Source organism: Cavia porcellus, unplaced genomic scaffold, assembly GCF_034190915.1.
Source record: "Cavia porcellus strain 051 isolate PalLab524CR breed Dunkin Hartley unplaced genomic scaffold, mCavPor4.1 scaffold_1, whole genome shotgun sequence".
Taxonomy (NCBI): domain Eukaryota; kingdom Metazoa; phylum Chordata; class Mammalia; order Rodentia; family Caviidae; genus Cavia; species Cavia porcellus.
This window is the reverse complement of record NW_026947484.1, coordinates 144927250-144999338: the sequence shown is the minus strand read 5'-3', so window position 1 is coordinate 144999338 and position 72089 is coordinate 144927250.

Here is a 72089-nt window from a genome sequence, read left to right as displayed (position 1 = left end):
TAGTTCATCATTTTGTGTTGACATTACTTATGAATGATAATTAACTCATAAAAGTTAATTAATAACTCCATGTACTTCTATTTACTGGCAAATATAGGGATCCAGGTGCTGTATAGACCTGGCCCCAAACACAACACATTTCTTCATCTTTGAGCTGAGAACATGGGTGGGATGACTCTGTTGCAGTACTGTTAAAGTCAGTGCCTTGCACATTTTCTTTTTAAATACACATGGGAACTATAATTAAACTCTCACAAAGCATCACCTCTGGTTTCCCACTGGGAAAAGAAACCAAGGCCAAATCCAGCTGTATTAGTCAGGGTTCTCCAGAGAAACAGAGCCAGTAGGATGCACATAGAGATGTATAGAAAGATTTATGATGAGGGATTGGCTTGTGTGGTGATGGAGGCTGGGAAGCTAGCATCTATAATACAGAGAACCAGTGAAGCCCAGTGATATCTTCCATTCTACACAGAACCAGGCAGGCCAGGGGTGTAAGTCCCAGCACAAGCACTCAGAACTCGGGATGGATAGTGTAAATACCAGTCTGAGTCCAAAGGCCCGAAGGCCAGGAGCACTAATGTTCAAGGGCAAGAGAAAATGGATGTCCCAACTCAAGCACAGAGAGTGCACTTGTCCTTTTTCTACTTCTTTGGTCTTCTCAGATCCTCAGGGGATGCAGTGATGCCCATCTGGCTGAGTGAAGGCGTCTCACCAGTCTGCCAATTCAATGCTAATCTCTTTAAGATGCATCTTCACAGACGCATGCAGAATGAGTGGCTCATCAGCTATCTGATTACCTCTTAGTTCAATGAAATTGAGGCACAAAGTTATCACCACTTTATAAACATCAACATTGGATTGGTCTCTTCATCTTTAGGGGAAAGGCAGAGTATAAGACTGGGTGCATACCAATGCCTTGTTCCATGGTGTAAAGAAAGGCAGGAACCCTTACCCGGGGTGGTAGGAGAGCTCTGCCAGGCTGGTAGTGCTTTGGGCCATATAGAACAATTCTGCCCTTTTGTGGGTAGAGCTACCTGTCTCCTCTACCAGGTGTGAAGTCTCTAGGGCTCAGAGCTCAGCCTAGCAGAAGCTAGGCCTGCTACCTGGGTGCTGCTTTGACAGTGCTGTTGGATACTTGAACTTGTGGTCCTCTTTGGGGAACTTTGAGCTGTCTAGCAAACATGATGAGCCCTGGCCTTGATTCTAATGATCATATGATCTGAAATTTGTCAAAACTTATTCCAGGTTTTAGCATGGAATTCCTCACAACAAAGATATTTTTATATTACTATTACTGTTCTATATGAAAATGGAGGCAGAAAGTTACATAACTTGGCTGAGGTTGCTGGTAGTAAGTAGTGTAGCTGGGATTTGATGTGCCCAGTCATACGGACCAAAGTTCCTGTCTAAACTCATGCCTTGGGAACCCTCATTGGATTGCAGACTGCTGGCTTGGGGTGAGGATAGTTCATGCAGGTGATTGTCAGCTGCCCTGTTTCCTACCTCTGCCTTTCAGGAGTAAGTTTTCTCTCCAACCTGAAGAGTTGGAACTTGGACCCAGTTCCTCTTTTCAGGTGCAATTTGTCCCTGGGCCCCCAGAACCTCCCTTGAATTGGAAATCACCCTGTCCTCCATGCCCACCCCCTCCCTCTCCTCTCCAGCCTTCTCCTAATTTCTCTTGTCAGGCCCAGTCCCATCCTTAAAGGGACTGTTTGTAAAGTCACTGCTAACCATATTGAAGATGGCCCCCTCAGAGGGCACTGTGGCTTGAGGGGAACTGACAGCAGCATTCACATCCTTGTGTCACACCCAGCTGGGGCGTAGCTCATATTTCTTTTGGATGAACCTCCTAGGAGTGGGGGAGCTTTTCTTTGTGAAGAAAAAGAAGATCTTTATAAAGCCTGTGCTCTTTTCAAAGAGGCTTTATGGGTGGTGAGGCACAGCCGCAGTGGTGAGGAGAAAGCCAGGGAGGCAGGAAAAAGAGTTGTTAACTGTATGCTAAAAGCAAACTGCTTTTTAAAGGTGAGTGTGGGAGGCAGAAAGGGAACTCCCTTCAGCCGCTCTTTCTCAGATGTGCTGAACACACAGGGTCGTTTGACACCTCTGCCTCTGTGCTTGGGGGCAGCCTGAGCCCCTCTGTCCCTGCTCCCCTTCCTGGGTGGTGCTGGAGGGAGCCGGGCTAGTGGCTATGTCTGCCCAGCCCAAAATGCCAGCAGCTGCACAATCCTGGGATAATTGCTCATATCTGTTTCTTCTCTTTTCCAAGCTTTGGAAAGTGTTCCAGGAATGGACTTTCTGCAGTACGAGATGACCTGCAAAAGCAACCCTTCCGTTTATGCTTCAAACTCCAAGTCAGCCGTGTCAAAGTTTGGACTAGGGCTGTGAAGGATAATGGGTCAGATGCAATTAGCAGCCGAGAGAGCTGCACATTGCACTCTGATTTATTTTTTTGCCCATCAGATTCCAAGAATCCTAGTGCTTAAAAGCAACTAAACAATCACTCTATTGTACTGAAATAAAGCCCAGTTAATTCAAAAATCAATTGCACCACCAGGTGGGGCACACTCTGGCCCCAAACAGATGGGGTTGAAGCCCCCATCCCCCAACAAAGTCTTGTTAAATTAAAAACTTGATCCAGAAGTGGAACAAATAAGGAGCCATGAATGGAATGGAGTTAGGTCCACTCAGGCGAATTCTTTCTTCTCTGTCTTTTCCCTTCTTTTCAAAGTGCAAAACTTACCATTCTACTTTCTCTTGTGTTAACATCTCTGCAGAATTGCAGCCATCCACCCTTTGCAGTTCAATATGTTACTTTAATTAGTCTGCAAATTAAAGGGCAACTCTGGGCCAATGTGGATGATTATGAAAATGCATGTGCATCCCATGCAATTCTCTCATTTAATTAATAGTCTTGTAAACTATATGGTGCACTTGAAGTCAGTCGAGAGGTATAACAACTCCATTTTAAATATCCACTTAATATTTAACAGGATGTGAGGAACATGCTGTAGCATACAGTCCCTTCTCAAGTTTCACTGTCTGAAAATTTTCAAAGCTGACCCAAGTCAACCCGAAGAATGTTTAACACTCTGGGCTTGAACACAAGAAACTCTGTGATGAACAGACATTCAATTACATTTTTTAAAAGTGAGAAGCATTTTGGTAAAATAGCGGCTCTGGAAACTAATTGGCAGCCACAAAACTAGTGAGTGAAGGCCAAATCTTGTGGGGAACTTTTACTACAGTAACACGACTCAAAGAAAATGTGAATAAAAGGCATCTTTGTTTCCCAGTCAAATTAGCTGATTAAGAAATAAAACATCTTAACGTGTTTTTAAATGTAGAATTAATTATTTATACGAGAAAAATTAAAGCTGGGTTATGTGAATTCTACTCTTGTGTGTGAATGGAATTGGGCAGAAATAGTAATCCTTGTGGATTCATGTCTTAGGTCATTAAGCAAAACCAAATATTAAGAGTTCCAGTTATTGAAAAAAAATCACATTCAGGTTACATATCGTGCTTGCTAATTTTGATTTTCAAAGTCCAGATTCGTTACGGGACAGATTGGAAATGTGATTCAGAGCAAGAATACTGAATACAGGCTGACTACTGACAGTGGGATAGCAAAGAGCAAAGACGCCTCCCAGCCTTTCACTCTAAAGGAACCCGGGAAAGATTCACAGAAAGAATTTGAACAGACTGCTCTTTATTTTAATAATGGGTAAGTTTGAAATGCATGAAAACAAGACAACCTGAGTAATTTGTTAGACTCAAGAAAGAAGTGCACAGGTGACCTTTGACATGCTAGGCCCCCGCATCTCAGCTTAGGCCCTTTGGCTCTGACCCCTTAACATTGCAATATCCTGGAGCCAGGCTCTCCCCAAACCAAGGCTGCAAATTATCTTTGTGACGTGGATAAACGTTCACTGGGTCAGTGTATTTGAACGTGTGTTCTGGGGACTACCTTCATCAGAATTACTTGATGAGCTTTCAAAAATACAAATTCCTGGGTCACCACAACTGTTGGGTTAGATGGAGATTTTCAACATATTCTTTAGGAGTGATTCTGTTACACATACTAAAATTGGAGAATCATTACACTACGGTCTATTAAGAGACACTAGAGTAAGTTTTATTAACAGGTTCCCTTTAGTGAAAATCATTTATTCACATGTGAAAGCTAATACACAAATCCCTCATCAAACAAAAAAGTCCACCAGCCATTTTCTTTATCTCATGGCATCTCTTAACTGAGGGAGTATAGGAATGTTTTGTCCTTTAAACTAAGTCCAGTGAGTACTTGAAAAGTCATTTGGCAGGAGATGAAGCGATGAGACAAAGGGGGAAGATTAATGATGAACAGAATCAGAGTCCTTGCTAAAATAAAAATGGATTCACACCCAACTTCTTATGAAGGATAAGACATATGGCCGCTATGTGGGAAGCGAGTGTGTTTAGAAGAGAGAGGTCCTGCTGTGGAGCTGTGTGATGCAGGAGCAGCTAGCTTTCTCATCCTAACACAGAGCATCGCATGCTATGGAGAGATGCAGGGTCTCTCCTACGTGAGGAGAGGCAGACTTTCTAGAGAAATTTGAGCCAACTATTGCCTGAGTGGCTTTTGTCAATTTTTCAGAGTCGAACATGGTCAGGTTTGGAGGTTTCAACCTTGCTTCTGCTTTTATCTTTGCGTTGAGCCTAACAGCCAACGTTTTCTGTGACTGTTTGTGGAAGCTGCTGATAGTTTAATGTTCCTCATTCACGAAGTGGAAGTCACGATTTAAGAACTGAAAGGAAGAAATTGTTGGTCACTAGAAACTGTGGATCTAAGCTGCAGCTCAAAAGTATGGACACACTGTTCGTCTACGTCCTCTTTTGAGCTTTTCAGTTTATGCTAGGAAAAGGTCAAGACATATCTGGAAAAAATTTTTCTTCTTAATAGGGAAGAAGAGCAATCTACTTGCACTTTATGATTTGCTCTATACCAACCTTAAAGAAGCAAGTACTCAATAGAGTTTAGTTCTCATTTCTAGGATTCATTCAAAACTATACAAAGGACACTTACAAATGTGACCCCTATTATGGTAGCAGGGACAAGAGTTCAATTCTGTCCATGGAAAATTGCTGCATAATAAGAACTTTCCCAAACTCATCTCCCCTTTGAGATAAATATTTCCACACTGAATTTCGTCACCCTGCTAGAATTTCCTTTGGAATGTTTGTGCTAAATTCCTTTCTCCCTGAATGCAGCATACAACACAAAATCTAGCTTCAAGATTTAAAAATGAATGTACTGAAGTGCACAGATACACAGAGTGACATGGCAGGGGCACGAGGCAGGGAGAAGGCAGGGAAGGTTTGGGGACACGAATGAACTCCCCCCAATAACTAAGAAGTGGTTCCCTTGGCACATTCCCTATTTGGAATGCTGGAACAGCAGGACAGTGTATGACTTCATTATATGCCACGGGCAATGCCAGTAACTCAGTTTTGCTGCAAGAAGTTGTTGTTTTCTTTCTTTTGGTATTTCCTGACTTGGTGTGTGCGGTTGTGAACTTAATTAACACACTAGTGATTCTGCACCCTCAGGGAAAAATGGTAAATTTTGTCAAATGTAAATACAGAAAAAAAACAGAGGTTCTTTGCTTCCTGTTCATGGCTGTTTCTATTCTCTCTCTTGCATTATGCATCAGGAAAGCAGAGCTACATAAGTCTTTATGGGGTGAACCCTCAGATCCACAAAGGCACCATGCCAAGGGATTCTTCTAAATCACCATTGTATCCTATAGACCATGCTTTTGTGTGAGAGTGTGCAGGGTTAATACGTAGCAAAAGTTAGCCCTTTCCAGGATAACATTACTGCTTGTGTGCCTTTTCTTTATTATATTGCTCTCATTTGGAAGGAGCTTGAACAATTCCCTTTTCAATCAAGCCCTATAAAATTGATCAATATCATTATTTTCATGAGGCAAGTTTAAACTAATAAAGTTGTCTTGCTCTATCCCTTTTTCTCTCCCACCCACCCTCTTAAAAAAAAAAAAACAACGAACCAAGGAGAGTCACAACTTTGGTGTGTAGCTGAAGTGTGAAGCCGTGGTATGGAAGACTGTATGAAAAGATGCCATTTATACATGGATGCACATATTTAATATTTCAAGTGTGAGTATGCATGCATATATATATATATACTTCTACTTCTGTTCATCAAGGATACACCATCATAATTAAGGACGTTTTATTTCATCCAGTGAAGAGTTTTTTTAGTTCTCTTTAATTGGTAATTTAATTACAGAGCTAATTAGGAGCATAGTGGGTGTTGGGATTACAATGATCGTCTTTAACTGGAAAGTCTTACACTTACAAAGTGAGGAAGTTTTTTAAATTATGGAACACTTAAATAATGGATTAATAAGTCAGTAAATATGACTGTAGGAAGGTGGATCATTCATATGCTCTTCAGTTGGCAAAATCTTTAATGCGAGTCTGATCTATTCCACTCAGTAATTATCACTCTGCTTTTCCAGCATGCTGGGGGGTCTATGCTGAAGCCCCAGGGAATTTATGTACTAAACTCTGGGGCTGGAATTCCTGGACCAGAGCTGGGGCAGAAGGTGGAGCAGCTGAAAGCTGTTGGGAGGAACCTGTCCAACACTTAGAACATAGAGGAATTCTATAATAGCTACTCAAAATGCAGGGCGAACAGCAATGAGTTTCTATCTCTGCCTCAGTTTCTCTCCGCCTGTGTCTTCTGCAGCAGACACCTGCATCTCATGACAGCAGAGCATTGTTGAGCAATGGCTGGAGGATGCCCTTGGGCAGGAGAGGCTTTAGCACACACTGGGAGGCCTTTTGGTCCTGCATAGATAGTGAGGGCTGGAGCTGAGGGAACAAATCTGCCCCCTTCTGTCTGACCCACAAAAGGAGAATCATCTGAGGCCTGAGCTTGGACTGGATGCAGTGGGTAAACTAATAATCCAATCAGAACACAGACCCTATATTTAGACTTATGAGTATTTAGGGGAATAATTATCTATTCATTCATCAACTGTTTAGCAGCATTCATCTGAGTGGCTACTACTGTAATCAAGATGCTCACAAAAACAAGAATATCCAATGACAAAGCATCATGTCTTTGAGTACAAAACACAGGGAATTCTCTGATGGTCTGATTGCCATTCATGCTTGGAAAAAACCTTAGTCATAATCCCTCCCATCTCCTGGCCTCATTCTGGGAAGAGCCTATCTGGAAAGTTGTGAAAGTTTGTGGTGGATGTTATTCAAGGCAACACAGGTCCAAAGGATAATTTGCTGAACTAAAACTTCTCAGCTCTCTGAGGGGACTGCAGGGGGAGTTGGGGCTGGGGAGACAGGGAAGGTAAGAAAGGGACCAACAAAGGTAACTGGGGCCAGCGGGATGCACAGAGGATCCCAAAGCCTGGCTGCAGCCAGTGCCCTCATTCGAACCAATTCTCCTCCAAGCTGAGGCCTGTAATTACTGCCCACAGACTGAACTAACTTGGGCTTTGCTGGCATTCTTCTGCCCCCCATACCCTGGCTAAGGAAGGCTTCGAAGAGCAAGGAGGGAAAATTTACACATGTGGAGCTGGGGGGTCTGACTGGTTCACAAAGCAGTTGCTAGCACCCAGCGCCCCCACCTTCTCCAAGAAAGCAACTTAAAAATGAAAGCAAAAAGAAGAGTTGATCTTCATCCTAAACACAGAGTCACTCGAAGAGGTAGGTTTTCTGAGACAGGGTCTCCTGTGTAGTTGAGCCTGGTCTTGAATTCATTATGTAGGCCAGGCTGGCCCTCAGCTTATAGTGATCCTCCTGCGTCAGCTTCCTGACTGCTGGGATTACAGGCATGCATCACTTATAAACCCAAAGGTTTAGCACTGTTTTAAGTTTCTTTTCAATTACCAAAGGAGAGCATTATCTGATTATTTTTCTTTTACACACTTACCCTAAAAACTAATTTTGTGCTGATGCTTTTACACCCTGGGTTGAGTAGGACAGACCCTTTAGACTTTATTTTGTATATTTGTTCTCTGTCTTGCTTCAGAAATGACTTCAGCTGAGATTTCTCTTGCTGTCTGGTGCAAGCAAAAGGAAATGGGACACAAGCTTGAAAGAAATAAATCAAAAAAGTTCCACCCTTAAATATTATCTTTTCATTAAATGACTGAATTCACAATTTCATCAGACAACCTTTCATTTGTTAATAAGTCCACAAATGTCTCCCAAGAGCTTATGATGAGTAAGGATCACATAATTTTAATCTTGACCTTGCCCTCCGTGAGGTTCTGGTGAAACTAGAGAGGTGGAATACACACACATTAACATGTCACATGATAGGAGACAGCTAATTCCACATGCGAACAACTGACAATATAAGACTTTTGAGAAGTCAGGAGAGATAAAGCTCTCCCTCCGCTAAACAAGTCAAAAAAGCCTTCATGGGCTGGGAAGATGGGCCCATCCTGGGCCTTAGGTTAGAGGAACTGGGTAGGTACAGTTGGGGACAGGGCATTTCAGAAAGGGAGCTGAGCTTACATTTGTTTTGCACTTATTTCTTGCCAAAAACTGTGCTAAGCACTTTACATGCATCCAGTTTAACAATTTCCACCAGGCCCCAGGGAAGGAGGAACAATTATTTATGCCTGAATGTGAATCTTAATATCCTTTATACAGCACTGACTGGGTGTCGAGTGCTTCTGTCTTTACATGGGTTCAATCTATTGGTCATCACAAATGTATGAAGAGACTATCATTGCTATTATGCTACTGTTATGATTCCCATTTTTCAGATGGAAAAAACAAGGAAGAGAGAGATATGGAACTTGCTCAGCTTTTCCCAGCCAGTGAAAAGGACAGGGCTGAGACTCAAACCCAGCACAGTTCTTCTGGAGCCCTCTTCTTCTTGAACTAACTTTTAGTTAATACATAAAATGGTGCATATTTATGGATTACAGTGTGAAAATTTGACACTCTATATGGTGTGTATTGATCAATACAGGTTATTAGCCTTTCTAGCTCACACATCACTTCCTTGTGCTGGGAATTTCAAACTTCTCCTCTAGTTCAGATTGATGTAAACTATAGCCACCTAACCGTGCAGCAGAACGTGACTTATTCCTTTTATTGTGCTGTATTTTGGTCTCTATTTTCTGACTTAACTTTTAATTCTGCTCTACTGTGTCCCAGGGGAAAAAACCATAGAAGCTGGCTGGGCCAATGAAAATGTCTAAAAATTCAGTACTGCAATGTCTTTGGAACGTGTTTGCAAAGTCTACACAAATCGACAGTTTTAATAGTGACCAACCTCAGAAAATGCTTAAGTTTCATGTTTAAAAATGGTGTTGTTGGCTGGGGGAGCGCCAAGACCGCTTTCAACATTGGACTTGTCTCTGCACATGTGCAGAAAGGTGGAGGGGGCGGGGTTTTGGAGGAGGAGTGGCCAGATGAGGGGCGTGGCCAGAGGAGTTAGATGGCGCAGGGCAGAAGCAGAGGAAGCGGCAGAGGACAGGCCAGTGGACTGGTGCAGTGTGGGCTCTTTGCCTATGTCCAAGCAGTTTTCTTTCTCTAGAGAGAACCCATCATTCAACCAGGTAGAGTGGGAGTGAATTACTAGGCTAGCCTTGCCTGGCAAGCTGATCTGGGGAGGTGTAGCAGAACCCACTGGACAGGCCTTCTCAGTTTTTAGGGAGGGTCTAATAGCCCTGAAGCATCCTACCTTTCCAGGTTACAGGTGGTGGACCTGCCCGGCCCAGATTCCAGTTCTATCAGAAAGATCTTGATAAATCACTGGTCTAATTGCTTAAGGGGTGAAGGAATCAAACTGCACAAAGAGGAAGTGATGTCTTAAAGTTTGACATATGGTAGCGCATCATTTTCAAAGCAATTCTACATGTATCTTATTACTAGACGCCGTAGATTGGGCAGGGTGAGCAGGGCATTTTATGAGGAGACTGAGGCTGGTGAGTTATTGGAGCCATGGTTAAGATTGCATTGTGGGGTCAGGCCCTGCAGCCTGCTCTTTCGGTTACATCTGACTTCTGATCAGCCAGATGACTGCCCTGGGCTCAGAGCAGCGGAGGAGGGACAGGATGAAGATCCCTGAAGCTGAATCCTATCTACCGCCAAAGTCAAGCATCTACATGGGATTGGAAACATTCATATGCTTATTCAACAATATGTAAGCACCTACTGAGCCCCTGGCACCAGCTATATGGAGATAAACTGGACTCACCCCAATCCTTAGGGAACTTCTGGTGAGGTGGGGTGGGGGAACAGACAGGTAAGTGCTAATATGTCATAATGGGCGAACCAGAGACAGGCCAAGAGGGCCATGTAAGATAGGGGAGGGTGCAGGATTCACACACATTCGATCAGCTCTAGGGCTTATGCCATTTCAGAGGTCCACATCCTGGTGAGCTAAGGGCCCTGTCACTTTTGCTTATTCTGCCTATGAATCCTTTGCCCAGTTCTTTCCCTGGGTGGGGCTGGGGGAGAGCAGAGCAGGGTGGAGCAGGAGTGGGCTTTGGGAAGGCTGAGCATACACATCATGGAATAGGAGTCAGCTAGCAAGTGCATTTGCAGATCCTTGAGCCCAAATCTCTGGGAGCCAAGCAGTGTCCCAGAAAGGAAAGTTCACAGCAGTGTGTGCCACATGGTGGTATTAAACAATCCGACTGTGGCTTCCATGCAGTTCCCACGACCTTAGCTTCAGGAATAAACAGAAGTGAAGGCAAGGCTTCCCAGGGTCCAACTCCGGCTGCTGTTTATTCTCTCAGATGCTGCTTGAAGAGGGCTGTTGTTCTGAGTATATCAAGAACAACAATAGATCCTCCCTGGTTTTGTGGCCTTCCTGGACAGGATGCCTCAGTGGTGGCCCAGCCATCTTCCAGACAGGAGGCTGTGTTGGGCGGGTTCGGGCTCCTTGTGCTCCTTACTGTCTACTTCCACCTGGGTTAGGAGGTCCCCACCCCGGGGGGCGGGTATGGACAGAAACTGCTAGCAGATGCCCTGTCACCTGAGCGTGGGGGAGGGAACCCTGGGGGTTAACTCCAATGGCTTCCCACCCTTAGATAATTATTTTGTTGGAAATGAAACCTCTGGTGTTCCCTGGCCTCATTTCAGTACCTGCCATCCCTCCTTTCCCTCTTTGGAGTCCTATAGTAATGTCATTAAAGCCCCTGGAAAATGTCAGCTGAAACCAAGGTTTCTGTCGGTTATAACCTATGAAAAATGTATTGGATTTAATATGTTTGGTTTGGGAAATCAGTTTTTGTCCACTATAACCAATTGTCCATAATAACCATGTCTGTTGTAAGTGGCGTGCACTGTAATAACCCTCATATAAAGGGTAAAATGAAAGACAACCATTTCAGATGGTAGCTGGAGCCATATCAATATAGATCACTGCCTACGTATATCAAGTGATTGATGGCCATTTTTAAGGCTTTTTCAATTCAATGCCAGTGCCATCTAACGGCAGTAAAGCACACAGTATTTGCTGATACCCTTCCTGATAAACCGTCTGGTTGCAAGTGAGAACAGCTTAAGGAATGAAAAGGCACACAGAGTCATTTCTTTCAAATGATCCATTCCCAGTGTCCTGGCAGGACAGTCCTCGCTGCAGAAGGTGGGAGCTTGCTGGGGTGCAGACAGCAAAACCGTGACAGGACCCGTCCCTGGCCAGGGCAAGGCTCGATTCTCAAGTGTACTCAGCTGCAGACCTGACCTTGGCTGGCGGGGTGAGACAGAAGAAGCGGCTTTGAAGAGAGGATGCCCTTCTCTCGGCAGAGGCCAATAGAGCACATTTGACCTTTGTAATGATAGCAAACACTGGCAGGCACAGTAGTAAGCACTTGATACTTGTTGATTTGTTTAATCCGCAGATTAACCCCAGGGGGTCGGTGCTCCTATAAGGCTACCTTACAGTTGAGGAATTGGAGGCACACAGAGACTGAGTAACTTGCCTAGGATCACATGGTGAGGGACGGAGAGGAGAGCAGAGGCAGGAACTGCAGGCAGAGTCTGAGTTCACAGCCATGAGGCTGGTCCATGGTGGGGAGCTGCAGAATACAGGAATGTTTAACTGTGTTTCCTTGGAGTACGTGTTAGCAATTTATGAGGTTGTTCATAGCTGACATCCACACCCAAAAACACCTGCTGACCACTCCTCCTTGGGGAAGGTGCCCTTGGTTTCCCTTCACTCCCTGCCTCCTCCCTAAGGCACCAGGTGACAACCTTGCCTACCCCTAGGAACAGGCAGCAAAGTCCGCCTGCCCAGCCACACGGCTCTGTGCACACACTTGCACGCGGGATGCTGGACACTCCTGCGCACTGCATTTGAGTTTTAAACAGTTGTGTATATAATTATTATTTTTTGAGTATGAGTCCTTCAGTGCAGGCTGTAAATTCCTGGGGGCAGAGATCATTTATCTTACTCATTATTGTCCCCTCAGTGACAGCCCAACAATGAGGCAGGCATCTGTGTGGCTGAAGCATTGTCGAATAATAAGTAAAATGAAATTCTTCCCTGCAGAAAGGAAACAAGGTATGTATTTATCTGTCCTTCCTACACTTTAGGGTGAGAAATATGATAAATCTACTCAGAAAATATTATTTTCCTTAAAATATTCATATTTCAGCTAAGGAAATGAAATTCCACAAGAATCAAGGCCCTCCAATAGGAAACCAGTGACACACGCCGGTCTGATTTGCTGACATGGAGGCACCCATGCCCCAGTATGCGCCCTACGAAAGCCACTGCGCGTTTTCTCGTGTCCTCCCTGGAAGCGCACGTCCTCCGGAGGAGCAGGAATCAAAGGTTTACCCCACTGTCTCGGTGGAATTCTCCTCATGTTCACTTGCCGTGGGAACACATGCAGATACTCAGTTTAGCACATGGGCCCGGTCTTTTCAACTGTCTTTTAATCTTTGGTAAATTGAACAAGCGTGGAGAACTTGCAGGTGACAACCAGCTCGCTGAGACTGCAGGGATGAAAACCATGTCAGTGCAGTCCCTAAAAGTCCTCCAGTGTGCTTGAAGCATAGAAAGAGAACCCTTGATCCCGGTTATCAAAGGGTGCAGAAAGATCAAGAAGAATTAAAACTGATGGTGCGCCAGCACCACCTGCAACAGAAGATCATTACTTCCCCTCGTTAAAACAGCCTCAGTTCTAGGGCCTGATCTGAAGCCTAATTGAAATGTTTCAAACAGTGGATTATAATGAAGATGAGACATCCCCTGCCCATTTCATGACCTCTGCTAAGAAAGGCAGATTGGTAATAAGGTAAAAAAAAAAAAAAAAAAATTCTAAGCGATTGCCTGAAGACAGCTAAGGCCTCTTAATGATATGAGCCACAGCAGCTTTCCTGCTAAGGAGGGGCTCTCCAGGATCTGGAAGGGCTCTGGACAATCAGTGCTAAGGCAGAGGAACCAGGCATCAGGGTCTCAGCCACTCCCTTGGAATGCGCTTGTTTGTAATCATCACTGTGACCTCGCTGTCCTCAAGCCGGAGCAATGCCAGATGCAACACAACCTCTGGGATAATAGTTGTCCGTTGTTCCAAACGTTACACTTGTGGCGTGAAGGGTCCATTGCCCGGTCACGATGCTTTTGCAATCTTTCTATCTCACTTGAATAACCACACACGACCCCTTGATAGCCAGGGATGAATAAGGCCCTGAAGGTCTGCGGAGGACAATGGGACAACATCGGGCAGGGTCATTGGTAGGAGATAGAGCAGCTCTGATGCTATCAATTTTTCTGTATCCTGAAAAAAAAAATCACAATGCTGCCACCACTTATGCTTCTCACATGATAATAAATTGCAAGTCATATTCGCCCAGAGATTTGAATGCCTTCTGGGTCTCTTCCCCTTTTTGATACGATTATCTGTCCTGGCAATAAAGTCCATATCTGAAGTCCTGTGATTATCTCAACCTCCAGCTGGCACGTTGTGAAAGTCACTGTTTGGGGATATGGTTGCAGAAGCTGATATGAACATTTTATAGAAGTTCCTGTATCTCATGGCCATTTCTGCTTTGGCATCACCTGTCCTAACCACGTGCATGTTGGGAGTCTCTTACATGATTGTTCAAGTTCTCATCTTTTGGAGCTCTCTGCACACTCACTTGGTGAAGTCTGGTCCACAGCATCAGGACCAAGAGGTGTGTCTGGGATCAGCATTTGTCACAAGTGTAAAGTCTCAGGCCCTGTCCAAACCCTATAGTATTTTAACGGTGTCCCAAGTGATTAATATGCACTTGAATTTCAAGAAGGACTTTAGCAGGAGGGGTCTATACAGACTGGTGCATCTCAGAAATGGTGTTAAATGTTCCTGGGAGCAGAACTACGTTCTAAAACTGGAGTTCATTCATTGATCCAGTTGCCAAGCAGGTGTGCGGGGCCCCTTGTTTCTCTTACACAGGTCTCATGAGAAAGAGTTAGAAGTAGCAGCTGGGACTATTTTGCAATCTAGGACTAACATAAAAAGACAGCAGGCCCGGGGCTGAGGCCAGGCTGCCAGAGCTGTTGGATTAGGAGCTCCTACACAGCCTAGGGGAAGTACTAGTCTTTCCTTTGGACTTTATTAAACTTTTGTATGGTAGCAAAGTTTGTTTGAATGCCACTAAGTCCTCCAAATAAAAGACAAGCTTGAACCAACTGGTTCTGTAGGATTAAGCCATTTAATTCAGGTCAAGCAATGACCAATAATTGTTTTAGGATATTCTGAGTAGAAACTCTTAGCCCTATCTGTTCTGTTTCCCTCCTCAGAATATTTTTTTTCACTGAAACCTTGAGTAGGAAGTTGAATGAGTGAAATTAATTTTATTTTTTTTATCTTGCTTAGGGTGTTTGATTCTATCTCATTTAATCCTAATTTAATGTTTCCTTCAAAATTTGATACTTTTTCTCTCTCAACTTGCTTTCACAATTATCTACATTTCTGTTGTCTTCAGGTTTGTCTTTTACTTCTTTCTCCCTATGTTCCACTCTATGATTACATATTCCCATTCTATGATATTAAACATAATTAATCCTCCCTCACCAAAAAAATTTCTTGTTTTTCTTTCCCATTAATTTCTTAGCAGATATAAATGAAAAAAAAAACCCTTTGTTTAAAGCTTCAAAGGACATAACTGCTGAGATGTACCCTAATGTAATTTTCTATAGTTCTGTGCTGATGTTTAAGAAATTAATTTTAATTTATATCCTTTACTGTCCCAGACCTTAGAATTTCAGGGTCAACTTCTCAAATTTTGTCTTCCTTTGAGCCTTTCTGTGACCATGAGCAAGAATGATACCATTCATTGTGGCTTGAAGCCCTAAGCCTGGAGTTCCCAGATGATCTCATGGACGAGTTCCATAATTCTGTCAAGTGGCTCATTTTTCTTTCTGAAAAGTGGGGTAAGGACCACTTCCATATCCTCACGGAAGTGAGGGGTGATGAGGGGATGATAACGCCTTTGCGTTTCTCTCTATGGAGATGAGAGCCCTAGCCTGATACTCATCATTTTGAATGTACCACACTCATCTTGACCTTCTTCCTCTTCTTCCTCCTCCCTCTCCTCCTCCTCCTCCTGTCTCATTTCCTTACATCCTCATTGAACTAGATGCTCCAGCACACAGACTTTTCATAATAAGATCCCTAAACACACCAGATGATTTCATCCTTCTTCCATTGTGTGTGCTCCTCCTCTGTGGGGTAAGCTTTCCCCGTTGCCTGCACCTGACACTTTTCAACAATTACTATCAGCATCACTTTCCCTGAGCATCTGACTGCCCCAGGTGAAATTTGCTACCCTTGCTTTGTAACTCCGCTGTTAGGATATGTCCTTCAGTGTTGCATCTGTGACATACATTGCATATTTACCTATCTTGTACATTTACTGCATTGTATATATATTTTTTCCAAATTTATTTCTCTCTTCCCAACTAAACATGAGGTTTTTGAAGTCAAAGATTATGATTAATTCATCTCTGTGTTCAACAAATAATTGTGGGTTCAATGAAAGCACAGTTTAGGCTAGGCTCTATTTGATTGTTTTAAATAAATACTTTGAATAGGGTTATTTGGCTGCAAGCAACAGAGAGAAACTTGAACTGTATTAGACAAAAAAGGAAGAAATTTGCTATAAGGATTCCAAGATGTTTCATGGAGCAAAAGAGAAGGAATACAGTTAGATCTAGAACCAGAATGGACCTTGGAAACTTAAAAAAGTGTTCATCTTCATTTTTCATTTTTGCTCCCATTTATTCATCTGACCTTCCTTCCTCTTCCATTTCTTCCCTTCTTGTCTTTCTCATCCCCACTTCTTCCCTTCCTCCTTTCCACCTTCCATGATTTTTTTTTTGCCATCCACACTACAGGAACAAACTGTATGTTATGTGTCTAGGCACAGACAGAATGTGACAAGTGTTCTCTTGGTTTAGGTTCTCTTTATCCAGGAGAGAATCTGGCTGGCCCAGGTGGGTCAAGGGTCCACCTCCAAGCATCAGTACCCATGGGAAATGACCATGGATAACAGGGCCAGAGCAGACACTCCCAAATGTGGCCACGATAACTATGTAATTGCAGAGTACTGAACTGGAGATGAATTTAAATGGTTAAACTCTAATATTAAAAATAACTAATAATAGATTTTAAGACATATGCCTATAAAATTAATGTTCATGGGTGTTTGGGGGTCCTTATGATTTTTAGTGTGGGCTTTGGTGTTGGTTTTTAAGTCCTTGATAATTACCTCTTAATATTTTTCTAGAAAAATATGAAGTAATAAGCCACAGAAGACCTATATTGCTTAGCTTTTTTTTCTTTTTAATATGAAGTGTGGTAACTTTGGGTGTCTGGTTTTCCTAAAACATTTACAGTTATGCTCTCACTTCAGGATTAATGGTAAACCTTCAATCAAGCCAGGTACTGGGAGGTATTGGTTATAATGGAAGAAAATGCAAAGACTTCATTGATTCACTGAATTTCAACTCAGGAAACGTGTTTTGGTTGACAAATTACATTTTCATTTTCTCTCCAAATCTGTAATTCTAAGAACTTCTATAAAGAATAATCTACCTAAAGGAAAGCTGTCTTGATCTCTGCTGTCTGGAGTGAGGGACGGAGGGTAGGTTAGCAACCTCAGATTGGATATCACAAAGCCCCCCGAGAGTGTAGCATGGCAGAGTGCTTGGGGCCATGTTGGACAATCTTCCAGTACAAATCTCCTAGTACAAATGACAGTTTCCCAAATACAAGGGAAGTAATGAAAGGTAAGATGGGACCATCTATTGGGAGGTTTTCCTTTGGGATGTAGCCTCCTTATAACCTGCTAGAGCAATCAATGAGGATTCATATACCTTTGATGTCTCTTATTTTAGATTACTATCAGTGGGTATCCATTGTTCTTCAGTAATGGGAACTGGCTTCTCTGACAAAGTAATATTATCTTACATGTAATTCTCCACTCTAATCATGATTATTATTCACAGCTCACCAGAAACAAGACCTGGAATAGAGTTAAAGTCTACTCATTAGGTATTGTGAGCCAACATCAACATCAACATTAACAATAGTGACAAATTTCTAATAGTACTTTTTAACTTGGAGATTGTCCTACTGATATGATGAACATGAATGCATGTTCTTGTTCTACAAATGCAAGATCTCTAGATTACAATCAATGATCTTTTCAAGTCATTTAAACTCAGGATTATGCATGGTGGAGAGATGTAGATCCTAACTAAGATGTTCTCTGCTTTTGAGGAGGTTCATTCTTACCTAAGGAAGTAAGGCAAAGAGAAAAAATTGAGATAGCAACATTTGCAAGGTCTGGTCTAAATATTTGGCATGTGTTTAGAAGAGCGAAGGGATCAAAGAGGTCTAAAAGGCAGGTTCCATGAAGTCAGGGAATTATCTGTCTAAAATCATTTCTATTGCTTAAAACAATGTCTGGAATAGTGTCAATAAACACTTGATAATTGTTTAATGAATGAGGAGGGATGTAAGCATGGAAAGATGGCTAAAGTTTGTATAGTGCAGAAGAGAAAGAGGGGGGTTTTGGTGGAAGAAAATATGCAAGTAAAACAAAAAAAAACAATGAATTTTTTGGGGAAGAAAAACAGTACTGAGTGCTGAATTGTTCTGCAGTGCACATGGAATGGCTCAATGACTGCTGCAGATGCAGGACAAACAGCTGGGAGCCTGTCCAAACAATTCTACAAATTTAATCAACCACTATTTTATCCTGTTGGTTTGACCATCACATACGTCCAGAGTGCTCTCATTTCTCTCCATCTTTGTTTCCACTTAGCTTTATGGGGTTCTTTCGCCTGGCAGTGGCAATGGCTTCCTGAGTACACCATTTGCACCTACCCTTTCCCTCCTCCCATCCTTCTTCCAGACACCACAGCTGGAATGATCTCTGTGAAAATAAAATCTGGCTTTTCATTGCTCCTAAGATAAAGATAAAATTATCCTCATGTGTCCTGGTGTGGCATGGCTGGGCTCTGTCCAGGCTATTTTTAAATAATTTTACCTCTACCCACTTAGTTTTGCCTTTCATAACCTTCTCTGAGGCTTGGGAAGTGTCATGTTTGATCCTACCTCAGGGCCTTTGCATAGTTCACCCTATGACTTTGTTACTAAATGACATGACTTGTTTTGGATCATTTCCTTAGCTGTTTTTAGTGGCTGTTTCCTAATTTTTAACTGGCAAGTAACACCACCTATCCATAAAGGTAGTAAAGAATAAATGAGAGATGGTACAGTAAAGTGCTTTATAAAACATAATGCTCTTACACACGTAATCAATTTTATAGCCAGGAATTACTTTAGCAGGACTCTTGTGGGAACTCTGATTTCATGGATAAGAAAGATGAGAGCTTGCAAAGTTAAACCACTTGCCCAAAATCACCTCAATGCTTAGTAAAAGCACTAATGATGACTTGAGAGTGATATTAATGTTTTTGAGCAGTTATTATATAGTAACAAATTCATTAGTATATTCTTAACTGATCTTTGCATCAACCTATGAAGCAGAGATTATGTTTTATGATCGAGGAAATTTGTCAAAGAGTTCAGGGGAGAATAGAGAGGAGATGAGAATTTAGTAATCCTGGCTTCTTACTTACAGATGGATTGTCTAGCTCTCTACTTGGAAGGAGACTGGGGACAACCGGACGCTCCCCATTGCAGATTTGAAGTGGCTATAGCCAGAGTTAGAGGAGGAATCAAGGTGGGAGGACACAGTTGTGTTTTTGTGAAGAGGAAATTGTGATGTTTTAATTGTACCACTTTTTGATGAAATTTTTGGAGAAAGAAAAACTTTTGAAGTTATTTAACTGGCATTTTAAATTCTTATATGACTTGTACTCCCAGTTATGGAAGAGAATAGAAATGTTTATTATTGTGTTGTTCCAAAAATGACATTGCAAAATGTGAAATTTATAATTTTATGGCCATATTCAGTGCAAAATACAAATAGGCCTTGATCATGAGTTATCGCAAAGGGCAGTTATTTTAAAATACCATCTTTCATCATAATACTGTGATTCTAGTTGTTAACTTCTCCAAGGACAGGAGGACACATTCCTGCCGCCTGTTTCTTCCATTTTCTCTCGCCTTCCTTTCCTTCCTTCTTTCTATATGTTTCAAGCACAGTTTCCTTTACCAAATGTGTGCCAAGCTAGGAGTAGCTAAGAGCTTGCCACTTTTGTTGTCTCTATCTCATAGCAAGAGCTGTCCTTGGGGCTGGCAGGCCCCACAATATTTATTGAACTCACTTATTTGGAATAGTGATGATGAGAAAGGCAAAGGGAAAGGAGCATGAAAGAGGTGCGGGTGGAAGGAGAGGCGTGAGAAGGGAGTGAGAGCTCACTCATTCCCCAGTACCACCACACAGAAGCACCGGTCAGCTCCGGTCCGACTTTGTCATAACCTCTGTAACAAGAGCGAAATCCTGTTCTCATGAAAGCAGGCACTGTTCCATACTCAGTTCTCACCATGACTTTATGTTGTGGCTCTTATTACTGCTACTACTATCAAAAGAACACAAAAGGAAACCGAGGCACAGGGGATTAAGTGACGTATCTAGGTGGCCTGATAGAAAGTGTTGCAGGGAGAGATTTGGACCATGCAATGCGCCTCCTGTGCCATGCTTGCAAGTGTGCTCTGTGTTGCCCTGGGTACCACCCACAACCCTGGACACTGAGAATATAGTGGTCCTTTTCCAAAGAGAGAGAAAGTCTGAAAAACAAAAGTTGGGAGACCCAGCCCTGTCTGCATAAATGTGCTAACCCAGCACTCGTTTCTGAAATCACTGTCATTCTGAAACACTAGCTTCCAGGTTTGGAGATGTGGTGTCACTCACAATCCACCCACGCTTTCGAGACGGGTGCGTCCCCCAGTCTTTGATTTGGGAGAGCAATGTGTAGAGGTGGCTTTGGCTTCCACCGGCCAGATTTTCTGGCTGTATTTATAGTCATGTTTCTGCATTAATATTTTATACTTAGCTAAATTGCGCACATTGCATTTAAGGCCAGGTTTGCCTTGTTTAAAAACATCCAAATTGGGATTAAGTATTCAAGCTGCAATCTCTTTAGTGGGCATCTGTCTATTGGATTTGTAGGACATAGAGAGGTTTATTGAAATACTATAACTTTAATATTTTTATCTTCTCTATTGAAATGACTTTTAAATGAATTTAGAAACTAGAAAAGGCTTTGGACAGATACCAAAGAACAGAGCTGCCTGCCTTGTTTTTCAGGCCAGTTAGTAGAGCCCGCATCAGTGTCAGCTTCTCCACCTGGCTCCTTTTTAATGTAGTGATCTGCGATGCGCTTGATACAGGACAGTGCATTCCCTTGAGGTCTTTGATTTCTTCCTTCTCCCCCTTTGTAATGGTGCTCAAAGCTGGCACAGTTTCCCGTTCTCCTTTCCTTTGGGTTTCCAGGAGAATCTGTGGCAGCCACATCTTAAATATTTGCAGGCATGGGGCAGGGGTAGATGGAGTGGGGGTAGGATGTATGTCCTGAAATCTGCAATTTGTATTTAATTGAGGCATGTATAGCCCCAGCTAGTATTCTGTAAATATTGAAAATGAAAAATCAGATAAGACACATAAATAATATGAAAAAACTAATAAATTTTATTTTTGTGGTACATTAAAATAAAATTCAGATAAAAATTTAAAATCATAGCATATTCAGAATAACCATTTGATAGCTATATATAAATCTATTTTAGGGATGTGCAGGCACAAATTATGGAATGCCAGAGCAAGTTGATTTAGGCTGCTCTTTCTCTAATATAAATAATGCAGAGTGCCGCAAATATTCAAGTACACTTAACTGAACATAATTAAAATATTGGAATATATTTTAAAAATAAATAATTAAGCAGTTAGAAGTATCTGCAATACTAATTCAAAGTGATAGTCATATGGTGATTATATTATGCAGTTTACCCAGCATTTTCACTTTAAAGTGCAATAATAAAATTTGCATTTAATAAAAATTATGATTCTGTAATATTTGAGGATATGGGCAGATTCTATTTCAAGTACCAAATACAACCCTTGCCTCCCTGATCCATCAACAGATGGACTGAGAACAGACATTTTCAGCTAAGCTGAGCAGCTTGCCTGCTGAGAATCCCTTACACCCATTATCACGTTCCTGAATGCCATGTTGGGATTTTTGTTTGCCTGCCTCCTTTTCTAGAGCAGCCACTCCTGGAGGGTGGAGGCCTGGCTGCCTCTGTTTGCCCCGGACTGGTGAAGAGTGCGCTTTAGTGAATTTTGGCGAGGTAGAGAACCAGTGGGCAGAGTCTGTACCCTTGCTCCCCAATCTCAGCACCGCAGCAGGCCGGGGCTTCTCCACACCCAGGCTTTGACCCTGGCTCTTCCCTCTGGCAGGAGCGATCTCTTCCCAAACACAGGCAAAGGTGCTCCCTCACCGGTTCAGTCTGTGTCCAAGCATCACTTTCTGCAGGAGGCCTTCTCTACCTGTTCTTTTTTTTTTTTTTTTTTTCATTTTTAAAGAGGATAAGATTAAACAGAACAAAGCAGAACAAAACAGATCATAGGATAACAATGTAAGAGACACAGATTTCAAAGCAAGACAACTGGAGATCTTCACTGTCTATCACATTGTCTCTTGTTTTCTTCCAAATAGTTGTCCATATTTTTGCATACAATGAATTCATACAAAACCAAATAGTATTAAGCTGATCAGAACAGGATGATGAAGACATTTTAGATCTTCAAGACCAGACAATAAAGAAGTAAACAATGGCTGCCATAATATCTCTCATTCTCTTCAAAATAGCTGTCCATACTTTCATGTATGTTGAAATTAAACAAAACAAAACAGACTAAAATCACTCTGAACAATGAATAATAGTATTGCTGGATTTCATATTGTGACACTACGGAATTAGCACTGGATACCTTAGTGTCTCTTTTTCTTCAAAGTAGTTGTTCATTTCATTGTGCGTGGTATTATCGATTCTCATAAACTCATAGATGTATGCATGATCTACCTGTTCTAAATAAAATTGACTCCTGCACCCCAAGGCAAACTCTAACTCCACTGGCATTGCTGTGTGAGGGGTTATGTAATTTATTGCTTGTTTTGTGTATTTTCTACCACACCCATTAAAATTTGCAAGCTCCACTAAAGTAAGGATTTATTCTTTCCTTTCAATTATTATTATTATTAATTATTATTTTGTGGTACTGGGGATTGAACCCAGGGTCTTCACACTGAGCTTTACCCTAGACTTTTTAATTTATTTTTTTAAATTTTGAGATGGGGTCTTACTAAGTTTCTGGGCTCAAATTTATGCTGCCCTTGACTCAGCCTCCCAGAAAGCTGTGATTACAGATGTGCACCAATGCATGTGGCAGAGAAAGACTTTTTTTGTTTGTTTATTGCCATTATCATCAGTCCTCGGAATGGTTCTCAACCCATAGTAGAAGCTCAATAATAATTTGTTGCATGAATGAGTAAGCGAATCACTCTGGGGATATAGAGGAGAAGGGAGGGGTTTCAGGGCAGACCCTGTGATTTGGGGTCCACAGAGCAGCATTGATATATCTGTGTGTCTTTCTGCCTTGCCACCTGTTAATGGCTCCTCAACTGCAGAGGGCACTAGGACATTTTCTTTTGCTCAGAATGCGTGTGCAGTGTTTTATTGACTCTGTGATCTCTTTGGAGAGCTCAGTCTGCTTGGAAGCCTGGTGAACAGCACTTAATTTTACCATGCAGGCCAGTATGTGTTTTTCAGCTACCTGGGGACTTTGTTCACTGGCCTCCTTTCCCAGCTACTCATTCTCCCAGCTATTCATTGTCTTTGCACTGTGTCCCTCCCTTCCTTTATACCTTTGAGTCTTCTTTGCAGCATTATTCTTGCCCCGCACCTCACAGATTCAGAAGCACCGAAGCTTGTTAAAAATCCCCTGTGTGCGACTTCAGAAATTGGTATATTAAAGATAGTGGCAAATTTCTTTTTGTTTTCTTCTTTGACAGGTGCTATTGCATCTAGTCTGGTTTTGTGATCGGCTTTGACCAGAAGAATCTGGTGAGCTTGCTGGTGTGCTTTTAATAGGCTTAGAGGTTTCTGCTTCCTCCTTTGGGAGCACTGAGCTACCACATGAGAAGTAGCTATCCTGCCAAAGAGGGAGAAACCCTACAACTCTATGGAAAGAGAACAAGGCCTGACCTCTCCAGCATCCAATTCCAGCATGCACCTGTTATGAGAGAGACCCATAGATCATCAGAACTCTTTAATTGCATTCTACTCAACTCACATAATCATGAGAATCAATAAATTATTATTTCAAGCCACTAAGTTTTGTGATGCTGGGGACTGAACCCAGGGCCTCATGCATGCTAGGCAAGTGGTCCACCATGGAGCCACTTCCCCAGCCCTGCAGAAACTCTTAGCATCTTTACTTTCTTGTGGAAAATGGAAAGAGTAATATATAGTTCATGGGGCTGCTATGCAGCTCTAGATAAAGTGCGCAAGAGTGCACCTGGGAGGTATAATCATTCAGTAGGTACATCTACCTCCCTTTCCTTTCTGGTGCAAGGTTGTAAGTTCCAGGCTTTTGATTCCCGATTGGTGAATCCAGAATCATCAAAACTTCCCTCTCCCTGTCTATTTCTTCCTACAATTTATTTTGGAGAAGGCAACTTAAAAAACTCTACCCACAGGACATGGGCAGCAGCTTCATTTGTTAGTGCTTCAGGGCTATTTGCCTTTAAGAAGAGACTTTGGGAAACTACAATCTCTTTCCCCAGGGCTGAAGTTTTTGCAGCAGATTCCAGACACAGTGACTGAGAAGAGTTCTGTAGGGGAGAAATGTGCCTTCCTGGGCTCCTGCCTTAAAAACCGTTAGCTTTAGGAAAACAATGCCCAACTCAAGACTCTGCCATGCTCCGGCCAAGGGCGCTTGACCTTTTCCCTCTGTAGCAGGCACATCAGTTTCACTGTACATCATCTCAACCCTCTTACTCTCGCCTTAACTCTACATCTCCACAGTCTGCTCATTTTTGCCAAGTATCGCAGGACTGGAAAGGAAGCCAAAGTTCATTTTGCAGTTACTCCTCAAGCCTTTATTTGGGAGCCAACAATTTCTCCCCAGGAGAAAAGGAATAGCAATGGAAGAAGCTTGGGCTTGAAGATGACCTGCCAATTCCAGCTAATTAGTTTCTTTCTGGCCCAGGCAGATCTTATCTGACCTAGAATGAGGAAGTTCTTATGCACAGGGATGTGTCCTATCTACTCAGTAGTCAATGATTTTTTTTAAATTGAGGAATGGCCTTTCTGCTTTGCAGAATATACATGATACAATGCATGCCCCTATTTTTATTATACAACTGATACAACAATATTAATGAAAACTTTCCTACTTAAAAAAAGTACTTTTGAATATGGATCAAGATTTATTTTCAAGTTAAGTCAATAATATTGAAACTTGATATATTTGTGTAGAAACAAAATATTTCCAATGCTGATCCTTTCTTCTGTAGAAGAAAGAGATGCACAGTGTGGAAAGGTGACACTTCTAGAAAATACCACAGATTTAGTGGTCATTTTCTTTCAACCAAAAGTTTTAACAAGACATATAACAATGATGATTGAGAACAGAGGAAATGGAAAAAGGGTGGAGGACAAAAGAAAAAGTAAAGACATTAAGCAAAAGAAAACATTGCAAAAGGCCTGGATAACATAAAATATGATGTAATTCTATGACTGGTTAATGAGTAACTATAACTAGTAGTTTCTCAAAGCATGATTTTGTGTCTGTGCATCATAGCAGAGGGGGTGTAATAGACACTAAGATCACTTCACATTTCAGGGGAGTGTTTTGGGTTTTGAGATCATAGTGAGATGAACTACCAGGCTAAGGGGAATATTTTATTATTTTCTTTCAAACTTTAATGAATTGAATTTGTAATGATTTAGAGATACATACCTGGTGAAAGTTCATGGCATTCCCAACAACCCCCCATTGTCAAGTTAGGGTTGATTCTGTGTTAGGGTTTATTAGAAGAACAGAATCAATATAAATATACATGCATGGTTAACCAGGGATTTATTAAGCGGACTTACAAGATCAGAGGGGGAGGAGTTCCAAAGCCACCTGAAAATAAGAGCTAGAAGAATCCAAAATAGCTGTCTGTGCTCTGGAGAGCAGTGGGATTGTGTTCAAGTGCGAGGCCTGGATACTCCCTACAGAGTCATCCAAAGCCCAAGAGTCTGCATTTGAAGACTAAAGAATCTGTGCTGGAAGCCTGAAAGAACTGAAGACCAATATGGTGAAGACTGGAGCTTATCAGAACAAAGGGAGATGTGCATCTTTTCCCTCTTTTTATTCTGTACAGGCTATAAGCTTCCTGGTTGGTGGTACCAGATCTAAGTTGTGTCTTCCTTCCTTGGTTTGCAGACTACCCATTAATCATCCACAGATATACGAAAAGCTTCACTAATCCAGCAGGTGATTCTAACTCAGGTGAAGCTGACATGTCACAATTAACAATCACAGTTTACTCCCTATCTATTTGACAATCACACACATCTTTTTCAACCATACTTAACCTCCCAATACAACAGCAAGTTCATAATCTTGTATAACATACTAGTCTCCTGCATACAAACATGTGGATGCTGTAACTGTTTCATTTCCATGCCTTGAGTAATGCGTCTTAATTACTTTTCTCATTGCTGAGATAAAATACTCAATACTCACAAATTAAGGGAGGAAAATTTTATTTAGCTCATAATTTACGGCTCCGTCATTGGCTCTTTCCAAGGCAGGGTGGCATGGCAGAGGGCATTACAGAGAAGAAATAGTTCATGGCAGGCAGAAGGTAGCAAAGCAAACAGCGAAGCTTACCAGCTTGTTTCTGCCCATTTTATATTCTAAGTATCAGAATTAGGGCAGTGCCAAACCAATCAGTGGACTGATTTAGTAATCACATACCCTTAATTCCGGTACCATGTATTCTAGATCCAGCCACCTCTGAAAAAACCCCACCTATGACCTCCTGAGGCTTTGAGGGGCATCCAGACACAAACCATAACACAATGTTAAGTTCTTTCCTTCCAATTGAGAGGTGCTAAGGAGTGTGATGGAGTACAGGTATGTGAATCCTGGGACATATCCTTTAATTACTGGGAACTCTCATCTGATCATGTAGAGTGTGGGAATGACAACAGTGGTGCTCATATGCACCATGGTGAGATAATATCTGCATAGAAACACAGTGCATTTGAAATGGGTAACACTTACTATGAGAATCATCCTGTGTTGGTGATTGTCATTGTACTTACATTAATATGGATACAAACTACATAGAAACTCATCACATAAACTAACTGGGTCTTCTAAAAGCCACACTGCCTCGTGAGAGTAGGCTGCCCAGTCATGAAGGGGATACTAGGATTCTGGCTACTTCCTCTCTTTTTGCTGCCTGGAGGCCTTGAAATGAGCACTATTTTCCTGCCATGATGTTCCGCCTCACCACAGACCCAAAAACAGTGGTGCCAAGCACCCATGGACTCAAACCTCTGAAACAATTGGCTAAAACTTTTTTCTTCTTTTAAAGTTGTTTTTCTTAAGTATTTTGCCACAGGAATACAAAGCTGTTTTCACAATATATTTAAAATTTTAGTTAATATGAATTCAAATCTGTACCTAATGTTTTAGACCTACATTCCCTTCCTTTTATAAAAGTTAATTTATTTACATTTTCTTATAGCTCCTCCCCTTTTTTTCCTCCTAATTTTGATTAATTGTACAATATTTACAATTCTTAAAGCTTGTATTTACATTGTGTTCTGCAATTTTGGTCTATTTAGTTCATAATTTGATTTTAAAATTAAAAAATAGTACCATGACTATACAAATATTATTTACTGTACCACCAATGTGGTTGCAGTGAAAGAGTAAGAAACTAACCCTGAGTCTCCAGTTTTTCCCCTTTACATGACAGTGTTGCAAGTGTTAAGGACAAAGGAATTCTTTAAAAAATTACTTTTAGCTATGTGTACTTCTGGCTCAACTAGATTTTGTCTCCTTTCTTACATATTCTACCTTTGATTCCTTTGTTTATTTGCTTTTCTGGAATATTTCCTCAAGTACTTTTTTAAATTTAAAATTTCTGTCTTTTGTTAAAGAAGTATCAGCCAAGACTCTCATGATGGATAGGAAAAAATTATGCCCTTTTTGTCCCTACAATTAGATCCAGAGATCTGAGTTTAAAGTAATTTTCCTTACAAGTTGGAGGGTACTAATTTTATTAACCTTCTAGTATACAGTGTTGTTGACAACAAATCTAATGTCAGCCCAACCTATATTATGTTGTAGGAAGCCTTTTTTCCTCTCTGGAAGTGTGAGATTTTTTTCTTTATCTTTTGGTTAGTGAAATATCACAGTGTTACTGGAAATAGATTCTTTCTTTCTTCTTTCCACATTGCTCATCATTTAACAAGCCTTTTAAATTTAAAGATTCACGTCTTTCTTTCAGTTTAGAGAACTTTTCTTATATTATATCTTGGGTTATTTCCTCCCTTTCTAGTCTGTGCCCTTTGCTACTAAAATTCTCATTAGTCTGTTACTGACCCCCCTGTTACTGATCCCATATTTGCTGTGTTATCTGTTAGCTAGTATTATATTTTGGCTGATTTTTTAGAGTTTTCTACATTTCCTTTATACATCCATAATAAATTCAGTGATTTCAATTTTCCACTGAGTTTCTTTTTTGGACATTATGTTTTTCTGTTTCTGAGAATTATTTTTTTGTTCCCTGAGCACTTTAAAAAATAGTATCTTCTTTTTGGTTATTGGATAATTGTCCTCATGAATCTTTTCTGAAACTAATGCAATTTTTAAGCAACGTTATTTTCTACATTCTTAATAATCCCTTTTTTCCCTGAGGCAAATTGATCCCTCTGCTTTTTTTTTCTTTCATATTTTCCTGGGATGTTTAATAATTCTCAGAATGTGTTTCCATATTTATTCTTAGGAGCTCTTGAGTCTCTAGAGAATTAAAAAAAATTTTTTTTTCATTTTAATGACTATCATTTGAAATATCAATTGTAAATTCCGGGATATTTAGTATAGTAAACATTATCAAAACCCACATTTGCATGTGTGCTCATTATGCCATCTATTTCCTGTGTTTCCAAATGATATAAGAGCCCATTGCATGGGTGATAATTTGCAGAGACTGTGCCTGTACCTTGGCTTGAGAAACAAGGCTTCATCACATTTCACGCATAGATGAAGCAATTACATAACTTATTACTCAGACTGGAATATTTTTGAGAGTGAAAGGAAAGCTATTAATAATTGTGTAAAGATTATATTCTAACCTGGAACGGTCTGGGCAACCTACGATGATTGGTCATCCTATCCAATGTAGAGCGGCTTTAATTTCCACAGTTTTCTCCCTGACAACTGTTTCGGAAATTCTGAATTGTCTCTGGCTCTATTGCTTTTACCTCAGTGCCCAGCTCTGATACAGGACGCCCCTCTGGGCAAATCAATCCCTTTCTCTGGGGAGAAATTCTCCAGAAGGCAAAAGCCATTGAATTGTTAGCTGATCTGCAGGCATGTGGGGAGGGTGGGGGTGGTTGGCCTCATTGGTTCAGCTGTTCCAAGTGCAGTTCTTTTAATTAATTGCACTCATGGTTTCTCACTCCCATCCTTACCACCTCCCCCCACTCCTCAGCTCTGCATTTGTTGACTCTGATCTTGGAACTTGTCCAGGACTTCCTAGCTACTTTTCATTTCACTGTTATTCTGGTCTCATGTGCTTTCTGTCGTCCAGGAATTCCTGGCTTTCTCGTCTGCCTATTCTGCATTCTACATTTTCTGAACAGTTTCTGGTACGCTACTTTGACAATTTATTTATCTGTTTTTGGATGCTGGGGCTTGAACCCAGCACTCACATATGCTCTTTTACATTGAGCTAAGCCCCTACTTCTTGGCTGCCTTATTTTAAAACACAGCTTTCTTGTAATTTCTACAGGCTCTTTGAAGGAAGATGAGGCAGATGTCTGTGCTAAGCACATCATCATGGTGTCCCTGTTCTGTGACTTGCAATTATCTGAATATGGAAGGACCTACTCTTCTGGGACTATATCCCACCTCATGGTTAATAATGAAGTTACACCAAGAAAGACCAACTTAGAAGACTTCCACCTTTGCTGTTCTTTCCTGTTCTTCCCCAAAATAAAGTCCTATTCCTAACCCATCACCCCATGAAGGAATCAATTCTCAGGGGGGAGAACATTAAATCTACATTATTTTAGTTCACTGAATTTTTGGTTCACACATAGACTGAATTAAAGAAGGATCAGTTAAGTCTTTTAAAACAAAGGACTTTTCTCCTAATGTGCTTTGAATGTGTCATAAATGAGTCAGAAATTTAAAAAATCAGACATTGTGGAGAAACAACTACAGTACTGAGCTCAGTAGTGTAGAGAATACAGAGACACATAATATTTCTGTTCTTATTATGTTCATTACTCAGTGGAGGTGAAAATGTTTACAGGAATATTTAGAGGACAATGGAAATAAGGTCACATATCCAGTCTGGACTTGAGAGCTAGGTTGCTAGGTCACAGCCAGGCTCCCAAGGTCATGAATTCACCGTGAGCGCACTCTGTGGCCCTGGGACGTGCGGTGGGCTTCCTAGGATTGTGAGACATACTCCATAGTTGTCTCTTGGAACAAGGAGTTAGAACTGGGCAGGAGGACAGAGGGCCAAATAATCAAAACTAAGAAGACGGAATGGCCAAGAGGTAGAAGGCATCTGTGTTCTGGGTTTTGTGGGTGAACAGAAAAGGACAGTGCGGTGTCCATGCTGTACCAGTCCAGGAAGTGGTTACTTAGCAAGGAGGTGGAGGTCTTGGGAAGCTTTGGAAAGTAGCCTTGTCCAGTGCTTGAGAAGGGATGCAAAATTAGGGTAGCATGTAAACAGTTTGTAATGTATATTAAGAAGTATTTACGAATCTAGATGCTGAAGGATGCAGAAAGAATAAAGACCAGGGAGAATGGTAAGTAGTTAGCTTTATCATTGGTATTTATAGAAAAGCCACCATTTGGGGTTACAGTGTTAGCAGATGGCTTCAGGAAGTAAAGCAGATGACAATGTCTCCTTCTCACCCCTCTACCTTACGCTGCTAGAGGATAAGGCCCACCTGAAGCAAGCAGAGCAAGTAGATGGGGAACAACACAAAGGGAAGAGAATATGTAATTGACCACACGTTTCAAATTCTCATCCTGCCCTGATTGGTGTAGATTCGTGAGCCTGTAGTTTATCTATTTTTCTTAGTTCAAATTGGTTCTCTGTTATATATAATCAAAACAGTCTTAACTAATACCAGAGAGACAGTTGCTGTGAAGTTAACATAGCTGCTGGGGAATCCACCCCTCATCTGGTTTCATGATGGTGAACTTTCTGGAAGCAGTGACACCTAAGCTGGGGTCAGGGAGCTTTCCTGGAACTGGAGGAAGGAAAAACCCAAGAAATCAGTTCCATGGTGGGGGCGGTGATCACATGTGAATACCTGAATGTAAGAACTGACAATGGCAGGTAGGGTAAGGTGGTGCAAGGACTCTGAGATTTCTAGAATGGAGTGGCAAAGATGTGATCCTAAATGGTACTGGAAATACGACAGGGAGATAGGATGTGGCTGCAACTAGCAAGGACAGGACGCGTGCAAGATTCTGTGACACATACGCAGAGTAAGTCTCATAGCCCAGCATGTGGCCTTGGCATGAGAACTCCAGCAAGCTTTTGACAGGATGATCTGGACATGCACCAGCCTGGGAAATAAAGGAAGGCACAGTCACCATTAAGCACTGCGTCTCCTTGCTGTAGCCTATCCTACATGGTAGAGTATACTTTTATTTTTGCTTTTTCTTCTCCTTTTCCTACTTTAACTTGGTGCAAGCTTGCTCTGCAGAGCCTATTTCCCCCCTACTCTTCTGTGCTTTTTCCTACCTTTAATAAGTGTGAAATTTAGCCACAATTTATGCTTGTTTTGTTCAATTCTTTGTTCAGGACAGAAAGAACTTAGAAATTACCTCTAGAAAGAGACTCCAGCACCCCAAATTCAGCAATAGAATAACCACAAAATCACACAACCTAGAATGTCACCTGGTCTAGGTTCTCATGGAACAAAGATAGAAGAGAAGGAATATCTCTGCCCTCAAGGAATAGAGGGATTTCGATATAATTATTCACAACACTAAATCATAATGTATAGCTGCATGAGCTGGTGTACCAGGGCATTGACTATAAAGTAGACAGGGAATGCCATGAGAGTTCAAAAAGGACACACACACAGGTCACTAGAGGTTTCAGGAAAGTAAGAATTTGAGCAAGCTTCGTAGAAAGGGCCAAGTGTGTCTGGTTGTGGAGTCCAGTGAAGACACCAGGAGGGTGGTTCAGGGAGATGGACATGGAGGACAGTGCAAAACAGGCTTAGGAAAGGTAGATTAAAGCCAGCTGGGGGAGTGCTTGACTGTGGGAGGCTGCACACTTTATGAAGTCAGTACAGAGCCATTATAGCTTTCCAACATGAGGAGGGGCAAAGATTCTAAAGACAAGCAGTGACCCAGGGGTGTGAAGAATGACCTGGGCCAAGTGGATTCAGAAGGTCAGAGAGGACTAGATGAGGGCCTGCGCTGGGGCAATTGAGGGACAGTGGGAAGGACAGAAGGGAGACCCTTATGAAGGCACAGTGTGTGAACTTGAATTCTTGTGTATGAAGAAGAGAGTGAGTGGGGCTGTCTGTCTCTGTGTGCTGAATAGAACGGACTCTTGTTATCCCAAGGAAAACGGGCTCTAGCGTCACACTCTTCACACAGGATGATCAGCCACCCTCTCTCTCTCTGGGGAAATATCCAGCTGCTGCCAGGGAGACAGCAGCAGCCTTGACGGGGGACAGGGATGGATGACAGAAGCGATTATGCAGTGATGCATAACAATTGAATTGCTGTAAGTTACACGTCCTGTGTCAATATGCAGAACCAGTTTGACTGAATTCGGTGAAAAGAACACCTGAATTCAGAAAGACAACACTTTTTCTGATGTGTCAGCGTGACACCAGAGACCCTGCTTAAATGCTCCTACTTTCTTCTCTTAAAAAACAGTTTTGTTGCTACCCAGAGAAATCAGAACAGTCAACTGGTAGAGTACAAGGTTAATGAGGCCAGTGTATCCTGCTATGGGTCGATTAGCTCTCCATGGGCTTCCTCCAATGGCATTGCACAAGTGAGTGTATGGAAGGTCTATCAATGCGTGTATATGCTAGGCCTGGGGATGCTGAAATAGAGTCTGATTCCAGCTCAAAGGCACTGATTAGTGGGAAAACAGATGAGGTTGAGGGGCAGGAAGTTCTGCTTTTAAAACCAGTTTTGCCACTTACTGGTTGTAGAACTTTCATCTCGTTGACCTTCAATTCCTTAGCTGTAGAATTGGGGTAACAGTGCCTGGGGGCTATTTGTGTGTAACATTTAGCATAGTGATCGGTACCTGCATGTTCAAGGAATGATGCCTGTGTATCATACAGTGTGCAGAATGCATGTTACAAAACCTAACTGTAGGGAGTCAAGAGTGCCTGTGTGGAGATGAACACTGATGGTGTCTCAGAAGGCATGGGGAGAGGAGAGAACTCCAGACGGGGAGCCAGAAGTGCCTCCTAAGAAAAGCAGGTGCCACTGCAGGCTGAGGTCAGCGTGTGGCTACTAGCTCAGGGCCAAGCCACTGCCAGGCTGGACGGGCAACTCCAGACAGGTGTTTGGACGTTTACTTAGTTCCAGGCCCTGCAGAGGTGATGCGTTTAGCACAGCTGCTTGCATTCAGCACAGGCCACAGCTCTTGGTCCATCCCATTCTCTCCCGAACAGCAAACCAGCTTCCTACCTCAGCTTGCTCACCTTGTCTCCTGAGGGAAAGGGGAAGCCTGCAGGAATCATCCTAAGAAATGTCCCCTAGTAGTGTGACGTAAGTTTAAAAACCGGAAATAGGGCAATTAGTAAAAATGTCCTGCTGCTCACAGGCACGGCGTCCTATGGCCCCTGAAAGCTTTGCCTTTCTTTCATGTGATGCGATTGATGCCCTAAGGATGGTTTCTTCGGGATGGCGTTGTTAATGCCCACGTTCCAGCTAGGGAAATTAAATATGGAGAGGCGGACTGTTGTTTTAGCTGCCTTTAGAAATAGAATTATCAGTGCCTGCTTGTCCTTTTCCATTTCCCTCGGCGCAGCCGGCTCCCACCACCTTGCAGAGAGCAGGTCGCAGGGGTGGGGGAGCTCCTAGCTGGGCGGGCTTCTGTAGGGGCCACGGCGTCCCTCCGGATGAAAGGCTCAGCAGAACTCGAAGTCATTATCGTGATCAAGGACGGAGGCGACCGTTTCAGCGTGCAAATGCAGATGCTCTCTTGGTTTCCTGTGATAGATGTGTTCCCAGTGCCAATGCAGTGGTGTGTTGAATTCTTTTTAAAATCTGAAAGACCTGCAGGCTCTTCTCTCCTTTTCTTAAATCCATTTCCCCGTTGAGATGAAAAATGTAATACTTTTCAGCTTACTTTAGACTTTCTTCAAAAGTATTTCTGGGAAAGGATCCTTCATGTGGAGCATATGAAAACTGTCAGAGGATGGGAGAGAGCAAGGTTTTGAAAACACACTAATGGACAGCCATTATGCTGGGGGGCGTTCCCCCAGAGAGCAGAAAGACACGGGAGGCAGGAAGCCTGAGATGAACTGGGTCCAGAGACACTAAAAAGTGGGCATAGAAGAAGACAGGAAAATAACAATGGCTGTGATGAAGAAGACCGCCAAGCTTTGTCTTTTCATGTTGGAAAACACGAGTTTTGGAGTCTGACAGATGGAGTTCAACTGTTGACTTTTCTACTTGCTGGCTGTGATGTGTGGGCAAGTTAATTTTTTAATAACTCTGTTTTCTTGTGTATAAAATAGCCATAAGATTTCCTCATTGGGTTGTTGTGCTAATTACATGAGCTAATGTATTTAGAGCATCTGCCATGTTCTCTAGTATACAGTAAGTGCTCAATATATACTAGCTTTTATTAATACTTTTGTGCTTCTTATCACTGATGTGTGGAGAAACACAGCATCACTGACTATTTTGGAGGCCAGTATTCTTTTCCATCAGAGTCTGGATGCGCTTGCACTAGCACCCACTTCTCACGCTGGCTGTGGGTCAGCACACTTAACCTTTCCATGGAGGCTTCCTTGCACGCAACCCGGATTCTCCTGTGTGTGCCATGTCTCAGGGTGGGGGGCACATGTACACAGAGGCTGTGTTCTAATTGCAACATGGGGTCACAGAAATAGGTCCTGCAATTCATTTTTCATTTCATCATGAGTCACTTTGCACCATGCCAGGGCTCGAAGACAGTGAGCTGGGAGTTTGTGCTATGAGCAAATCTGAATCAGGGAGAGAATATGAAGGAAACTGAGCAGCTTAAAAATACCCCACAGGAAAGAAATGTAAGCAACATGGTTTTGTTTGAACTTTCTCAGTTCACCCTCTAGAAAAGGTGTCATAAACCTCTGCAGGAGTGACCAAGAGTTGGGACAAAGGCAAGCCTGTTACAGGCGTCCCTGTAACTCCACGAGCAAATCTCGTCTTCTCCCTCCTAAATAACTCCAGAACATTACATGGCATTAACAAGTTTCCCAGGACAGGAACTTCTAGTTTATTACTTGCTCACATTGTCATCAGAAATTAATTTTGTCCCTGAAAGACAAATTGGCTGGTAGCTTATGAAGTTAAATGGAAAGAACAAGTGCGCATCTGTTTCTTCTGCATTTTGTCTCCTTGGTGTCTTACATATAAATGAATCAGAGTGTTCAAACTTAAATTAAGATCTTTGGCTAGATAAACAGTTAAAACTGGTTCCCATAGCTACCTCTCACACATAGCTGTGATTGCATTATAATCCCCTAGTAATCAGCTCTAAATGAAAGAAAGATGATAAGGGTGCTCTTTTCAGTTTTCAGTACTGATTTTTATTAGCTCTCAATCAGTCCGGGACCGCTCTGTCTTTCATCACATTGTGGTAGTGTTTGTAGAATCATTAGAGTAATAAAGTGTAAATCTTACTGAGGTGCATTTTTCTTGAGGTGTTTTATATAACGAAAACTCTGAAGATTATACTGGCTGGTACAAGAAAGATTTGTTTCTGCAACGAAAGTAAGAATGTAATGTATGCTATATTCATTTAATCTTTAGGGAAGCCAAGGCCTAATGAATTATCCAGCCTAGGTAAAGCAACTGCAACACACACACACACACACACACACACACACACAATCTCTTGGACTTGCACAGCCAGGTATTGCCATAATATAGATTTGCATGTGTTTACCCATTTCCTAATTTGGCTTATTATTCTTCTCCAACACTCTGTCAGTGGCAAGCTCTCACATCTACAAATGAATTCCCCACAAAACCGCAAGCTTTGCTATTCTCAATGTGATTTCTTTAGCAAAGTGGTGTAATCCAATAAACTATCATGTTGCATCAACATTGAAGTATTTATTGTGGAATAAATTTCAGCCTAAAAAAGTGCCTTTGTCCCTTCTTTCCTATATTACAGTGACCAGTCCTCTCAGCTCCATTTTGGGCTAGAGATTGTTCAGTGGGGAAAAGTGACAACCAGAGCTAACAACTCTTGGATGTCTTTGCATTTGTTCTGGATTGTTCTGGGTTTGTCTAAGAGATGGTAACATGGAAAAGAACTTCCACTGACTTTTCCTGAGTGTTGTCAGAGTTTTTCACAGGTTTTGCAGGTGTGCTACACATTTGCAATTAACAGAATGTTTAAACCTGGTGTGTCTTTTCTTTCCCATAGGCTTTATTATAGCTGGAATATATGACAATCCTTCCTACCTATAAAAGTGCCTGTTTTTTTAAATGTTGGATTTTATGCTTATATTGGGCTGAAAGTGTCCCTGTGTTTTAGTGACGAAGACATTTACACTCATCCATGGGGTAAGAAACAATATAATGTAGCAGTATGTAGTCTTTATAAGAGTTTATAGAAATATAGTGGTTTTATATTTAATTTTAAGTTACTATTTTTTAAAGAAAGGTTTGCCTGAGACAATTATTACAGTTCCTATGCTCACGTGGTGATAATGTACATATTTGCAACAAGCAGTGTTTGCAGGATTCAAGGTAGCCAGTCAAGGGGTGGCATTATGAAGATTTTGCCTATGTATCTCTTTAGTTTATACCATTCTGTGTGAAAATAGGAGAAGCATTTGGCCCCTGGATAGAATTTTTAGAGATTAGCAAGAAGAAAACACTTTGATTAGGTTGGGTCAAATAATTAAAGAAATCTCACCTTTTTAACCCTTATATATCCTTGTGAAAGACTTCACATATTATTGACTACTCATTTAAAAATATGCAAGCATGAATTCAGGCATTGGTACTATTTTCTTTCTTTTTTTAAAAAAGCAAATAAAATATTTTGCTGATGATGGCACTTTTTGTATGTGTTTGCGTGTTGGTACTTAAATGCAATATGTCTGGAAGATGTTGCTATTTCACACGCACAAGAAAGAGTAAATTGTAGGTCCTGATTATCAACAGATAACAAGACATACTGTATATAAATAAATGCTCAGCATCAAAACCCATTATTGGATTAGCTATATAATCATGTCTCAGGCTGTAAGTCTGTGCTGACAAATGAACACTTTTCATTTGGCTCAAGGTCCTCATCAGCAACGGAACTAATTTTACATTCTCACCCATTAAGTGAATAAGATGTGGAAAAAGCTGTCTGCTTTTTGAAGTGTAAATTTGCTGCTACAGGCTGTGCAGACCAAAGCGCTTTTGAAGCAGGCAAATGAGATCATCTCTAGGGACATGTGAACCTCACAAAGTTTAGGTCATTTCTGCAGAAGAGATGAGGTGTGTGTGTATGTGTTCACCAACGTTCATGTGGTGGAGGTAGTTACATTCGTTGGCCATGTGGTGTGGCTGTTCTTAGATCCAGATGGTGAATATTTTGTATAAACCTAGGCAAGAACTGGGAATGTTGTCTCTATCTTCTCTGGAGACTAGGAACCCATAGAATTTGCTGCAAGCCTGAGCTGGAGCAATCAGGGTTTGGTAGGTTAGACAGGCAGGATGCTTAGCTCTCTAAGAGAAAGAGCTTATCCTTAAGAAGGACCGGCAAAGCCTCTGGACCACACTTGTTCTGGGTGGCTTTAACACTGAATATCCAAATGATTCCACCCTTTATTTGTAGCACAGATTTCTCTTTTGAATTTCTGGTTCCTATAAATGACTGTCTACTTGTATCTTCTTGGATGATTCATGCATAGCTCAAACTTTACAAAACCACGAAACTATACCCAAAAACATGTCCTTACCTTCTATTTCTTCTTTATCTGGCAAAATGAATCATAATCTATCTCTTTGCTTAAGCCAGAAACTTAGAACTCATCCTTGCTATATCCCTCCCTCATACAATTTGTCTGTAGTCACACTGGTCTTATTAAAAAGATACACCTTAGTCCAGAAAGCACCATCTCTCACCTTGACAATAATGCTACTCTATCACCCCTATAATCACTCCTTGACATTTATACTTAGCTGGAGTCTAACCTAAAATTGTGTGTGTTAGAGGTTAAACTGAGTCCATGCTTTACTTTCATGTGTTGAAAACCTTGGTGCTAATACTTCATCATATGACCATATTCAGAGATAGCATAAATGCAGATGAAATCAGCTAGATAAGGTCATCCTGGAGTAGAGGGTCCCTGTCTAATGTAATTGCTTTGTTTACAGACAAAAATCCCACATGGTGAGAAAGAGACACGTACAGGCGAAGATGATGTGAAGACAGAACACCATCTACAAGGAATGCCAAAGATCACCAGTAAAACAGCAGAAGTTAGGACCGAGGTCTGGAACTGATTCCCTCCTAGCTCTCAAAGGAGACAACCCTGCTAACACCTTGATATTGACCTCTTAGACTCCAAAACTGTGACTCAGAAAATTTCTGTTGTTTTCCCATCCAGTCTGAGGTATTCTGTTAAGGCAACTCCAAGAATTTAGATTGGAGGTATATCACGGGAAAGATGGGCAGCGTTTCAGGTCTTCCATTAATTGCACCAAGATGTTTGTGAATCCTTTCCCAGAAAGGATTAGGACCTTTGGCAGGCCAAAGAGCACACTGCTGTATAGAAATACTCTATGATCTCAGCTTTTGCCAAGTTGGAAAATGGGAAATTTCATGGGTCAGTGTGGGAGAAACTGCCAGTTGTGCACCAAAATCTGTTCTTTCTGCCAGGCACACAATTAAATTACATTTCCCAGCTTCCCTTGCAGTCAGGTGTGGTCATATGTCTGAGTTCTCCCATTGTTTTGGGTAGAAGCGACAGTGAATTTCTAGGCCTGGCCCACTGAAAATCTCTCATGCAATATCCATGATCTTCCCTCCTTTGAGGTGGTGTCAGTGGCTGAGGCAATCTTATAAGTGATGGTTGGAAGTGGAAAACCACCCCCAGTGTTGCTACTTTGATGATTGTGTGGAGAAGGTTCTTCCACAGGTTTGAACTGAACAGGGGAACTTAGCAAGAACTTTGTATCCAGTTACTGAAACTTCAGAGTCTATCCACAGCTGCAGCCTAGCCAAGGCTAACCATATCCTGATAGTTATTTCAAAAGCTGACATTCATAAAAAGAGTGAAGCCTGCATATGCAAATTCACTGATAATCTTGGTTAAGGAAAAGGACCTGGGAAGGGAATGGATTCAAGGAGGAGTCTCTCCTCTCTCTTGAGCCACACAGAAAAAGATATGGAAAGAAGGAAGGAGACAACTCATTCTTCCAACACTTGCTATTTTCTGCAGCACAGTCCTGGACATTGCCCTATTTCTGATTAGTTCTATATCCTCTCTGGACAAGACCCTCTTTAGAGCTTTGCAAAGCCTTTGAAATTAACAAGGGGAAGACAACGTTTGTAAGGTACACACTTGGATTGGAAGAGGAAGAGGAAGGAAAACAAACTTTGAAAGATGTTCAGATGTTACATGCTTTCCCAATGGCCCTGTCTGGGATGACAGGAACAACAGTGTTTTACCCATCTTTAGGTGATCTATGCCAGCCCAGTGATTGGTAGTTTTATGTTTAATGAATTTTTGGAAAGGTTATTTTTTATTTCATTTTATTATCAGATAACTTGTTTCTAAAATGTTGATTCACCAACTAAATGTTACCGGATTTGGGTTGCTTGCCTTTTCTTCTTTAATTAGATTCTAGGTTCTTCTTTTCTGGAACAAAGAATTGGAAAAAAGGAGCAAAATTCAGTGACAAAGTTTCTTTGAGAAAGTTAAAAGTGAAAAGTGGAAGAGAAACTGGCTCAGCAGAGAAAGCTTGGGCCAAGTGGAAAGAGAGAGAGAGAGAGAGAGAGAGAGAGAGAGAGAGAGAGAGAGAGAAAGATAAAAGAACACACTGAGTCTGGGAAACAGTGTGGGCTACCATGATGGAAATATATGATAGCCAAGACTTCGTGGCAATAATGTGTCTTTTTATCCTGTCCCAATCTCGAGGAAACCCACGAGAGCTTCTACGTGTGGGTCTTGAGAGACGGTGCTGGGATCCCGTGGCTCAGGCTGACCTGAAGTCTGGGGTCATCCTGTTGAAAACCTGCTCACATTCCCCCAAGAAGTCCATGTGCAGGCCTTTGGGAACTGTTCTGCATCTGTGTCTTGTAATTAACACATGATGCCCACTTCCCCTGCCAGTTTTTGCCACATCTTAGTGTCCTGTCTCAATTTGAATGTCACAAAATGAGGAGATAAGACTTTGTTTTATTGTAGACAGTGTTGTTTGCATGCTGGGTCAGAACAGTCCCTGTTTCATTTCCCTCCTTCTGCACTTTCAGGGCTAGATGGGAAACTCAAGTGCAGACCTCAGCTTTAACTTCTGCTGCTTTGCTGGTTTTCCCCAGAAAACAGTGAGGAAGGGTGACTCTGTGGGAAAGGCCTCTCAGGCTCTCTCCGGCTACGCTGGTAGTTCCTGAGGCCTTGTGCTGATGAGATGGAGCCTCTGTTGGCCTGGATCTGACAGCCCTCAGGGAAAGGACAGGCCACTTTGCTGACTCGTGCTGGGCATGGAGTTTGAGGACAAAGCAAGTTTTTGTCAGTAAAGCTACTGTGTATGTTTTTCTCTAGCATAAACTAGCCTGTGCTGACTAATACACTTCTTCCTCATTTTGTATGCAAAGAACCTTGAGTTCTTTTGTTTTGGTGGCGGTGACGGAAGTACTAGGGACCAAACCCTGGGCCTTTGCCCTGAGCTACAGTGACATCTCTTTTTCTATTTTTAAAATCCTGAGAACACAGGTTCTCACTAAGTAGCTAAATTGCCCAGCCTGAGCTTGAACTTGCCACCCTTCTGCTTCAGCCTTTCAGAGTTCTGAGATTATAGGCATGAACCACCACGTCTGGCTTAGAATCCCAAATCTTGCCAGTTCTCCTCTGTTTGCTTTTAGGGAGACCTGTCCTCTTCTAACCTCAGAGAAGTCAAAGCCCATCATGATAATCTCCCCCCATCCCGAGCCCCAGCCAGGGTTGACTAAGGAGTAGGCAGGTCAGTCAGGTCTGGGGTATTATGCTGGGGGTATTTGGGGGAAATGTTTTCCTCATGTGTAGATCAAGAGACAAGCATGCTTCATTTTCATGCCCAGCGGCCTTAGTCTGGGAGGATAGGAGCCTTGGAGTTGCTATAACCATCTTGTGGTCATAAGGGGGCCTGCTAAACACTGAAGACAGCAAACTGGAAAAGAAGAATCCTTTTTTGGATTTGGTTGGGCATTGTATTCCTGGTGCCTTAGCACGTCCAACATATCACCTCCAGTTTATCAAAGAAGGGCATAAAGATCAAAAAGTATAACTGACCTGTTCAATCTATTGGGTTGTAAGTGGAAGTCAGGTCTGATTCGTCTCTTTATATTATTTTGGGGATAGAATATATATATATATATACATATATATATATATATATATTTTTTTTTTCTGACCTGCAAACAATTAATTGGAGATGGATGCTTGGAGCATTGTTTTGAGAAGGATTTTAAGACTCTATCCAATATGAAAGAGGTTGTGGTTGATTTGCAATCTCATGGGAAAAGATAAGGAGGAAGTGCTTTTATTTTTCTATCATAGCTTGATTACTTTTGGGTTAACATTACTTTTAATATCTGGGATGGTGTATTAGTTCTTTACTGCTGAGTAACAAATTGCTTCCAAGTTTAGAATTTAAAAAAAATTAAGGTATTTACTATCTTCAAGTTCCTGTGGGATATGGGAAAAAGAGTGTGGATTAGCTGAGTGCTTCTGTCTCAGAATCTCTAATGTGGTTGCAATCAAAACTGTTGTGTGGGGCTGCGGTCTAATCTGCATGGAGGACCGGGATGGGGTGTTGGAAAACCTGCTTCTGGGGTAACTCATGGTTACTGGTAGCATTTGCTTCCTTTTCATAGGGTGGCTCATCAGGCTGCAGCTTTCCTCAGACTGAGAAAACAAGCAAGAGAGTGATGAGCAAGGAAGCCCCAGCCCTCTCCCCAGCCCCAGCAGAAGGGACAGCCCATGCCGTAGGCAGCGCATGTTCATCAGGAGTACATTATGCATCCAGCCCACACCGAGAGGAAAGACAGTTCCGCGAAAGCTGAGCCTTGGGAGGTGGCAATCAGACTTGGCCGTTTTGGAGGCTGCTGACCGACCACAGTGATGAATAAAACACTTGAAATTCCCTTTCTCTATTCCAGCTTCTGTAGTTGTTGTGGATAACTTGCCTGAAAAGCTGTAATTTCTCTTCTCCACACTTTATTTTGTCTCTCTGTGTGTTCAAGCAATAGCCTGAAGGCCTGCCTTATGACCCCTCTCTACATCAAGGGGAAAAATGTGTAAAGCTGATATTATTATTCATTAAATTCACTCATTTAATTAATAGTAATCAATATCATTGGCAAAGAGTCCTACAGTGCAACAAATGCCACAAATACTGACTTTTTCTTTACTCCTGCCCTCTCATCCCAGGCGCACCCGTGTATGCCTGTTGTGAAATGGAGCTAGACTAGTGCTCACTGGATCTTAAGGCTCCCTTGCAGGATATGGCTCCAGGCTGGGCCTAACCCTACACCACCTCTGAGAGCCTGCCAGTCGAGGAAGGCACCAGAAAGGAAAGAAATAGCGAAGCCACCCATGAGCATAAAGCCCTTTCTTTAGGTCAGGGTGTTTCCTTACTCAGTAGACACAATCTTAGGAAAATACAAAATTTCCAGGACTCAGAAGAGGGGAATGAAATACAAGGGGTTAATGTTAATCAAAGAGGCTGAACAGTCGAGGAGCTTTTATTGGCCTATCTCAAAGGGTAAGATGAGGGGAAGGAAACTGGACTTTTAATAAAGGGAGGCAGATTAAATTAATCATGACAGAAAAAAATGAGCAAGAAATGCTTTCACATTGTTATTTAATAAGAAAAATGTGTAATTAACTGATAAAAATAGTTTTTGCAAGAAGCAGGCAGTTAAATAGTTTATAAAGCCAGCCAGGCCCAATCCTCAGCATCCCTGACTGTTAGCAATCAGAATGCTTTTTATATGGTGTCTTTCTTTGGAAATGCACAAACCATCTCACCACAGACATTACCTCATTTGCTTCACTGCCTAATGAATACTTTATGGCTGAGAAATGGTGGAGGAAGCAAGAAAATCTGAGGAGATGGGGAAACTGAGGCATGGGAAGAGACTCCAGTGCGGCCTTCTCAGCCAGTTCCTAGGAACAGTACCTGGGCTTCTCGTTTCTCTGCCCCTTAACTGTTTTATGCGTTAGCTAATGAGTTTAAATGAAACAATTGCTTGTCTCTTCCAAAAGCTGCATAGAGGAACCTGGGCTGTGTGTTCTGGCCGATATGATCCCAGGCTTCCGAGTGGGAGGCGGGGGTGGGAGAGATCCTGGCATTTGCCATCTGGTAAGCCTGTCTTTAATCCTCAGTAAAGTAATGGAATGGAGATGAAGAAAAAAAAATGTGCAAGAATCAAGAGCATAATGCTACCATGAGCAAGCAGCTGTCTGGATTTTTAAAGAGCAAATTCCATGAGACAAATTTAATTGCATTTTTTAATAGAATTAAAAAAAACTTCTACAACATCAGTGGATGAAGGCAACGAAATGGATGCATCCAGAAATCTCGCTTGAAAGATGAATTCAACCGAGTCATCTCTGAGCTCTGCGTCCTTGGATGGAAAACAGCCTGGAAGGCCACGTGAGCAGGTGGTGGGTGGCTGTGGACTGGCTGGGAGAGGGTGGCCAGTGGCGCACTTCTGGCAGGCTCTGAGGTGGGCTGGTATCTACAGAGCATCATTATTAATGACTTGCAGGAGGTGACAAGCAGAACATTAATTAAATGTGCACACTTGGCCAAGTGGGAAATTGGCGGCAAGAACACCAGAGGCAGGCGCGTAATACACAGGTACTTGTTTTTCAGCTGTGGTGATTTGGCCTGTGAGAAGGGGTTTGACTTCACTTCCCCTGCTCTTTCCCTGCTATCTTGGCCTTATACCAGCTTTCTGCATGGTGCCCCAGGGGAGGTGACAGGGAGGTGCCTTTAGAGCAGACTCACAGATCCGCTTGCCAAACAGTGGGGTGTGTGTAAGCTGCACCTCTAGCCCAATGTGCTGAGAAAGGAAGCCTGAAAAAATTAATATTGATATTAGCAGAGTAACGAAGCAGCTGTGAAGCTGGTTCACAAACATCGCCCCATTTCACAGCATGTTTCCATCAGCAAAGTGGATAGCAAGCAGGTCATGTAGACTCTGGAGGGCATCTCACTGGGGCCATCTTTAGGGGATCTCTTTGGTCCAGGTCATCGTTTCTGAGAGATACCTTGGCAGCCTGACTTCAGGCATTTAGGGATTTGCCTCAGATCCTAAAGAACATCATGTACATAGGTGAAGCCCAAGAACTACCTCGCTTTCACATTCAACCAGTGTTTTGTCCTCTTCTTGGAGATCATTCCTAATAACTCCACCAGCTAGACTGGTGACTTTGTTGTAACCAGGTCTTGGTGCTGTCCTCATAGGAACTAACATTTACTTGAAAATTATTCTGTTGCCAAGATAGAAAGAACCACTCCACAAGAATGCAAACTCATTGCTCTGCAATATCAAGGACTATGTGTTCCAAGATGGTAGATTATCTTTTGTGTTTTATTTAATTTGAGGACCATTAGCCAAACTGTGTAGACAGAGAGGGCTTTATAACAGTGAAAGTGACACTGAGTAACCTGATGGCATTCTAAAATTGTATCATGGATGGTAAGGTGGCCACAAATATTTTTTCCCTACTTCTCCTGTCCCCACTTTTTGACACATACAACAATAATGTGATTCAATGTTTACTGGTGGCTTTGGGCATTATATTATTTAATTCATGTAAGTGTGCTATGGAGGTAAGGATTATTAGAATCATTTCTACTTTGCAAATGGAAAAAATTGATCCAGATTGGTACAAGGCTTCCAAAGTGCAGTGTAAACATCAGAGAGCAAAGTCTGTCAAAGGCAGAAATTTCCTGATCTTTCTTCCTGCTCAGACATCATGAGCATCACCTTGACCCAACATGACTTTGGTGGGGGATTGGATCCTAGAATAAAGGATTTGGGGTACAGGACCAAGCAATAAGATGCTACTCTCTAATTATGTGCTTAATATTTCCTCAGAGGAGAGACTGAGGTGGACATGAAGGGTGGCAGAGATGCAGGGTGGCAGCACTGGGCATGCTTTCTGCTCTCACAAGAAATTCAGGTCTGGCTGTAGGATTTCATAACTCACCCAGGAAAGCAAATGTGCTCAGTTGGCTGGCCCCACCTTCCTGTTGCAGGGACTCCAGTGGCCCTCTGTTCTTATATAAGCATGGGTCTCATGCCCCATACCTAGAATCATTCATCCCAATGATTCATAGAACGCTACCTTTGAGGACTTCTGATGTATTCAGTTTGCTCCATATGATTCCACATCTAATTATGTTTTTCTAAAGGTACAAGTGTTACTTTAACATTCTTTATGACTTAGTGTTCCAAGTTGCTTATTCCACTGGTCCTGTGAGAGTCATCCTTGTGCCCTACTGACCAGGATGGCAGGAAGTGGGAGTTCTAGGATTGAACAGACTAAAGAACTGGATTATTGGCCTTCTGGCTTGGCTTCTAGTCAATATGGAATGATACCATGTAACCTCAAATGAGATTAGAGAAGGCCATGAAGGTTCTTGTGTGTTTTCTTGAGAAGCCAGTTCTGGGCTGGGGAGGAATCAAGGTTGTGTAAGTAGTCCAGTCCATTCCCTGAAATGACCAAGCATGGAAAGTCAGTTGTTAGAGTCCTGCTCAGCAGAACTAATGGAGCCCATCTTTCTAGCCAGCTTTAATAAGGAGCCAGCTATATGGAGGACTCCATCTTGGAGCTGAGTACCCACATGCCTGCACAGTACCACCCAGTAACCTCAGTTGACTCTATAAGGAGAAGATGAATCACCAGACTGAGTCCTGACTGAGTTTTAGACTTGCAGAACTCATGAAATATGATTAAATGGTAGCTGTTTTAAATCAGTAAGTTCTGGGATAGTTTGTCAGACTACAGACCAGAACATTCTCATTACTTACATTTAGCACCATTCTGACCCTCTAAGTCACAGAGTGACTAAGTCATTTAAAAAACAAAATGAAAATATCCTATCTAGAAAACAAACTGACAATGACCTTCATCGGCATTACCCTCTTATACCCTACTTTGTGTGAAAGAGAATTTATCTCATACATGATTTCCTATCTTGCTTTCCAGTCATTGGAGTTAGCCTAACATGGAATCAATTATTTTTGCATGAGCCGTGATAACATTTAATGAACATTTGTTATGCCTCATAGAATGGTCTGTGTAAAATTAATCATATTGAAAGCATATCATAGGTCAAAACATCATGGTTAGATCCATACAAGTTCAACTGCTTGAGAATAACTGAATTAGTTTTTGAGTTTGGGAAATTGGAAGGGTACTAGGATTTGGAAATGAGGTTGCCAACTCCGAGTGGCCATATGGAATTCTCTCTCTCTGAGTGCAGGGCCTTCTAGTGGAAATATTTTAGAGAATAGATTAGTGTCAGTTTTTAAACTAGGACTTCTGCAGAGGTGACAGCTCTTCTCTCACTGAAAAGACCTTTTTGTCTTTTTCCTCTGCAACAGGCTGCCTTCTTCAAGCCCTCCAGGGATACGGTCACTCAAGGAATACCTTAGAAAGTCCCAGTGGCCCTTCGCTGCAGTCTCTCCCTTCCAGGTCTTGGGTCCGGAGCCTAAATTGATCTACCACCCTTTCTCCAGCCCTTTCCTTTTGTACCCATCGTTCCCCAGGAGTTCTCTTTCTCTGTTTGGTTCCCTGCCATCACCTGAGGGGAGACTGACAAGAAAGAGAGTGGATGGCATCTTGGGGTGCAGTGTTGGAAGCACCACAGACATGGCTGGGATCCATTCCCTGGAAAGTATAGAGTTAAATGCGATTATGCCTCTTTTCTTTTCTTTGTTTCTTTATTTTCAGATGAGAAACTGAAGCCCAGACAAGGGGAGGACCTTGCTAAAATTCACCCAGTGGTAAGTGCTGGAGCTGGGTGTGTTTCTAGCACTGCCAAGTCAAGAAATGATTGTTTTTCCATTGTGGTCTGACTTAGGGGGAAGAACTTAATCTCTTCAATATAGTCGTGATTAAATTAACTGCCTATTAAGTCATAAAGCATTTTCTTTCCATGGCAAGAATTTGATCATTTCCACAAATCCTTTGTTATCTTTATAAAGCCCAGAGTTAAACAAATAGACACACAATCAATAAACAACAAAATTTCCAAGGTTTTTTGCAGACATAAACTTTAAAAAAATTTTTTTAGAACAAAACAAAACAAGACTAAAAACAATGGTACAGAATTTCAAATCAACATAATAGGAGATTAGCAATGGTTACTATATTGCATATTGTAATCTTCAAAGTAGTTGCTTAGATTACATGAAACAATAATTGAGCAGTGAAAGCACAAACTTTTCTTTTGATGAGCTAACATAGATTAGTAGTATGATTATCTTGTATTTATATGTGTATATACACACACATACATATATACATATATATATATATATATATATATACACACACACACATATATATATAATCTTTTCCTTTCTTTTATCCTTTCTCCCATCTCAGTTGTTCTTTCCTTTTAAACAGATTCTTCCCCTTTCACAAGATGTATTTTACATTTTGGGTCTTATTTACTCTTTCAGTTTTTTATACCAAAGAGACAATATGATGTTTTATTTCACTTATGAGTATGGTCTCAAGTTGCATCCATTTATCTATAGAAGCCTCGAGTTTATCCTTCTTTATAGCTGATTAGTACCCTATTGTATAAAAATACCATTTTCTTTTTATCCTTTCAGTGGTTTATGGGCATTTGGGTTTTTCCAACTCTGTCTATTACAAATTTCACTGCTATAAACATGGGTGCACATATATCACTGTGGTATGATATTTTCAGTTCTTCTGGGCAAATACCCAGAAGGGGAATAGCTGGGTTAAATGGAACTTCCAAACCTAGTTTTTTGAGGAATCTCCACACTGATTTCCACAGAGGTTGTATTAGTCTATACTTCCACCATCAGTAGAAAATGGTTCCTTTTTTCCCCACATTCCCTTCAGTATTTGTTATTGGTTGATTTCTTGAGGATAGCCATAGTAGACGTAAACCTGAACCTTGGACTACATCTTGCAATCAAGCTTCAGGGAAAATATTTCAGGCAACCTACAAATGGCCTCTATAACAAAGTTCATTTCCACCCGAGAGGGCTACATGTTACACTAACATTGTAGGAACTCACAGAAGGCAGTATTATGTGCTTAAAAACATACAGAATCAAAACGGGCATGCCAGCTGGAAATGGTGCAGAATTCTTGAATCCCTGTATTTGGGAGGCTGTGGCAGGAGGATTACAATGAGTTTGAGGCCAATCTGGACTGCATAGTGACTTCAAGCCCAACCTTAACAACATTGTGAGACTCTGCCTCAAACAAAGAAAAAGAAAAGAAAAAGACAATGTTTAGCATATAATAAATTTTTGGTAAATAAACTATTGGTATTTAAGCCTTACTTTGGTATTTTGGGGAGGTATATCCAATGTGCTAGTTTCTGCTGAGTTTTGTGAATTTATGCCCTACTTTCTCAGAGTGATGGGCAGAAGATGGGGTGTGGAGAGTGAGGTGGCGATGGTAATCTGGAGAACCATAAAAGGCCGAACCCCATGTAAGAAGCTCATGGCATCATTCCCTGCCTCAGTTTTCTCCTTATAAAGTAAAAGTTGAAATGAGATGGTTTTGGCCCCTTGAGTTCTGTATGTGAGCAGGCTGATCCTTACATTGAGGCCTGGTTATATTTTCATTAATGTTGAGTCTGGGAAGCTAGTAGGGAGACTGCAAGTACAATCGTACAGTAGGGATTTTTAATCCAAACATTATTTATCCAGCACTAATCAAAAATACAATGAAAAGACTTTAAAAAATAAAAAGCAAACTGAGAAACTGCCAGACTATAAAACAAATACTTTCCTCTCTAGCTCTTACCAAATCATTCTAACGTCTGGGGGGCTTCCAGGTGTTAAAATTGTCCCTGAAAAGAGCCTTTTTATTTCCTGGAGTGATGGAAATATATTGATAATTGCAAGGGGAAATGAGATTTTAAAAATAAAACAATTAAAAGGGCTTAGTGTTTAAATGAAAGAGAATGTAATTTTCCTTTATCTATCATTAAATTGATGTTTCATGCTATTAGAAGAGTTTAGTCAAAGCTGATTTTCAAATATAATCCACACTCACAAAAATAGAGGAGGAGGAGGAGGATGGGAATAGCTCAGTACTTGTGCAATATGTGGGCACACACACACACGCATACACACACACACACACACACAAACACACACCCCTTCAGGGGTTTGTCTCTTTAGAAATTAAGAAAACTCAAGTGGAGGCCCAGGAGCAGAAGGGTGTGGAATCAGGGAAATATGGAGAATTAGATGTCATTCCTATTTCCTTTTAAGAGGTTGGTCTGGGTCTAGTGGAACTATGATACAGAATAGCATTTCCTATTTTTCAGCAGTAAACGCATCATTGTAATTAGGGAGCATCAGCAGTTGACATCTGAACACATCTGAACAGGCTTGAAATTATTGTCAGAGGGCACCTGGAGGTGTTCACGTGGCTCTTGATTGTGTCCATCTCTTCCCAACTCTGTACTGGGTGGCAGCACATTGGTAGTTTGAAATGAGACTGGGAGAATCAGCACCGTGCAAATAAATAAATGCTATAAACCAATGCCTCTCCCCAGTATCTGGCTGTAATTTAACAATATTTGGTAGCATGTTTTTGACAACACGGTTTTAAATAAAAACTTACAACAAGATTACTGAGGTGCATTATGTTTACTATTGTTTGTAGTGTTAATTAAATATAAATAATGTACATATAGAACCAACCAGCCGCCCTTTGCTGAGCACCCAGTATGTGGTGGACTCTGCCTACTCTACCAGTCTCTAGTCCTCTTGACGTCCTTCAAAGCAGGTGTTGCTGTCTCCAGGTGAAGAAACAGAGACTCGAAAAACTGCCTGTCATCACAAAGCTGATGATTGTTTCATCAGGGCTCAAACCCAACACATCTTCACCTGCGATGATCGAACAGAAGCTGCCGAGCTCAACTCAGGAGGTTGCAGGAAGAGGAGGATGCTGAGGGAAGCATCAGCCCTCTGAAACTCCCTCTGAAACTTGAGGGTCCCGAAGGTCAGAGGCTGGGCTGCCATCTGCCTTTTGCCTTCTGGGAGACATGGATCCTCAGCTATACTGTAGTAAGCCCTGATGAGGCTCCATATTGCTGAGAAACGGATCCCGGCATCCTGGGTCCAATGAAGACTGTCTTGATGATGTCAGTTGTTGCTTGCCACTTCCTTTCCTTATCCCCACCTGCGTAGGTAGCTTAGTCTTTTTCCACCTATCCAGTATTGCCTGCTTTTTTCTCCTATCATGTTACTCCATCTCCTTGTTCTCAACAGTGTTTCAGTAGAACATGACCTCTTCCTCTTGTGTGAGCCATTCTAGTGTTTCCCAGGGTAATAGCACAGAGAAAATTGTATTAGTCTAGTAATTGGCAACTGAGTTTCTTCCCAGAAGTGCTTCTGGTCAGAGAAGATGCTTTGAAGAGTGCTTGGGTGCCTGGCCAGGGCATGGTTGGAGGACGAATTGGAGCTGGGGAAGAAGGATCTAAAGCGAGGTGAGGAACAGCCAAGATGGGAACAGGGAAAGAAGGTCTAAACCTGCCTGGGGCATTTTAATAAAGTTTAGAAACTATGAAAGGCTTGGGTTAGGACTTTTGCATTTTGATAATGGAAAAATGAAGAAGGCATTGACTCACACACCGAGGGTGATTGATCTGTGTGGGATGGAGGCCGCTGGGTAAGAAGTTGGAGCCAAGGACCTTGAGGGGCCTGAGAGTGAGCAGAAATCTGGAAGAGAGCTTTGGACTTCAAAAGGCCACAGAATGAGTGCGAGGTGGGTTCTGGCCAATTTTCTTCATATCCACAGAGCGCTAGGGCTCTGCTGGAGTCTGGGTTGCCTCAGCTTCCAAGAGCTCAGAGCTCCGCCAGCCTAACACAGCCCTCTCATCCTTGACTGAATGTTCTCCTCCCTCTTCCTGTCAGTGTTTCTCCTTGGGCTGTGTGTCAGCTTAGGAAACCCACCTGGGACTATGAGATTGTAGCACAAGGAAACTAGGACAGATGAAGCGTGAAGGGTAGGAAAGAAGCAGGGGCCAAGAACAGAGATGCAATCATTGATGGAAAATGTCTTCCATTTCACAGACCTCCCTCTGCCCAGTGGAAGGAATAAAGCAAAACAAAAAAAGGAGACACTTTTCTCCCAAGAAATCCATCACTGTAGCACACATGCCCCGCCTTGCAGGGATAAGATGAAGTGGAGAACAGTGAAGAGCAGCAAAACCTGGATACAGATGGTAATGTTCGGCTGAACACTGGGCCAGGGCAATAGAAGGCAGCCGCAGGGATACATACACCTTCCTCAATGATTTCCAGGGGCGCACCAGCAGAACTGATGTTTTAAATTCTGTGAAATCGAAAGTAGATATTCCAGTAGAGTGGCTCCTCGTGAGTACTGCGGAGAAGTGGTTAAGAGTGTGGGATCATCACAGAGAACTTGAAGGGATCCCCTTTAAGGTCCTAGATGATAGATTTTGAACTGGTTGGCTGGTTTTAAAATTTGACATTGTGTGTGCCTGAGATGTGAGTAAAAAAACGCCTCAAATTCTTCAACCTGCCAATTGTGAGTAGAACAACGGTCCCTTTTTTTTAATGACTTATCTTAGTCACTGAGGATAATTTTCTAACCTACAGAAAACTGTTAACAACTGTCAGACTGTGGGTGCCATAGTGCTTAGCCAGTAAAATAATCCCCCAAAGTAGGAAAACATCCTAACCTCCATGGAACAGGAAAAGAAGCATCCAACTAAATTAATCATACTTTAAAAGCACGATGTCATTTCTCACTTTGCCTTTGTGTAGTAACAGGAATTTGAGTAATGGCAATTCTCAAGTACCAATTGTACAAGCTTGCTGAGTGGCAAGATTGGAATTTAGGAGGCCTACCACTGGGATCGTGTTTATGATCAAATTCGAGAGGGCTGTCATGTTCCAGTCGACACCACACTGCCTGGCATCTGTTTGCCAAGTGTCTACAGCAAGATCTAAATCAATGAAAACATATCCCTTGTCTTTATTAGAGTGAGCCAGGCCGAAGAATATTTACACTGTCCAAAAATACATTCCAGAGAAACTTAAAGACATTTATGGGGCTGCCGTTTACTAGTTGTAAAATGGAGGTTGTGATAGTCTCTACCTCATTGGGTCGTTGAGAAGATGAAAAATAAACACTCCCCTTCTACTTTAGCCCAGAGCCTGACATTCAGGAAATAACCAATGAACATCCAGGAAATGTAATAAAATTTTTGTTAATAAGTACTGGGAAGTTTCCAAGGGAATTTAAAAATAAATAGAACACAAAGAAGAATCTGTGAGACACTGGCAGAGAAGGGGGTAGGAAGACAGTCAGCAGATGATTATGATATATAGCCCAGAGTAAATACGATGGATAATAAATAATAGGACTCTATATTGGGTCCTACTTCAGGAGAAGCTTCAGTGCTCCAGAATGGGGAATCATTAAGGGTGAAAGGGCTATCTACTTGCATTAAGCCTGGAAATGTGAAAGACTAGGTGCTAGCAAGGCCGGTGCTGTCATTCTGCTGTCCTCATGATGGATGAGGACTCATGAGCAATTGAATTGAGCCTCTGTCATTGCTATTGATTGTTGTGATAGACTTCTCGATTGGAGCCAGTGGGCCAAAGTGTGGGTCGCTGGCCACACTGACATGAGGTTTGTGACCTTTCCTTTCCCGTGTGTCCTGCTGCAGCCCATCTGCTTGGGACCTGGGATCAAGCTGGTGGAAAAGGAATTAGGAAAATAAGGATTGAATTAAATCACCCCAGAAATACCAGATGTGACTAGACTAGAGCCTCTTCTCCTTCTCCTTCTCCTTCTCCTTTCTTCTTCTTCTTCTTCTTCTTCTTCTTCTTCTTCTTCTTCTTCTTCTTCTTCTTCTTCTTCTTCTTCATTTCCAAATCTTTAAAAGCAGTGTAGTTAGGAACATGGAGGTGAAAATGAGATGTGTGGAGATTTGAACAGTAGCTCTTACTGCCTTTCTCTTTGTTCTTGAGAAAGTTACTTACCCACTCTAAACCTTAGTTCTACAAAACATGGAAAATGAGACCTACCTCAGTAGGGTCTTGAATTTTGTTTTTCAATGACAGCTTTATTGAGATATAATTTGCATTGTATAAAATTTACCCTTTTAAAGTGATTTCAGTGATTTTTAAGTATACTTACAGAGTCATGCAGCCATCACCACTATCTAATTCTGGAACTACCTTCTCCCAAAAAACCCTCCATATACATTTCTTCTCTCTCCTAGGCTCTTGTCAACCTCTCACCTACTATCTAACTCTATGGATTTGTGTATTATAGAAACTTCATGTAAATAAATCATACAATATGTGATCTGTATGACTGGCTTTTTATTTAAAGTAATGTTTTCAAAATTCATCCATTTTGGGGCTGGGGATTTAGCTCAGTAGCATAAGCACCTGCCTTGCAAGCAGGCGGTTGTGAGTTTGATCCCCAGTACCAATAAAAAGGAAAAAGACAAAAAAAGAAAAAAAAAAAAAAAGAAAATTAATCCATTTTGTAGCACTTCATTTATTCTGTCAAATAATAGTCCATTGCATGGCCACATTTGGGATGTTTCCACTTTTTGGCAATAATGAATAACATTTCTATGAACTTTCATGTACAAGTGTTTTTGTGGACAAATGTCTTCATTTTTGTTCAATATTTCCCTAAGAGTAGAATTACTAGATTGTAAGATAATTTCATATTTAATTTTTTGCCTAATTGTTTTTCAAAGCAGTTGCACAATTTATAATCCCACAAGCAATAAATAAGTGTTGAAATTTCTTTACATTAACAGTTGTTATTTTTTGTTCCTTTGATTTTAGCCATCTTAGTAGATACGGAGTGGTGTAACAGTGTGAGTTTTATTTGCATTTCCCTAATGACTAAGGATATTGAATGTCTTTTATGTGCTTTTTGGCTACCTGTATACTTTCTTTGGAGAAAGGTCTATTAAAATTTTTTGTTGATTTTTTGGCAGTCCTGAGGGTTTTGCAAATTTTTAATTCTATCTTTTTATTATTGTGTTGTAAGAATTCTTTATATCTTCTGAATACAAGCCCTTTATTGGTTATATGGTTCACAAATACTTTATTTTATTCTATTGGTTTTTGTTATTTTCATACTAGCATCCTTTGACACACAGAAACTTTATGTCCAATGTATATATTTTTTGTAGTTTGTACTTGCAATATTGGATGTAACAAACAAGTGCGTAAGACAAGGTTATAGCAATTTAGTTGAAGAGTTTTATAATGTAGCACTCTTACATTTGGTTCTATAATCCATTTTGAATATTTGGATATGGTGTGAGGTATGATATATATATATATATATACATATACATGTATATGTATATATATATATATATATACATATACAGGTATATGTATATATATATATATATATATATATATATATATATATAATTTGTTAAGATTATTTTTCTGATTTCCAGTACCAAAAAAAGATTATTTTTCATTAATTGTTTTGGTACTCATCAGATTTTCAGAAAAATTTGACATAACCTACATAAAGTTCCTAAGTATATACAGTTCAGTACATGGGAATTACTTTATTATAATCAGCTTGAGGTTTTTAATGTAGATAATAATAGCAAGAAATAACATTTTATTTAATGCTTCTTGTGCATCAGGCATTTCATTTCAATTGATCCAATAAGTTCTCACATCATTATGAGACAGGAACTATTTTAGTTATCTATTTATTCAGATGAAGAAACTTGGACTCAGACTGAGGAAGAAACATATTCAAATCCACACAAGCAGCAAGCCACAAAGTGCACATTTAAATTCAAACAGCCGTAGATTATGAAGGAAGTTAGTCTCAGAGGTATGAAAGGGAGGCTGAAGAACAATATAAACCTAGAAGAGCTGTTCCTTAACGTCGTAAGAGGCAGCAGAGCTAGACCACATGGTTTGGTTCTGGGCTCAATCACTTACAAGATGCAAGTCCTTGGGTAGTTCGTGTATCTTCCACATAAAACAATGGTGTGAGCTCAGGGTATAACTCAGCAGCACAATGTATGCTTAGCATATTTAAGGCTTTGAGTCTGAGGCCTCACCCTAAAAATAAATTAATTAATATCCTGCTTCTTACCGTAAGGGTCTGTTGTAAGGAATTCATGAGTTAATATGTATAAAGTACATAGAACAATTCCCAGCACATAGGAAGTATTGAAAAACTTGTCAGTGTGACCCCGGTAGAGAAAGCTCTAAGCCTGAACTTGAGTTTCCTTCCTGAATTATTTCTACTCTCAGAGCTGTCCTTGTAGCACCCTGTATAGTGACATAGGACCCAGACCCCAGCAGGGTTGGATGTGGTTTAATGCTCTGTCTTCACTGTTCCAAAATGACAAAATGAAGAAGGGACATTTTCTTACGCAAGCAGGCCTCGGCAGGGCACAAGGCTGGCTGGAGGTACCATCTCCCTCCAGGGATGCGTGCCACAGCCTGCAAGGTGGTCTCTCATGCAGTGGACCTCTTTGGCCACGATGAGCTGCAGTGTATCTCAACATGGAAGATAGTGCTGCTCACTTTAATTACCAGGCCACTGAAGCCAACACACACCCACTTGACATTCCTGATTTATTACCTAAAAGTGAGTGCAATGCATAGTGTGGCCCAAATCCTGCCTCTATTATTGGACTGAAAACCTCCATTGACTTCAGTTGGCAGCCTGTTCCACTAATTGAGGACACAGTCTGGCCCCACGGGTTTTATATAGAACATTTTTCTTTATTTCTTGTTTTCATGGGTGTGTGTTGTGGGCTGGGGATTATTTTTATGTTTTTCCACTTCCTGATTAGTTTTAGGACTTGTTTATTTGGAGACTGCTTTAATAAATTTGCACAGCAGGGTGAGGTAGTAACAGGGTTGGTATATTTAACCAGGATCTGCCTTCTTTTCAGTTTGGTTTTTGGTTTAATTTCAAGGTCCAACCACTCTGAGTCAGTACCGAATCTCTGCCAATCATCTGTCCTTAACTGAGGCTGGTTTGATTTGAGGGCTTCCATGTCCACCTGTGCAGCAGCGCTTGTGACACATCATCACTGCCCTGGTAAAGTGTGCTTGAGTTCAAATGACATTCTCCTGCCTGTCTCCTCCATAGACTGTGGAGACCAGAGGGAAAGGACTTGGTCACTGATGTCATTTTGGTGCTTACTATAGGTCTTTTCAGAAGAACTTTTGTGTAAGAATTATTTCCTGAGCACCTATATGCCAAATGAACAAGACAAATAAATAAGACAAATGCAGTCCCTGCTCATGAGTGGCTTATGTCCTATGTGAGAAACACAGTTCTGGGGAAGCAAAGGATTGCAGCAGTGCTTGAAGAGTAAGGTTGCTATAAAAAAATAAAAGCAAATGGTGCGTATTCATGCATGCATGCATGTGTGTGTGTGTGCACGTGTGTGTACACTAGGTGGTCAGGGACAGCTCCCAGAAGAGGTGACTTTTGAGTCAAGACCTGAGCAAGAAGGAACTAGCCTTGGAACAACTGATGCAAAGATCCCAACTCGGGAGCAGACTTGACTCTGAGAGGCAAAGGACAGGCAGGAAGACGGTAACTGTGAGGACAGCAGAAAGAGAGGGGTCTGGTCAGGTAGGCATGTTTCAGATCATGTTGGTCCTATTAAGGATTCAGATTAATTCTGCAAACAATGACAACCGTACAGAGAGACACACTCTAATTTTCAGTGAATGCTTTGTCTGCACTGTGGAAAAGAAGCTGGGGTTGGGGTGCATACATTTGAAAATGGGCAAGTGAGTTACAAAGCTTTAGCACCAATTTAGGGAGCTGGCTGGATTATTCCAGAAAGAAATCTGTCCTGTCTCTGCTGAGGCTGCCAGTAGAAAGTGGAAGTGGAGTAACATCAGAGTCCACAACCTTGCGCTCTGAGAGCCAAGGTGATGCTCCTCTTGTCTGAGATCTTACATCTACATTTAAAATGAACCTCAGGAACCCAGAGCCCTGGCCCTGTGAAACTGGGGAGATGGTTTTGAGGAGTAAAGAGCCAGCCTGGCTGGAAACAGAGAGGGAGAAGTCACACATACAGTCAATGGCTTTCCTAAGGCAGGAAACTGGAGAGAGGTGGGCATATCCAAGCAGAAGGAGAGTGTGGCAGAGATCTGGAGGGGATGACAGGGTGAAGTGATCGCTCGTTTAATAGAGGACGCATTGCTGCTATCAGCAGTGTAGAGCCCGACTGCCCGCGCTGCGCACTGGAACTTATTTAAAGAGGCTATTGTAAAAGTCTCCGAGCCAGTTAATTACCAGTTTTTGTTATGTCAGGAACTCCTTGAGTTAAAGCAGAAAGGAACCATTCATGAGTATGTTCCAGTTCTGTAGTTTAATGGGACATGTAAAAAAAAAATTAAAAAACTGATAAAATGATTTAGTTCATGGGAGGATTGAAAACCCTCACAAGAAAAGCTGAAATTACATATTGTGCTCTGTCTCCTCCTATAGAAGCTGTTGAAATGGCTGCAGACTTAATTGGACTAATGATCCATTGCTGTTACGCATAAACCCAGGTATCCACGGAGAGCTGACAAGACCCTGGAAGTGGTCTGTAAATATGAACCCAGGGGAGCACAGTGACCCAAGTGAGCTTTTGGTGCATGTGTCCAAAGGGGAAAAGGAAAAAGCTTGGAAGTATCATGAGGAAGCCTGCTGTGACCATGTCCTGCTCTGCCGTATCCTTTGAGAACCCTCTGTCTGGAAAGCAAGTGAAGCCAAATCTAAATGTTCAACCAAAGACAAATTTTGGAGGATTAAGAGGTTCAGATACCAGGAAACAAAGAGGGAGGGGAAATTTTTTAAAGGAGCATGTGTTAGCATGCTGTTGTTAGGACAAATCACCTGACATAAATCGATTTAAAGTAGGAAAGATCTATTTTAGACCATGGCTTCAGAGATTTCAGCCCATGGTCAGCTGGTCCCATTGCTATGGGTCTGAAGTGAGGCCCATCATGGTGCAAGGGCTTAGGAGCAGAGTTGTTCACTTCATGGTATCCAGGAAAGAGAGCAAGAAGGACAGAGAGGCGGAGAGTGAAAGACAGAGAGAGAGAGACAAAGAAAGGGAGAGAGAAAGACAAAGACAGACACTGACAGAGACAGAGACAGACAGAATCAGAAAGAGATAGAGACAGAGAGATAGAGAGGCAGAAGGAGAAAGAGAGAGAGAGAATACACGAGGAAGCTTCCGCTTCCTCCTTTTTCGGCTTTTCACTCCGGCCCTGTGCCCTACTGGCTGGTTTTGCCAACTGAATTCAAGGCCAATCTCTCCCCTTAGTTTGCTGTCCAACATGCTAATCATCTCTGGAAACCCTCCCACAGACACACCCAGAAGTGTGCCTTACTGTTTTTCTCGGTGTTCCTAGCCAATCACAGTGACTATATAGATGAGCTCTCACAGCACATTATCTAAACCAGTCAGGTTAACAAATGTAATTTTATAAACTGAACACCCTCGCGGTAGGAGGAGGCTGGTTATGCATGCCATCTTCATGTCTAGAGTGTTATTTCTTGCTTGCTTTATTTTGGTTCACTCAAGTCTCTGGGCTGCACTCAACCTCCAAGAGGATCTCTGAAGTGGTGATGGGAGTCAAATAGACAAGGTTAAGCTCTAACTCTGCTTCTGCATTTACATGTATGAGACTTTGGATCATGCTACTACTTTCTTACCTACCAAACAGAGGCAACTCCCTCACCCCGAGGTGTACCTGGCACAAGGCAGTGAGTGATTCTAGAAGGACATGGATGCACAGATGTGGAATGCAGAGGTAGCCTCAGCCACAAGAGCTGGGTACCTTTGAAGCAGCCCACCCTTAGGTAGCAGGAACAGTCCTGCCCCTGACTTGGGTTGTTTGGAATCTTTCGTTTAGATTTTAATCTCAATGATTTTCTCAGGAAAAACTGAGAGGGGCTTAAAAAAAAAAAAAAAGTGGATTTTAAACTGATCCCCAAAAGAATTGTGTTTTCAGTGTTTCTGTGGTTGCTTTTCATTGCATTTCTCTAATGGACTATTTTGTGGCCTGGGAAAGGTCTTTGCAATTTGCAGTGAAAAGGTAAAGATGCCTCTAATGACTAGAATTTCCAAAGAGTAAACAGAACATTAATGAAAACGGCAGAGATATTGAATGAGGGTCAGATGAAGGAGTGGCCCACAGAGTAGGCTGAGAAGGGATAGAGGCAGAAAAGCATGTGGAACTCAGTGACAAAAGAGAAAGAAGATGTACTTGGACAAGGGGACCCGATGGCTCCAATACGGAATCACAAGAGCAAGGTGCAACATATCTATGACAGGGAAGGGTGATGGTCAGCTGCTGTGAGGCTCACCTTGTCCATGTGATTCATCTGCAGAAGTGTGCTCAGAGAGCATACTCCTCCCTTCACTGAGACTTAGATGAAGAACTATCAGTGTCCTTTGAGCAAGTTTGTGACTGTAAATTCTAAGAAAAGTAACAATTAGAGGAAACGCAGCACCAGGGAATATAGAACTCTTGATGTGAGTGTAGCCTCAATAATGGTCCCCGAGATATTTGCCTCTAATCTCTGGAAACCAGGACTCTTATCTTGTGTGGTAAAAAGGGCTTTGCAAATGTAACTAGACTAAGGATCTTGAGATGGAGAGATTATCCTGGATAATAAGGTAGGTTCTTCATGTAATCACAAGTGTCCTTATAACAGGGAGGCAGGGGAGATGTGACTATAGTAGAGGAGAAGGCAATGTGGTGACAGATACAGAAAGAAAAGGTGACATGGTCCAGGGCCATAGGCCAAACAGTGAGGACAGCATCCCTCTGAAAAAGGTCAGGACACAGATTCTCCCCTAAGGCTCCTGAGAGAACCAGCCCTGCCGACGTTCCGATTGCAGCACAGCGAGACTGATTTTGGACACGTCAGCTTCACAGTGACATGAGGGTAAATTTCCAATGGTTAAAGCCACTGAGTTTCTGCTGCTTCGTCATAGAGCTGCAGAGAACTAGTGTGATTTGTGACATCAAAAATTGTCCTCTCTAAGCCTCAGTTTCCCCTACTGTCTAAGGAGTCTTGTTCTCTCATGAATTGGCAGTGAGGCTCAAATGAGATAACTTTATGGGAGTTCTTGTTAGGAATTGTGATGCATGCTGGACCCCAGAATTACCAAACAATAATTTTGTGCTTTCTAAATTAGGTTTAGAAAGAAAAATAGGCATTGTGCTGGAGGATCGGCTCAGTAGTGCTGGTCTGGGATACTGAGGTCATTTTTACTTCTTCAATTTCTTAGGGTTCCTTGTCTGTCTCAGATTTAGTTCTAACATTAGTAGTTGTGTTTATTATCATATAAATTAAAAGAGTAATTCTGTCAAACATTATGAAGTCATCCTTTTACTATGCGCCTTTGTCAGTAATTAGATAAAATATATTTTCTGTCTTTATAGTTTAAACCCAGCCAATGCTCAAGAAGCTGAATAACTAAAATATAATATACAAGGTCTGGATTCCCCCAGGATACTTTGTCATTTTAAACAATATATTCCCCAACAATCCTGGGGTGTAGGTGATTCATTCCCATCTTCCCAAATAAGAAAGTGGTAGGCCTTTGAAGGACGTTTGTTTTAAGGAATGGCTGAATTCTATGGGCCCTGTGTGTCCTGGCCAGGACTGTGACTCGGCTTTCTGATACATAGGGTCACTGTCATCCCTATATTTTGTACACTACCTCAGATTCTCTTCACTATCACCTTTGCAGACAGGCACAATCCAATCCACAAATGATAATGGTTTCACTAGGTCTGAAATGAGCAGGTCCTCATCTAAATTAAGGTTATCTTACAGCGGCAGAGAGAAAAGGCAGGCACCCACAGGCACAGAACAAGGTGACAGATGAATCAAGTGAGGGATGGGTTTTGAGGCTTTGTCAGTTGTCTTGACAACAGTGTGTTACAGATGTGTGCACACTGATCTGCATGATTTAAAGCAACGAAGTCATTTTTGTATTTTTCTTTTCATTTCCAGGGAAGGGTCTGTCGGAAGGCTCAGGTAATAGCCATAGGGGACTAACTATCAGGCATAGTTTAACAACTGGCTTGACTTGTTCCTGAGCTTCTTCAAAGAGAATGAAGTCTACACTGCTTCCGTTTCTCCACCTCCTCCCCACTCCCCACTCCACCAGTTGTTACTGAATCGCTGATGAGGCATTCATTGCTGAATTGGATGGGCAATACTTAGCCCTGACCTTATCTGACCTTTCTGAGGATTCTGTTTCTGCTGGCATAATTCCTCTTCTACAGACTGTTTCTCTGTGCGCTACCAAGACGCCAGTTTTTTCCCCTGATTTTTTTCCTCTCTTCTTGGCCCCTCTCTGTCCAGCTTTATCCTCCCTTTGGCTCTGAACTCAGACGCGTTGACTTCTCTTTCTAAACACTCTCCTTGGAATCTGCAGTCTTGAGAAGGCTTTAGATACTAAGGACCCATGAGTATTTATCTCTAACAATACTTGCTTGGATGAGGTTTGTTTGGCTGTCTGGCCACTCCTCAGTCACGCACTCTTTTCTTTGTTGTACTTTTATAGTCTTAAATTAAGGTACTCATGCTTGGCTCCCACCTCCTATCTTTCCAAATCATTCCCTTTAGTGCCCCAGGCTGAACCATCTTTTGGTTACCAGGACCGTACACTATTGGTTCTTCTGTTATTTCACTGTCTTTCCCCCACTGTTTTAACATCTTCATTCTTTTTATTGGGCTTAACTTCATATCCAGTCTTGGTTATCACATCCTGCCATAACCTGTTGATCCTCTTGCCCCCTCTCATCTCCGACGCATTTGGTGAAAAAAGACCCTTGTTTAAATCCAGCTCTCCTCTTCCTCTTTCTGTGTAGCTGGGTACTACTGGAGAAAATACAAAGGTACACAAACTAGCTTCTCTTGACATTCATGCCCATGACCTTAAGTTGGTCCTAATGCTGCCAGACATTAACGTTACACTCCATTAGTTTCTGGTCTCTTCGTTCTCCTGATTACCTAATTTCCTCCCTCATACTCACTGTCAGCTAATGACCTTACTTCCCACTTCATTAAGAAAAATGAAGTAGTCGGAAGAGGAAGTCCATAGGTTCTGGTCCCGCTTTCCCCACCTACTACCGTCTGCTCCACTGACCACCTGGCAGCCAGTTCCCGCAGCAAACCCTGTCGGAAGGTGGTCCTGCTGCCTAGGTAATGTTGTGTGCCCTCTCCTACTCAGGCTATTGCTTCAGTGCTTCCCTTCCCGCCAGCATTTGCACTGTCTGAATCAGTGCAGAGTCAGCTTGGCTCGCAGTGCACCCGCGGTAAAAGCCATGTGACTCCATATGTTCCGGCCACTCCACAAGCTCTTGACCTCATCTCCTGCATCTCTTCTTTTGCGTACTGCACTTCAGACTCTCTGGCCTCCTTCTAGCTCCAATTTTGGGGCATCTTTTCTTCTCTGTCTGAGATGCTTTTCACCCAGGTATCTGCTTTCTGACTCCCTTGCTTCCTTTAAATTCTGCTGAAGCTCACTTCTCCCTGGGGCTGGTCTTGACCATGCTTACCAGAACAGCAGCGCACCTCTCCCCAACCTCAGCACTCCTGATCCCACTACCTGCTCCACTTTTTACTTTTTGGCTTATGATCTACCTTGTTATATAGATTTCTTGCTTATTGTATTTATGGCGACTTGCTAAGCTCCTTATTGGCAAGTTTCTTTGGTTAGCTTGCAATATCTAAAATAACAGCTAACTTCAGGACTAGGTGAATCCATCACTTTAAGTAAGTAATGTTTCTCATCTCTCTTCTCTGTATGGCTGGATGGCTCCAATGAGCTGAATTCTCAGGTAATTCCTCTTCAAAAATAAACAACATGGCTGCTGGTAGCCCCAAATAATATTTCTCAAAAACTCTGATAAAATATCAGGAAACACTGGTCTGTGTTATGGTTTGGATCTACAAAGTCTCCCAAAAGTTTCACATATTCTAAGGTAGGGCTTTTGGAAGGTGATGGGAACGTGAGGGTGCTGGTTTCACCAATGGATTAATCTATTAATGCATTCATAATTTTGTGGCGTTATTGGGAACCAACAGAAATTTAGGAGGTGAGGTCATGGAGTGTGCTCTTGGAGACCCTACCTTATCCCCAGCCTCTCCTCACCATTCCTGGTTGGCCAGAAGTGAACAGGTAAGCAGCTCCCTTCTGCAATGCCTGTCTGCCGTGATGTCTCTTTCAGTAAAGGCCTAGAAATAATGGAGATAACTGACCATGGACTGAAATCTCCAAAAGCAGGAGCCAAAACCAATCTTTCCTCTTCTAAATTAATTTTCTCAGGTATTTTATCACTGCAAACAAAGAGTTGACTGTCTCATGCTCTCACCTCTGAACGCAGCTCCAGGCCAGAATTGTGGAGGATTTTACCCACAAGGCTCAGGTCAGCGCAAAGGCCTTGCTGTGTGTTTCCAGATATGGAAGCCCCGCTTGGACTGCACAGACTGAGCCACATTACTATACAAAAGGAATGGATAAAAAGAAAGGAAAAAACATTTTAAAAAAATATCCGCAATAGAAGCCACCTTTAAAAAAACCACAAGTACCAACTGTGTGAAATGAAGAGTTTTTGCCATTCTTACTCTACAAATATGTTCAATATACATCATTTCTATCCTATACTCAAAGTTTTTCCAACACCCGTGCCCTGCCTTAGTGTTTCTGGGGTTGAATCTGGGTCCCTTGTTTCAGCTCCCTGCTGACCCCGGATGTCAGTCTGGTAGATAAGAACAAGTCCACATAGTGAGTTATCCCCATCCACCAAGTGCCATTGCTGACTGCTGGGTCAGCTTCAGCTGTGTCTTGAGCGACAGAATCAGACTTGGCACTTCTGTTTATGATGTAAAGTTTAGCACAATTTTTAGACATATTAACACTTCAAAATAGTGTTTCGTCTGGTAAAATGATGTGTGAAATTGTTATTTTTTTGTTCTTCAGAAGTTATTTCTTTTACTTAAACTTTTAGTTCAAAACTATTCATAGTTTGCAAAAAAATTCTGATGATAAATATACATTCATAAAAAAAATCAAGAAAGAGTGTGAAAAAGAAAGAAAGAAAACCCTGTATAGTTCTTATCCCAATGAGAATAATAGTTAAAATTGTTCTAATTTTTTGGCAAGTTTTTTTAGATGTAAGGTTGTGTCAATACAAATGTATAATCAATTACAAAATTGAAACCACATTTAAGCTCATTAATTTACTTAACATGACATGCAATATTTTGCATATAATTAGACTTCTAAGGAATGATTTTAAATGGACATACTACGTATAAGTCTTACTAAATTTATTTAACTCTCTACTTGGATATTTAAATTATTTTCAATTTATAAAATAAATATTATGATAATACTTACCTTTATTTTAAGTATGATTTTAGACAAATTCCTGGTCATTGACTTCTGAATTATTTGGGGAGTTTTACACAAAAATGGTACTGCTTTATACTCCACTAAAAATATGTGAGCATATACATTTCCATGTACCTTCTTCAACACTGAGAAATAATATTTAAAAATTGCTAACTTGAAGGGTATGCTACCTGGCTTATGTTTTAATTTATATATGTTGAATATTGGTGAGTTTGTTAATTTTAAAAAATGTATTAGCCATTTGTGTTTATTTGGTTAAATTTTTACTCAGAGTCTTTGCCTTATAGGGTTTGTATGTTTAGTTTATGATGTGTTTGTCTTTTTTTTAATTTGAACATTTTTGGTGACAGGCTTCCTGAGAGAAAAGAATTATCCTAGGAGACAGATCTACTACTAGGTTTTGAAGTTTTCTTACCAATATGGTGATAATTGGTAGATCCATCAGTAAGGAAAAATGGTCAAATATTAACCATTTCACACAGTTCAATCTGTAATACTTGCCTAACCTCTTTAACAGGAATTTAAGAAACTCAAATGAGTTGAACATATAACACATATGGATCAAAAAAAAGAACTGATTAGTTCATCCAGAGCAATATTCTATAGGACACTTTACCCACAGCAGTTCATTTATTTCTCATCACACTGCCCTGAATAAATTTCTCACCACTCTCCCCATATAGCAGAGAAGAGAAACAAAGCTCTGCCTGTTTAAGGCCTTGGCTCACACGGAGTAGAGGGAATGAATGTCAGCCTGGGCGGTTGGAACCCTGGCCCATGATCTTTCCATTTTGTGATCTTGCTTCCCTCCAAGTCCTTTAAAAGGCAGGTGAGTTGTGCTGGGGCTCTAGCTCAGTGGTACAGTGCTTGCCTAGTATGTGCAAGGCCTTGGGTTCCATCTCCAGCACTGCCATCAACTGACATAAATAAAGAGAGGAATAAAAATTAGAAGGTAGGTAAACTGCCTCCTGCCCAGGCCTATGTACTTCAGTGGTGATAAGTGATAGACACTAGACAAAGCTATGTAGACATAACCTGGATCAGTATGGTAACCATCCAAGGCTCATTAGCAACATGAAGAGCATTCCTGAGTTGTGATTCTTTCTTTTAGAAATGACTGTGTTGCAGAAGAAAGCAATTTTGAGCTCTTGGGAGTGTGGTTCACGGGGTAAGGGCTATAATGACTTCGAATCATAGCCATCTTGGGTAACTGTGTAGGTCATTCTCATTTACAGTTATGACAAGACAGATTCCCAACCCTTATAATGTAACTGGGGAATGATACTTTAACATTCTGAAATTTCCAAAGAGGTGTCATGTGTTTCACATTCCCTTACCTCTCCATTGTAGGCATGTGAGAATAAACTAAATCCCTGCAAGAATAATATGTCTAGAAATATGAGGAAAAACTTAATTTCTTTCATTTTACATCCAGCTGTTTTCCAGCAGGAAGGAAAATCTCTATAGAATACAAGGTTCCCAAACAAATAAAACTTCCAAAGAATTCCCCTTTTAGCAGATTGCATTGTATTACTTGCAAACTAACTGGTGAATAAAAGATGCTTTGAAGATTGCATAGTTAATTCAAAATATTTCCTAGGGATAAGGATACACATTTATAATCTATCAACAAGTATTTTTCCTTGATCAACTCCTGTGTTTAGCTACTCTTTAATGTAGGATTTTTAGTAATCAATAGATCAGATAGCATTTACGAATAAGACTTTAGACCAGGCACTAAGGAGAAACCAAAATGGTCATTGACTATTGGTGGTTGATTGTGTCAACTCGAATCTCATTTCAACAGCTTATGTACTAAAGAATTGAGATTTGAGAAGTTTGGAAGTTTACCTAAATTGGCTCAGCAATTCTACACCCTAGGGTGTGGCAGACCCACCCTACAGCTCCTTGCCTAGATGATACAAAGGGGAAATGAGGAAGGATGGAGTTGCTTCCACGCAGAGGAGCTCCTGGGTCCCAGCGCTGACTGTGGCTTCTGGCATGGATCCTTCACCCTTCTATCGCAGACTTATCAGCCTCCTCCTATAGACTTGCATGGGATACTGCAGTGAGCTCCAGGCCTTGGGCTGAATCCTTCGGTCTCCAGTATGCAGACACCCCCTGCACACTTCCTCATCCAACTCTGTGGCTGACCATCATCAGCCAATCTTGTGATTCCTTATACATTTGTGTATCTTGTGTTACATCTGTTTCTCTAATAAAACACCAACTGATACATTGAGCTGTGTAGCCCTGAAAATTAGAAAAAGGCTGAACTCAAAGACAATAAACTTGTCATAAAGGTTAGAACATGATATAGTCTCTAAAAAGAGCAACAAAAAAAGTTCTGTGGGGAGGGGGGAGAGGTTATTTCTCACTGGGAGACCAGGGCAGATTCTGGGAGGTGGCATATGAGATGTGGAGGCTTTGGGCAGGCTGAGTCAGGAGGAGCGCTCCAGGGAAAGGAGAGAGCAGAGGGAGAGTCAAGGGGCCACTGTGGGGTGGGGCGGAGAAGTGGATATCGCTGGGCTGGTAGTGGGGGTGAAAATGCCAGCTCAGCCCACGATCTGATTCAGGAAAGTGAGCCTTGTTGGTATGGCCACCCACCTTGCTCCGGGGCACACTTCTAGTTCTGTTCTTAAGGGTTCGAGGATATGAATTACTCAATAAATAAGCAAATGGAAGTCAAACAAGTGTAAGTTGAGCAGCAAAGTCAAACTAGTCTAAGTTGGTGGTGGTACCTTCTACGGTTCAATTTCCTTTCAGGATAAGTTGTGTATTTATCTCCTAGTACAAAAGAAGTCTCCTCTTCAGATTAGTAGTTGGTTACCTTTAAAAAAAATCAGCTAGACAGAAGAATCCCAGGTAAGTATTCATTTTTATCTTATATGTTTTCATTTTCTTTAAACATAAATATAATTCTATTCACCAGCTTTGCTGTATTAGTATCATTATCCTTTAATTTTAAGAATTCTCTTTTGATTAAGGACTCAAAGATCATTATTATTATTATTACTTAATCACTTAATTCTTAGGCTTCTTTTTTGATGAAGGGCCCAGAGATTGGAGTTCCCCAGTCATCTTGCATAAACCACACCCATGACTCAATACCTCGGCTTTCCAGTTTAGGTTCTTTTTCTTTCTTTCTTTCTTTTATTAGTACGTGTTTGCAGTATTTGCAGTGTACAGTCATCTTAGGGAGTGGGTACCTAGTAAGCTCAACAAATGTAAACATTATACGTCATAAACATGATCTAAGATTAATAATATCAGTGTAGGCTCTCTTAAGACAAGTGACAAACTTAGAGGCACCTGTGAAGCCATCTAAAGGCAGAGTCATTTCAGCATTTTACTGTCTTGCCCAGTCCTTTAAAGTCATCTTGCCAACACCTCATTAGCCAACAACTCTTTTTAGCAACTGCCTTTACCAATTCTTTCCAAATCATTCTACTTAGTTTTCATAGAAACAGCACTTTTTTTTCCTGAACTCATATTTCATCAGGTTACCTAATGCTGACCAAAATTATGTGATTATTACAACAAGGAAATTTGGAATAAGGAATCTGAAAATGACACAACCAATTATTTTTAAAATGGAGTTCTATATTACAAGGCCATCACAGAGCTATATCCCCAGCCCTTTTAAATTATGAGACAGGGCTAAATTGCTAAGTTGCCCAGGTAAGACTCAAGCATATGGTCCTCCCACCGCAATCTCCCAGAGTGTGCCACTGCAACTGGCTTGAATGTATTTCAGACTGTGGGAGCAGAAGTGCAGGTTAACCAGAGTAGCCTCCTCTTCAAGACTGTACGGCATGCAGGGCTCTGGGGCCGTGTCCTCCAAAGTCCCCAGGGAACCCATGGAAATGGGGCGGCCAGTCCATGGCAAGCTCAGAGAGCTCCCAGGGATGCTCTGGTAGCACTCCTTTCCCAGTGTGCAGGAAGCCTGGGAGACCTGACGTAAATTGGACTCAAAGCTGGTCAGCCCTGGGAACGTCGAGGGTGCCTTCCCTTAGAGATGCCAAGAAGACGTTGGTGCTCCTCCCCAAGTCCCCAGGGGTAGTCAGCACTGTGGGCTCCAGGAGTGAAGCTCCAGAATGTGTAATTGTTTGAGTGTAAATCAGTCCAAAGTGGGGTGGAAGGCTCTGGGGGACCATGGAGTAGTGTTTGGCATGTTGCTAATACGTATTAAATAGCTTCCAATAAAAATGGACATGGCTTTCTGCTACACTAGGCAGATTGCTTGACTCTCTGGGAATTAACTGCTTGGAGGAAAAAAATGAAGGCTTCCAAGACTCTGGCGGGTATCCTAGCAAAATTCATTTTCTCCTGTTGAATTGACTCATTCCCTACAAGAAGGATGGGAAGGATGGGAAGTCGGGGCCCACCTGAGGGTCTCAGGCCCCTGGCCCAAGCCCCCACCCTGCACAGAGCAGGCAGAGTGACCTCGACTGAGGGGCAGACCTGGGTAGGGCCTGGAGCCAGAGGCTCTCTCCTTACTTGTGCTTACCTGGCCTCACAACCTAAGAGAATCCTTTGATACCAGAAGTCCTCTCCTCTGCCTTTCCCTCCTTTATTTCCTCCTCTTCTTCCCCTGCTACCCTTTCCTCTCTCTTCCCCTTCTTCTTCCTCTCTTCCTCCTTTTTTCTTTTCCTTTTCTTTTTCTTCCTCTTCTCCTCCTCCTCCTCTGCCTCTTTCTCCTCCTTTTTTCTTCTGTAAAACAAGGGTAAACTGAACACATGTGTCAGTGTCAAAAGCCAAGTGTCATGTACGGGTGGGCCATGGCCGTTGTAAGGTCCTGGGCTTTTTGAAAGCACAGACCACTCAGTTCATTCAGGAGCAAGAACCACACAGCTGCCCTGATCTTCACGCTTCTTTCACTTGAGGGGACTTTCACATGAGGATGGGTTGCCGGATGCCTGCCATCCCACTGGTGTACCCAATGGGGATAATTAGTCTGTTCTATAAAATGGTTCCACTCCCTGAGATGACCCTGGGGACTGGAAAACCATTGCTTGCAGGAATATCGTGAGTCAGGGAGTTGAGGTAAGAGGTTTTCCCCTTCCCTTCTGACCACGCTGAGAGTTCGAAACATTCTTTCTACCCAGTACCCTCAATGTCCTATGCCACTGCCTAGTCTTCCCCAAACACCTGCCAATAAGCAGATGTCTAGCACTGAATACCATGAAGCAGGCCTGGCATTTCTGCAAGTTGGGCTAAAGGAAGTTGGGTGGCACAGAGGCAAATCAGGGACCCAGGTTGGGGTCCTTGGAGGCACAGCTGCCTCTGAGAACCCCAGACTTGGTGACACCCTAGAAATTTCCCATGGAGCCTGCTATGGCAGGGCATCAAACAAGTTAATGGTTCAGTCAGCTGTGAAACGCTCCACTACAGTGCACAGAACGCCACCACCATTAGAACCAGAGAAGAGAAAGCAAAGCGCTGGCAAATAAAGAAATGATTTCTTTCTGGTGACTGGGTGGTGTTTAATCTGATAGCGAACAAATGAACCTGCAGCTCTTCTCCGTCAGTAGTGGCTCAAGCCCAGCGAGAGGTTTAGCATGTGTTTCTGGAAGTTGTATAAAGGAAGGCTTTCTTCAGAGCCACCTTGAAGACCTAAGAACTGGAGATCCAGGCCAGAGGTGGCACTCCAAGGGCTGGCATGGTAGCTAGAGCCTGAGGCAGCAGGGACCAGGTGGCACTGCCATCTGGCTTCAGTTTCATGGTCCTTGGAAAATAAGCTGGTGTTCTGAAGGCCAGGCAAGAGGGATCACAGTGCCAGGGAACAGAATAAATGAGAACTTGTCTCTAAGCCACAGATGCTGGAATTTCCCATAATTAACATTCCAGCCAAACATTCAAAAGGCCAGGCCTTTGGTAGGCTTGTAAATTAAAACAGGATCAAGTATTTAGAGACTAGTTATGAGGGTAATGGACTGGGAGAGTATCGGATTTATTATTTGTGATATGTGACTCAGTTTTTGCACCTGTAAAATGGCAATAGAACCAAAATTTAAAATTTAGTAGTCCTGATAGAGATTATAACACAATCTAGTGGACTGCTTTGATTTTAGAGAAAAGGATCTTGAAGCTAAAATGAAAAGCTTGTTAATCTAATAATTTTACCATTAATAGAGTATTAACTGTGGAGTACCTTAAATATATATATATATATTTGAGCCTCACAAATTCCTTTGGAGTAGTTACTGTTATCCTTTCTTTTTAGATTAAAAAAAGTCTGAGCTTTGGGGCTGGGGATTTAGCTCAGCAGCATAAGCGCCTGCCTTGCAAGCAGGCAGTCCTGAGTTCAATTCCTGGTACCAATAAAAAGGAAAAAGACAAAAAAAAAAATCTGAACCTTAAAGATAGTGGGCATGATCACACAGCTAATACTGGGTATAACCAAGGCTTCAGATCAAATTTGGTGAATGCTAGATTTCAAGGTAGATTTCAAGAAGTGACTCATAGCAGCCCATGTAAGTTTTAATTTTCCTATCTTTGGTGTCTAGACAGAATCATAAGGTGAATGTAAAACAGAACAATCCGTGTTCCATTGTCCAGCAGTAATAATAATAATAGAACCATATGCGTAGGTTGAAGAGATTGACCTGGCTGCAGCTCACATTGCTTGTGTCCTTGTCTCCTCAGAATTAGAAGGGGGCCTGCCCTCCCTAGAGGCTCTGCTTTCTTCCTTTGGTTGATTATATTGGAAGTCATGTTGAAGATGAGGCAGCATTAGGTTTTGTGACTTAATGATACCCACTGGCGTTGAAAGGTATAGAATAAAATTACTCCAAGTAGAAGCTCTTTTCCAAATGATTTCATGTCTAACATCTAAATTATTTATTCGAGAAATTAATCAGTTTGCATTTAAAAAGTTACAGGAGGGTGATTTTTTTTTCCTTCTTCTGCCTCTAATGGATAATTTGAGGGAATAGGCTTTTATGTTATTAAGCTAAAACATGAGTTTGCAAAGTTGCCATCTGAAGTTTTGGCTGGGGGGCCTCTTAGAAAAAAAATTCTCTGATGGTTATTGTATCCCTGCGTACTGGAGGGCAGGAGCTACCTATTGACAATTCTCTTCATCTATTATTTAGTGCAAAGCCTTACACAACTGAGTACTACACGCTTGCCTATTAAATGATATATGGAAGACTGGGAAAAATTGAAAATCCAGCTGGTGAGTAAGCCCCTCTCTTAGCTAT